Source organism: Lynx canadensis, chromosome E2 (assembly GCF_007474595.2).
Source record: "Lynx canadensis isolate LIC74 chromosome E2, mLynCan4.pri.v2, whole genome shotgun sequence".
NCBI classification, from domain to species: domain Eukaryota; kingdom Metazoa; phylum Chordata; class Mammalia; order Carnivora; family Felidae; genus Lynx; species Lynx canadensis.
Window position 1 is genome coordinate 2,866,794 of NC_044317.1, and position 68,439 is coordinate 2,935,232.

General features: G+C 58.7%; 2 protein-coding genes across 4 annotated transcripts; one reads left to right on the forward strand and one right to left on the reverse strand.

Annotated features, from left to right (window-relative positions):
• Window positions 1-5,920: 5,920 nt before the first annotated feature.
• On the forward strand, window positions 5,921-31,277 carry MTHFSD (methenyltetrahydrofolate synthetase domain containing). Of its 3 annotated transcripts, none has more exons than XM_030297648.1 (8): window positions 5,921-5,996; window positions 9,849-9,952; window positions 11,380-11,493; window positions 14,378-14,491; window positions 16,632-16,722; window positions 19,045-19,157; window positions 19,423-19,548; window positions 29,460-31,277. In XM_030297648.1, exons 1-8 carry the CDS (start codon window positions 5,981-5,983, stop codon window positions 29,967-29,969), a joined length of 1,188 nt encoding a protein of 395 aa, XP_030153508.1. In that variant the 5' UTR covers window positions 5,921-5,980; the 3' UTR covers window positions 29,970-31,277. The 3 variants fall into 3 exon arrangements, with proteins under 3 accessions (XP_030153508.1, XP_030153507.1, XP_030153509.1); XM_030297647.2 differs by lacking the exon at window positions 11,380-11,493 and adding an exon at window positions 11,526-11,639 and having other exon boundaries at window positions 5,947-5,996; XM_030297649.1 differs by lacking the exons at window positions 5,921-5,996; window positions 9,849-9,952; window positions 11,380-11,493 and having other exon boundaries at window positions 14,411-14,491; window positions 14,656-16,722.
• Window positions 31,278-42,908: 11,631 nt separating this feature from the next.
• On the reverse strand, window positions 42,909-45,817 carry FOXF1 (forkhead box F1). Its single transcript, XM_030297646.1, has 2 exons — window positions 44,812-45,817; window positions 42,909-43,358 (listed from the first exon to the last, which is right to left on the reverse strand). Exons 1-2 carry the CDS (start codon window positions 45,800-45,802, stop codon window positions 43,198-43,200), a joined length of 1,152 nt encoding a protein of 383 aa, XP_030153506.1. The 5' UTR covers window positions 45,803-45,817; the 3' UTR covers window positions 42,909-43,197.
• Between the last annotated feature and the right edge of the window lie 22,622 nt (window positions 45,818-68,439).

The window sequence follows — 68,439 nt, forward strand, 5'->3', positions numbered from 1 at the left end:
ATATAAAAATAGTCTAAATGGAAACAGATAGATACATAATTTTATAACTATATATACATGGTGAATAGTGTATGCATGAAGGAAGGCACGACTTCTGAACACACGTGACTCAATGTCCGCGAAATTTTACCTTTTTATATCACCAGCGGGAAACCCTGCCATTAACCCTGTGGGGTAAATGACTCATTATCGGAGCCTGTGAAAAGCGGACTATTCTCTGGGAGGTGCAGACAGGGCTTGATTGTGTGGACAAGGGCAGGGAGAGAAAGAGGGAGGCAGTGACTGGTCCTCACCTGTGGGGTGAGCCCCAGTGAATAAGCCAGACTGGGGTCACCGTGCAGGGCAGCGTCGAGCAGAGCCTCAAAGTGACGGCGGGGTCTCACAGTGGCAGTAACCGAGGGAGGCCCCAGGGGTCCTCTAAAGGACTGAATGGAGTCCGGGATGCAGACTTGTGCCCCCAAAGGAGTCTGAGCGTGGCTGGCCCTGGGTGCTTTTCACCCTTTAGGAATCCCATGAAAGCAAAGAACATTCCCCTGCTGGACCCCGGCCTTTGCACATGAGTGTCCACACCGGGGACTCCCAACGCCAGCCCAACCTGGACCCTCCACAGGGCCTTTGCACGTGCTGTCCCTTTTGCCTGTGTCCCCTGTCCTCAGTTCCTTGCTGCCTTGCCTCCTTCTCTGAGACCTCCTCCCATCTGCTTTCTCCCGTCCTTCACCCCACCCCCATCCTGATTCGCTTCCCCCTACCCGACAGGATCCTCTGACAGGATTCCATCCCTGCCAGGATACAAGCAGCGGGAGAGCAGCGGGGCAGGGGGAGACCTGGTCTGCCTCGTGCACCCACTGCACCCCACACCTCACTGCTGTGCCTGGCACAGAATCCACGCTCTGGGATTGTAAGCTCAACAGATAGATGTCACCTCGGGCTTCAGAAACACCCTGCTCTCCTGCCGTGACCGCAGGCCTCGTCCCCCAGTTAGGGGCGGAAACCCAGGACTCAGTCCCAACAGTTACTGACACTTATTCTAGGCAGAGGCTGCCTCGCAAACGGGAAGCACTGTCAAATGCTCCACGGCTGTCCTGGAAAAGGGCTCACAGGCCGAAACTTCTGTTTTGGCAAAAACACACGCAGACCTTTTCAGTTCTTAGCCTCTTAAACCATCCTACGTCCACAAGGCAGTAGGTGCAGCTGCCGAATAACCACGTGCCATCAACGTTCACGGTTCAAGGAGAAGGTGGAAGGTGCACGACAGGAGAAGGCGGCAGGATTTCTGGAGCTCCGCGTATGATAGAAATTATACTGCTTTTTTAAAGGCGTGCGGGTCGCGCACCACACGGCTAAACAGCAGCCTCTTGCCATCCGGCTCCCTAGTCACAGAGACCGCGAGCCCCTTCTTGGGCTCAGCCACCCACTGTCTCGAGAAAACAGGCTTTCTCTTCGGTGAGGGTGGCTGTGATCTTCTGCCTCCCTGCTCTGTGTTGAAAGATGGTAGTAAGTTTACTTGGAAGACGCCGGCTGGTTCCCGTGTGCAAGGGGGCTGTTCAAACCGTGACCCAAACGGCGCCCGGTTGTCCCTGGGGCGTCACTGCAGCCGCGTGTATATTTCGCGTTAGCATCTGGGTTCGCCCGACGCCGGCAGAGCTCTGAGCGGGCACGACTCCGCCCACCCTCCGCATCTCCAGCTTTAGACCCAGTGCCGGTCCCCTCTGTGCCTTGAAGTGATGCCTCTTGAGTCCGCTGCTCCTTGCCAGGGACCTTTGCGGTGTTGGCCCATCCCCGCTCTGATAGAGGAGTCTCTTCGAGCGCCCCACCCTTCCCACCTGCTAGCCACTGGGCCAATTTGGGGTGCGGGAGGGCATTTGTGGGATGGGAGAGACACCCACAAAAGCAGGAAGGAGGAGAAGGACCAAGGCGAGTTGACAGAGAGGAAGTCTGGCTGAGAGAGGGGATTGAGTGTGCAAGCTGGTGACCCCACAAGGCCTGGAAGGCTGGCGGAGAGGTGTGTCCATGAGGTCACAGCTGGAAGCTATGCAGGGGGGAATGCAGGTGCATGGAGGGCAAGACACAGGGTAAGTGGGGGGGGGGAGGAGTGGGAGAGGAAGGAGGAGGTAGAGGAGAGAGGAGGACAGGAAGGAGGGAAAGAAGGGAAGGAGGAGGAAGGAGGGGGAGGGAGGGGGAGGAAGAGGAGGGAGGAGGCAGGAGGAGGTGGAGAGGAAAAGGGAGGAGGAGGGCAGGAGAGGAAGAGGAGGGAGGGAGGAGGCAGTGGCCGCAGACACCGGGGGAGGACAGAATTTGGAGACAGGAGCCGGGTGCAGTCTGAATCGTGTGGCACACCCTTGACCTGGGCAGTGGGGGCAAGGCATCGCTGTGACACTTCGGGCGTCCTCGCCTTGCCTTGGTAGAACGTGCCTTGAAATGCCAGACGCTGACGGACAGCCTCAGCGGATCCCAGGATGGGAGAGGGCGCATAACTCAGGAGCAGAGCCAGATAACCGAGGGATGCCTGGAGGGGGAAGGGAACCTGCTAGCTCCCCGGGAGCCAGTCTTTGTTGTTATTAGAATGATCTCTGCTTGCTTGTGTTTGTTTTCAGCACTTTAGGAGTTGCATGTGTATGTGCATACGGTGCAGGGGGGAGGTCAGGCAGCAGAAAGCAGAATGTGGCATTTAATATCTGAAGTTCGTACCCGTAAAGCTTAGGCTGGAGGCGTTGGCGTTTCAGAGGCGCACACGGGGAGAGGGCTGGCTGTCAGCACCCCGGCACCTCAGTGAATCACTGGATCTCATCTCTCAACAGCTTCCCTTGTCTGTCAAGCAGGATGGTTATGGGACGATGACAGCGTGCCTGCTGCGGGCTGGGTGTGCTCGGACTCCCCGCGTCCCCGGCCGCTCTGACCTCTCACCCATTCCAATGGAGGAATCCCTTCCCCCACATTTTACAGAAAAGGGAAAAGACGCCCAGAGAGGTGAGTGAATTGCCCTAAGTCACACAGCTCGGAGATCCACGGCCAAGCTCTCCATGCTCTTGCCTTTTTCACTATGTGTTCCTTCCGGCCGGCTTCGAAGGGGTCGAGAGAACACGTAAGGAAAAGCTGTGACAAGCTATAAAACCCTTACACGAACCCACGCACACCCTGGGAGCAGCCCAGGTATCCTCCGGTAGCTGAGGGGTGAATAAACTGTGGTCTGTGCAGATGATGGAATGATGTTCAGCACTAAAAAGAAAAGAGCTGCCCAGCCCTGAAACGATATGAAGGAACCTTAAGTGCGTATTACTGAGTGAAATCAGGCAATCTGGAAAGGCTACCGTCTACAGGATTCCAACTCTATGACATTCTGGAAAAGGCACAGCTATGGAGACAGTAAAATGTCAGGGGCCACCAAGGACGAGAGGGAGGGGGAACGAACAGGCGCCGCAGGGGATTTGGCGGGATGGGGGCAGTGAGACCATTCAGTACGATACCACAATGGACGGGTCCACGTGTATACGTTTGTCCACACCCATGGAATGTCCACCAGCAAGAACACCCCCTAACGTCAACTGTGGACTCTGAGTGTGCCTTCAGTCGGGATGCTATGGCAAAATCACACAGGCTGGGCAGCTTAAACAAGCCTTTGTTTCTCACAGGTCTCGAGGCTGGCAAGTCCAAGATCAAGGGTCACAGCAGATGGGCGTCTGGTGAGAGCCCGCTTCCCGGTCCACGGATGCCCGTCTTCTTTCTGTGTCCTCCCACGGCGGAAGGGGGGAGGGAGCTCTCTGGAGTCCCCCATATAAGGGCCCTGACCCCACCAAGGAGGCTCTGTCTTCATGACCTGTCACCTCCCAAAGGCTCCGCCCACGAAAGCCATCACCTGGGGCATCGGGCTTCAACATATGGGGAGGGGGGGAGGGTGGCACAGACATTCGGTCCATGGTGATAATGATGGACTCATCACAGGTGATGGTGATGAAGGCACTGCTGTGACGTGGGATGTTGATCCTGGAGGGGGGGGGGCTGTGGAGGGAGGTGGGGAGTGTATGGGAACACTCTCTGTACCTTTGGCTCAATTGTGCTGTGAACCCAAAATGGCTCTATTAGGTCTATTTTTAAAAACTGTCAAGGGACCCAGGGGCAAGTGTACCTATATGATTGAGTCTGAAGCATTGGGTCAAAGTTCTAGAATACCTTTCCACAGGAAAGCCAGCCAGTTTCTTCTAAAGGGTGTCTCTTTCACAACTGCCTGTTCGTTCAAGTGCCTGGGCTTTGGGGGCGCTTCTGATTTGGAAACATGGAACAAAGGAGCCAAGGGGAATGGCCTGGGGAGTGCCACCTGCTTTCTGAAATTTCCAGGGAGGGGGGTTTGTTCCCCGTGGCTTGCTACTGCCTGGGGGATGCTCCAGGCCTCCCTTCTGAGGGACTTGGGCTGTGGCTTAGCACCCTGGTCGCTGCTCTGAGCACAGTGAGTCTTGCACACATTTCCGCTGCTGGGGCCGGGTCAATTTGCATAAAATGTTCTCCACAGATCTATGGTGTTTTCCCGAAAGTGGGAAAAGACACCACTCTCCCTGAGAGATTCTATTTTATAACCTTCTGCACTTTATAACCTTTTGGGAGCCGGTAAGAGACACGGCCACCCCCACGCAGCACGAAGGGCTGCTGATGTCTTTGTGTATTAACGCCACGAATACCCCCTAGGAAGGCAGAGGTGTGGCCAGGAGCCGCAAGGTTTGTAGTTAAGCACACTGGGGCCACGTCACGTGCTGCCTCTTCCCGGCTCCGCGACTCTGGGCCAGGCTCCCCAAAATCTCCAGTCTCTGTTTCCCCCCCTGTGGATGCCCCCTGCTGCCCACCGCTGCTGTGAGGACTGCATTCAGGTGTGACTTCGGAAGCCCTCAGCCTGGAGCCTGGCACATTTGGAGCAGCGTTTGCTACTGTCATCAATTAAGTTCTCTCTGATGACGGCAAAGGGCATAGGATCCGTTCTGTAGGAGCTTGAGGAAGTCTCTGGAACACCCAGAACCTCATCTCCCGCATCTGGAGGTGGACGCTGAAACGCTTTGCCTATTTTGCAAGTGTGCTGCCGGTTGCCAGGATCTTAGCAAGTATTTTGGGTATAGGCTTCTGAAAAGTAGCCGCCCCTTCTTTGGAGCTTCTGATGCAGGAGGCGCACGGCTAAGGTTGTGCAATCACTCGGGAGGTGGCTACTGGCGACTTGGTTTGGGACGGCCTCCTTTTGGGAAGGGTCATCTTCCTAAAGCCTGAATTCCCCGCCAACTGACCCTCCTTCGGTCCCGCTGGGGTGGAGCCCAGAGAGGGTTCGGGCTTGGCCGTCTCCGCAGCCAGTTCCTGGCCCTTAGACTGACACACCCTACGTGCCGAGCACAGGCAGGCTGCCACGTTCTTTCGGTCTCTAGAGATCCAGAGGCCACGCACGGTAAAACCAAGGGGTGTTCACCGAAGTGTGGCCCTAGGGAGCACATCGGACTCCCTCAGCGGCCGGGCTGGGCCCGATCCTACCCGCAGTGGGTCCCATTCCAGCGACCTGACATCTTAAAATGCCCTCGGTATGTCCTCAGAGAAGAGGAATCACATCCTGGAAGAGCAATCAAGGCTGCCTTCTCAGAGGAGGCGGCCTCTGGGGGAACAGAAAAGAAGGCGGGTGTGTTGGAATCGGCAGTGGGCTCTGAGAGGCCGGGGGCTTCTTCACCTCGGTAGCCCCAGCGCCCTGCAAACGCCCGTGGGAACGGGCGCTCAACACTGACTTGCTCCGTGAACAAATGACAGCCCGGGCACCCAGCCAGGCTCTCTGCGCACGTCCCTCCACCCCGCCCGCGGAGACGCACGCGCATGCGCACTCCATGCCCTTCGCACCAGGCCTCCGCGGCGACGCCCCGCCCCCTTTGCGGTCAGTACGCAGGCGCGGGCAGAGTGCGCGGGCGGATGACGTCACTCCGCGCCGACTCCGTCTTTGGAGGCGTCGCTCGCCGACCGCGTCGTCATGGAGCGGAGGACCGGTGAGGGACTGCTGGAGACGTGGGCGGGACCCACCAGAGGGGCAGGCGTGGGGGCGAGTGAGGGGCCACCGGACGGGCACGGGGCGGGCGGGTGAGGGGCCGCCGGGTCACCCACTGTCCGAGTGGGGAGTAGGTGAGCGGCCGCCGGGAGACCACCGGAGAGGCGCGCGGGGCCAGAGGGGATGGGCCGGGGACCACCGGAGAGACGGGGGCACCCGGAGGGGTCCCAGCGGGGCGTGGGGGGGTCTACCCGGCGGTGGTCTCCGACCCTGATATCCGACGCTGTCATGGGGAGAAGAGAGAGAGGGCTACTTGCTGTGCACCTGGTGGTGTCGGTGGGCCCCGTGCCGGTCGTAACTACCACCTGTGAGAGCTGCGCTTACGGCTCACCGGAAACCAATTTAACTTGGTTTCCAGGGGCAGGGGCGCGGCTGCAAAGCAATGTATCTTAAACGCCGGTTCGCAGCGTCCTCTTAGGGGCGCCTGGGGGGCTTAGTCGGCTCGATTTCGGCTCAGGTCACGATCTCACAGTTCATGGGTTCAAGCCCCCCTTTCCGCGCTGACAGCACGGAACCCGCTTGGGATTCTCTCTCTCTCCCTCTGCCCCTCCCCTCCGCCCCCCACAAGTAAACTTAAAAAAAAAAAATCACCGCCCTCTTAAATGTTTTCTGAGGTGTCACTGTACCAGACCCTGTCCAGGCACTGGGGACACTTGCTTCATTGCCCCTGTGCTCCTCTAGTGGAGAAGAGCTTTGGTGATGGTTGCAGGGTTTCTTGGCAAGGATAACACCCAATACTAAAGCCCACAGTGAGCCAGGGTCTGGGAATAAATAAACCTCTGCTCTTCCCAGGTGTGCAGTATGTGAAGAGCCCAGTAAACAGGTGCTGGTAGTTCACATGCCTGCCGAGTGCCGGGACTGAGCTCAGAGCCAGAGGTAGAGGATGAGTGAGACCCTAGCTCACCCGACGGGGCCCACAACCTGTTGAGGGGAGTGAATAGGCAGTTATGGGACCGGGTTCGGGCATGTCACACATAAATATGTGTCATCTTTTATTATCCTAATCATCTCCCATGTTTCTGTAACCTTCCACATGTAGGAGGACCTGTGCCCTTCCAGGCTCCCTGCACCTTCCAACCAGCCCATTGCTTTCTAAATGGGAGTCACTCAGATGTTTGTGATGGACTCCCCAGAGCAAGGGTCACAATTTCTTATATTTCCTGTGTCCCACACCGCATCCTGCACGGTGTTGGGGATACTGTAGCACCTGTGGGTTGTTAGTGAAAGTGATAAGTGTAGTAATCTTATAGTTGTGCCAATGTAATTGTGTTTGAAAAAACCAGACAGTTAGGGTGCTCCAAGTTCCTGAAGGAGGGACATCTTTCTGTGACTGGGCCCTCGAAATACTTCCAGGGGGATGTGGTGTGTCCCTGAAGGGAGAGGAGATACCAAGTCCTGAGAGGCAGAGAGGTGGGCAGGTGTGTGGAACCAGGGACCGACAATGCTAGAGCCACGTTTTGAATCCAAAGTGAGGAATAGTGGGAGATGGGGCTGACGTGCGCAGCAAGGCTTTGCAGGCCAGAGCTCCTGGTGGCCCTGTGACAAAGAGATCCCCAGGCACTGGAGCAGAGTGGAAGGGGGCGGGCTTCCTGGAGGTGGTGCTGAAGCTGAGGCCTGAAGAGTGAGGGTCTGCCCAAGGGACACAGAGCTGAGCCAACTTGCCAACAGAGCTCCCGGCGGGAAAGACAAGCCAAGTGCTGGAAACTGGCTGTGTGGCCCCACCCAGGCTGACAGCAGCGTGAGCTCAGCCTGCGTCTTATAGACGCGGGTCCCGAAGTGCTCCCACAGCTGCAGCGCCGATTTCTGGAGCGGCCCAGAGGCACAGCTAGGGTCACGAGGCACCAGCGGCGCCTGCAGTGGCCCCAAGAGGCTCTGGGACTGGGCCGAATGCCGTGCTGGGGAGTTCTAGGCCTAGCCAGACGGTGTAGGCGAGTGGAAGCCTGTGGCTGTGGCCCTTACCCCTTAGAACTACACGTGGGGGGTTAACACGGGGCAAAATGGGCAGCGGGTGGCGAAGTGCACGTCAGTAACCGAAGGTTGGAAACCACCTGTTGCCCTTCAGAAGGAGACTGGGTAAATTTTGACCTGTCCCTAGAGTGGAAAACTGTGCGGCTTCCCATGAGGACAGCGGCGCTCTTGTATACCACATGGGCCCATCTGCCAGATGTCCGGCAAAAACACCAATGTGCGGGGCAGTGTGGGCTGTCTGCGTGATGCGCCGCCTCAGGAAGAGGTGGTGACAGGAAGTGTCTCCTGTGTGGGGCCAGACGTACCTGGGAAGAATTCAGGAGAAAAAACAAGGGGTGCACTGACCGCCCTGGGGCAAGGGACCTGGTAGCCAGCAGGCGGCCAGGGGAGGGGCTTGTCAGTATAGCTCCCTTTGCCTGTGTTAAGAGTGTCCAGTTATGAAAGATAAACTTTTGGAGTGTGACTGATTCACATGAATCAAAGCCACACTGTTCAGAAATGTCTATGGGGGGAAGCCAGCTGCCAGCCCCATCCCACCACCCGTCCAGGCAACTCCCCGTTCTCTCTGATCCTGGGCCGCTCCCTTGGGTCGCTTCTCAAGAGCCTGCACTCATTTAAGGGAGACTCGGGACCTGTGAAGTTGTACCTGCCCCAGGTATGCACCCAGGAAGGTGACGAGAGGTGTCCCAGCCGCACACAGTCCTGTAGCACCTCCTGTCAGCTGTCAGGGACACCATCCAAGTTCTCGGAAAAGAAGAGGTCGGCTTTCACTGCCAGCCACAGCGATGCATGTGTGTCCCTGCGGCGACTTTCAGATGGCACAGGGTAGGAAGCACTCGCCCTCGTTGGTGTTGAGAGCATACCCGCGCATGAGATGCCCTCATGGGGAGTCCCCTGCCTCATGATTCGCAGTGCTGGCCGCACAACAAGTTGTTACGAAAACAGACAACGGAGCACCTGAGCGGCTCCGGTCATGATCTCGCGGTTCGTGGGTTCGAGCCCTGCTTCAGGCTCTGTGCTGACAGCTCAGAGCCTGGAGCCTGCTTCAGATATAGTGTCCCTCTCTCCCTCTGTAACTCCCCCTGCTCACTCTCTGTATCTCTCTCAAAAATAAATACTAAAGAAAAGAAAACAGGTCAAGTGGTAGGTAAAGTGACTTGAAACAGACTTCTGAGCAAGTGCGAGGATATCCTTTTGGACCAACAAAAATGGAAATTAAGTGAATACTTAAAAATATGCCTATAGGAAGGTGCTGGTACCTAACCGGAGACTGCTCCTTATGGTTCTTAACTCTTAGGAAGAGTACGTGGTTAATGCAAATTTCATCAACACTGCTCTGCTCAAATAAAGATTATTTGTTGCCAAAAATGCACCTTCCTAAATTGGGTATAGAAAAAAGAAATTCCTGCGCTAATAAAGGGGGTTGTAATTGGTAATCCAAAAATAATAGGTTTACAAAGCCCTTAGGTTTAAAACAAGCTTTCTGGATTTACAGCCGAGCGCACTAATCACGGCCATGGCAAAGCTGGACAGACTGAGGATTGCAGTGCCTTGACCCAGCGGCACGCACATTTCCAAGCGAGGACAGGGCGTGGGGCTTGGATTGCGTTTTGTTTTCAGCAGGGCCGGATTAAACACCTGGGTTGTCTTGAGTTTACTCTGTTTTCGGACGTTACCAATCTGTTGCGACTTTATCACTAACCCTGATTTTTCGCTGTGCAGATGAGAAGCGCTGGCTTGGCCTGGCGCGAGCGTGCTGGAGCGGCCGCACCTCTGCGGGACTCCCTTCTGCCGCGTTAACCGCCCCCACCCTCTGTTGCCATAGGTGTTTCCAAACAGGACATTCGCGAACAGATCTGGGACTACATGGAATCACGAAACTTAGCGGATTTTCCCCGGCCTGTTCATCACAGGATTCCCAACTTCAAGGTACTGAAGCCTTCCCGGAGCATTCAGAAGGAAAACAGGAGAGTCCCGAGTGAGCGAGATAGTCATGCGGTCACTGTCCTGCCTCGTGGTGCATCCGAGTGGGGTGGGCAGTGAGTAGTGGTGCGAAATCCGTGCCGCTGGCCTGGCCTCTGGTTTGAGACGCCCCTCATCCCAGTCACTTAAGCTTCGCTCTCGCGGCCACTGGCCCTTCTGCGCGGGGTTGGTGGTTGGTGGCATCTTGTCACGAGCTGATGCTGCGGGGCCTGTTCACCCCTTGACAGGGAGTAAGACACTTGTCCTGGCTGCAAGCATGTCATTGTGGTGCCTTTTCACAAGCTGCTCCTTAAGAGCAGCAGCGACTGATGCGCTCTGAGAGGGGAGCCCCAGCCAGTTTCTTTGGAGAGGAAGGCCTCAGCAGCCCCCGGTGATGCCAGGCCTCAGTTTCCCCGTGTGCAGAATAGAAGCTAATCCGAGATGCCTGTGTGTGGTAGCGTTCACAGGAAACAAGTTTACTTGGACGGGCAAACGTACACAGCTCATAATTTGGGCTCCTTTTCCACAAGAAAGACAAAGCGCTTTTTGAAAACACACCGATGCCCCGTCAGCCCAAAGCATGTGTGGCCGTTTCCTGCCGTCATCCTCCATTTTGGCTGGACCTCGTCTCCCCACCCCCGGCCTCTTGGAAACAAGCCCCTGTTGCTTCGAAAACCCGTGCTTTTTGTATGATTTGTGTTGCTGCTTTGTTTTGTTTTAGTGCTTGTTTTCCCAGGGAGAGAAATTGCCGTGAGGTACAGGAGAAAGAGAAAGGTGCACAGATTCAGTAAAAAATGTTTAAAAAGGAAGCAACTTGGAGAGTTGGTGGTAATCCGCTCTTTTTTGGTTTAGGCAGTAGTAAACACAGGCGTGTTCATTTTGCGAAAATTCATCAAACTGTACACGATGTCTACGCCTTTTTGGAATGTATATCTTATTCCAGTTAAAAATAAACTGGGGATGGGGCGCCTGGGTGGTTCAGCGTCTGGCTCTTGATTTCCACTCAGGTCATGATCTCACCGTTCGTGGGATTGAGCCCCACGTTGGCTCTGCGCTGACAGGGCAGAGCCTGCTTGGGTTTCCCGCTCTCCCTCTCTCTCTCTGCCCCTCCCCTGTGGCACATGCTTTCTCTCTCTCTTTTACTCTCTCTGTCTTTGAAAGTAAACATTAAAAAAATAAAAATAAATAAATAAATTGGGGTGAGGCTGGCTTTTTTAGCTCCTTTCTACACTGACTTTTTCTCTGGGCGACTCCTGGATATTGCCTGAGAATTAGTGCCCCCCCCCCCCCCCCGCCTGTCTGGGTGAAAAGCTAGAGCAGTCGCTCGCTCGCGCATGCTGTAGGCCCGGGATCCGGCCGTCCTGTTGGTAATGTGCAATTGCATTTAAAAACAGGGTGCTTCCCGTGCTGCCGAGCACCTCCCACGCTTGCAGGCGTTCAAAATGGCCAGAACCATTAAGGTCAATCCTGACGCTCCCCAGACAAACGCTCGCTTCTTCGTCCTCGACGTAAGTGCACCTCTGTCTGTTTGCCTAACTAGGGTTCTTATCTGGCTTGCCAAAACGTCAGAGACCTAGAAGTTTTTGCCAGAACACGGGAAGTTAAAGTGGACCCCGACAAACCTCTGGAAGGCATCCGGCTGCTGGCGCTGCAGGTAACCCCGTTTTCCTGAGCCAGAGCCCTGGCCGCTGGCGAGATGCGGGCTCCAGGTGCCTGCAAATGGGCGCAAGCCTCTGTTGAGGAAGATGGGGCTTCTGACTCCCTCCAGTGCAGGACACCCTGGGAGTTTTACTTGAGAACGGTCCACGTGTCTTTCATTTGTCTGTCAGAAGTCACGAGTGTTCCTGAATCCACAGGTAAAAGATGTTCAGAACGGTCACCTCGAGCATTCTTAAATCGGATGTGCTTCGTCAGAAGAGAAAGATTATTTACTTCTGCTGCTTTTATATCATAATTCTTTGACATTTTTGATAACCCGTGAGTGAGAGATCTGATGACATCTCCAGAATATACAAATCAGAACAGCGTTTCCTAAAATATGTAGGCCCCTGTTAAAGAAAAAAAAAAAAAAACAACTCCCCCAGGGTTGCTGTCAGTTCACCAGCTTAGTACGTGTAAACAGAACGGTATAAACTTAAACGCTCATAGCTCCCATGCAACCGTAAAACCAAAATAAACGTGTAAGTTAAGTCTAAACCGTAAAAGCGGTAACATGCAGATAACAGCGGTAGTAACATCACCGATTCAAGGTGATGGTGGCTGCTGTTTTGCTGAGACCAGTCGCCGTGGAGAACGTGAACAGGGATCTCCGGAGCTCCTTGCGCAGCCGTGCGCCTTGTGGCAGGCCGGCTTTCCCGCGGCTCCCGAGGCCTCGGGCCTGGGGGCGCCCTGCCGCCTGTGGCGAAGGGAGCACCCGAAGGTGATTTTGCGGGGACCGAGGGGGTGCGGGGCTCCTGCTCTGGCCCTTCCAAGGCTCGCGTGTGGGGAATCCTCACGTTTGCTGATTGTGGTTCAGCCCCAGGGGGAGACCCCCATTTAGGCTTTTCTTCTGGAAGCATTCTGTCTTGCCAGCCTTATTTTCCTGGACAATAGTTCCCTGTAGTGAATGAGGTAATTTCTGCAGCAGCAGAGAAGGGCCTGCAGCGAGTGCCCGCCGTGTGCAAGGGCACAGCTCTCTCTGAACGCTTGGCTGCATCACCTCATTAAATCCTACCAGCTGCCCTGTAGGGGAGATCCCCGCTCCTCGTGACACAGGAAACTGGACCCTGAGAGGTCAGGTGACTTGGCCGAGGCCCACGTCGGCAGTGGTGGGGCTGGGATCGTGACCCGCACCGTGACCACGGGGCCAGCTCTGTCCGTCTGCGAGGTTCTTAACCGTCGGCCCCTCAGCACAAGGTCAGAGCCTTGAGTGGGTTGGAGATGAGTCCCGGCGTCCTGTAGGGGCGCAGCCACGTGGCGGTTGGGGTAGCAGCACCCTCCCCATCTCTCTGTCTTCAGGGGAGAGAAATGGCCACGCCGGAGAAGCCGCTCTATTCCAGGTTGAGAGCTCGGGGACGTGATGGTGAAAAAGACACGTGTGCTCCCCGCGCTCTGGGGCTCCGGGGCCGCCGGCTCCTCGCTGTTGCTGGACACCCAGTAGCTTAAGAATCACCTGGGAAGCAGGTAGACCTGCAGGCTTTGCGACACCTCCCGAGCTCCGGCAGGGACGGTGGCGCACGTGGCCACAGCCGGTGCCTGGGGACACGGAAGCCTGCTCTTGGGGATACACAGTTTCCCAGACCTTCAGTCGGTTTCTGGAGCCTCTTTTTAACAGATACCCCACTGGCGCTTTGAGAGCCGCTGGCCGGGCCGGCCCTGGCCGCCCGTCGGCCCCACCCAGGGAGCTGTGAAAACTAGTCATTGCCGGTGTCACCTTCTGAATGAGAGGCTCTGAGTGGCCCTGGGCCTTGGCTAAGTCTTAGACGGCCCCCCAGGTGATTTTAAAGCGCAGGTAGGGTTGAGAGCCGCTGAGCTGGTAGGTGAGAAGCTTCCAGAAAAGAGGGAGTAACCAGAATAATATGTAGCACACCAGTGTCTCCAGACTACAGAGGAACCCAGACCTCTTTCACACTCGAAAAGAGCACGTGGTCACGGCTTGTGTTGAAATATTTCCTCTGTCGTGGCTTTAAGTATGCCAACCCGCGATTTTATAGGTCTTGTGTTGGTCTCAGGCTGTCATCTCCTGCACAAAGACTGAAATATACTCTTTTTACACCAAAGATTTTATAAGTTTACAGTTGGCTCATGGGCTGCCCCTGCATAATCTGCAGGGATGCTTGTGGCAGTGGTTCTGGAACCATCCTGGGCATCAGAGTCACCTGTGTGCCTGCCCCCTGAGCTTCTGGTCATTTGTCACAGGCGTCCAGGGGCCGCTGCTGGCTGGGGACCACACTTGGAGAACCAAGGCATTTGGGAACTAAATAGAAGAAAAGGGGCTGTGGACTCAGGTCAATCCAAAATATCGATTATAATGAGATTGGAATCTGCTGGACAGAAAGAAGGCTCGGGCCGGGCAGCAGGTGCCCAGTGAAAGCATTGTACCTACAGAGTGTGTAACACTGGGGAGGGGCCACAGGAAGGGCCTGGTTGGAATCCTTGGGCTTCTGTGCCCATTTGCATCGTCATTGCCTGTCGATTTTGAGTGGCAAGTAAACTAGAATTCGTGTTTGATGACCAGCTGTGGGGTGGGCCAGTGGCCCGAGTGACTCTTTGTATTTAATTAGGCATGCAAAGAAGTCGTTCCCCAACAATGCCAGTCACAGCAGCTTGCCTCTGCGCCTGAAACGTTAAAAATGCACACAAGAAGTTCCTGGCTTTAACTATATAATTCGTTGATTGTCTTTCTTTTAAAAGAGCAAAAAAACATTGTTGGTGCCAACACCACGGCTGAGAACGGGGTTATTTAATAAGATCACGCCGCCGCCCGGCGCAACGAAGGACGTCTTGAGAAAATGCGCCACCTCTCAGGTAAGTGCGGGCGCAAAGTGCCCCACAGAACTGAACTTCGTTTTCCGCAAAGCCAGATGAGCGGAATTGGACAAGCATCCAGCCGTCCCGTGATACAGGAGCCACGTCGAAGAACCACAGGTACACGGGCTCCACTTGAGCTGCTCGGTTTCTCTCTGGCACAGGTTTGCAGATTGTAAAGTTCCCGTTAAAAAGGAAGAGGAAATGAGTTGCCTGGCCTCTGACACCTCCCCGTGTTGGCCTGTCACTGTCTGGTGTCTAGCAGTTTCTGAACTGCCACCAGCGCAAGTGGGGACTCAGGGATTTGCAGAACCCTTCAGCTGGAAGTGGCCTCAGCAGTTCTGAATAACGACTTGGGTAATTCAGGGACGGGCTTTTCCGGAGTGTCTCACAGTGTAGTCAAACGGAAGTGTGTAAATACTATCCTAGGCTGCCCTGTAGTGGGATTTGCCTTGTGTTTTGCAGATGAAGAAATAGAATCTGGTGACTTGTTTCAGAGTCCTGGAATAGACCCCCGCTCGTTTTGATTCCTAATCTATCGGGAATGAAAACTAAGGCATCAAGATATTCCTATTTATTTTTTCCATCGCATCATTTTAATACAAGCAGGATAAGATGGTCACCTGGCCAGATAATGCTGGTCAAATGTGAATCGTGCAATAAATGGTGTAGAATTCATTCCTTCAGTGGTTTCGGCTGAAGGCTGTGTATCAGCAGCTCTGCGACACGGGGCATTTCAGTGGAGGCTGCAGAGGTGTCACCTAAACACGATTTTCCTCCTGGTGTATGACCGTGGGCTAATTGTGTCTGTAGCCAGCTGTATAATTAAGAGATATTCCTTTTTAAAAGAGATTTTCCGCTTAAGTCTGATGTTTAAAAATTGAACGCTTATTGTTACTTATCGATAACTTTATTCCTAAAATAGAATCTGATGTGGTTTACAAAAACCCGTGTAATAGAGAACGGTAATAAAACACGTGTAGAAAAAAGTGCAAAGGGAAATTCAAAGTAGAAAAACGAGAGACGGTCGTGCTTCTGGTTGGTGTTCAGAAACGCACCCTGTGGGATGGTCCGCGGCTGGCAGCACGGGCCACGGGTACGCACTCGCGTTTCCCAGAGCCGGCGGGGAGCGTGATGAGCCGCACAGCAGTCGTAGGTTCGGGAGAGTAAGCGCAGTTCCCGTCCTGGGGTTGAGGCCCGGGTCAGGTGGCCGGTCCCTCACACGCGCCCCTGAAAGTGTGACTGGGCCCCGAGCGGAGCCGGGCCAGCACTCGTGACTGAGCTTCAGTAGGGTTTGAATGGCCGAGTTCGGGCTCTGTTACAACATGACGCACCGGAACCCGAGAAGGAGGTTTTCCTTTTCTTCCTGGCTGGGGAAAATGGCAACGTGGAGAGAGCCTCACGGCCGCGCGTGTGCACGGATGCGGGTCGTGGTGTGCTGCAGCAGTGGAGGGCGGGACACAGACGTGGGTCCGTGCGGGGCCGTGATCTGGTTGCCGGACTGATCTGTGCCCCTTCACGTCTGAGACGCAGGACCACATCAGCCCCCTTGTTCTTGAAATACGGGCCCCCTCGGTGTAAACGTGTGTACGTTAGGTGGGTGTGGGTTGAGTCCTATCTCAGGAGTGAATACGCTCTGCGTGCTAGTGGCGGCCCCCAGCATCTCACACTTAATGAGTCTGCCCCATGCGCTTGCTGGCCCCATCTCATGCACGAAGTGCATCACCTCCGCCACCTCCTTCCGTTCCACAGCAGCCTGACGAGGCCGTGGGCAGCGCCTCTGCCTTACGGATGGCGACATTGAGGGTCAGAGAGCTTCCTCCTGCTGAGGTCACGGGGCGCACAGGGGTCTGCACATGGTTCCGTGTGACTCCCCCCCCCCTCTTTTCTAACCACGGCACTCCTCTGATTTGCTCCGTATTGTGAAATTACCGCCTTACTCATTTGTGCTGTCCCTTCCAAAGCGCCATCTGTCCTGGGGCAGAAACTGTGGGAAATTATCGTCAATGCCGCTCCCATGATGCTGTGTGCCTGTCGTAGGGCACGAGTTTGCCTCCTGCGAGCTCCTCGCCCGTGGACTGTGAGGGGGGCCAGCTGCTCGCCGCCCGGGAAGCATTCAGGCCCACGTCTCTGTTCGCAGGGCGTGCGCAACTACAGCACCCCCGTGGGCTTGGATTCCAGGGTCCTTGTGGATTTGGTGGTGGTGGGGTCCGTTGCCGTTTCTGAAAAAGGTAAGGTTAAAATCGCACCGTGACCTGCAGCGTGACATTCTGCTGTCTCTCCGTCTCCTAGACCCTGACGGTAAGTAATTTCAGTTTCTGGACACGTTCCTGTCCTCTGAGTCACCACTGTCTCTCTCATTCATTTTGTCCCTCACACTCAATACCTTTACAGTGTTTTCAGTTTTCTTAGCAGGAAAAATAAAGTGACATCATCTCTGTTCAGGTGGTGAGAGATATTTCCTCTGTTCTTAAGCTACCTGGAACCAGAGCTGGATTTGTGTGTAGTGTGTCAGTAATGGTTGGTTTTGGAGAACCTCCAGTGAATGGGAAAACGTCAGGCTCTAAACTTTGTTTCCGTTAGGAAGCGGCGGCCTCTGGGCGACGCGTGTTGTCCCGAACCTGACCGGGAGGCCTGGTGCTTTGCCATTCGGAGGGGGGGAGTGGGGGCGGGGGGCGGGGGGCTCGCCTCTGTCTCTCACTCTGCCCTAGTATGGGAGCCGTTGTAGTGCTTCGTTCGCGCTTTTGCTTTCTCTGTATTCCAGTTACGCGCTCTGTCTGTGTCATTGGGGATGGGTCCCCAGAGGCACACGTCTCCTGGGTGCCTGCTCTGGGCCCCGTGTCAGGCCAGCTCTGGGTGGTCTCTGCCTTGGGCCGCAGGGCCTGGGAAGAGCAGACACAGCGGCTGAACTGCGGTGTGATGTGCTCAGTGCCCGACACAGAAGTGAGCACTGATACCGGCGAGGGTCAGCAGAGTGACCCTAAGGCCTCGAGCTGGGCATCATCTGGGAAGCGACCTCAGGGCTGGCCCTTACGTGCCAGGTGGCGGAGGTGGGTGCAGCGGGAGAGGAGAGGAGGAGGGGCAGCACAGCCCTGGGTAGGTTAGGGTTGGCTTCCCAGAGGCCGCGAGGCCCGGGGACAGGCTTGGGGCCGTGCTCTTGGCAAGGGGCAGTTAGCAGGGCCTTCTTTTCAAAGATGATCAGGCGCTTCTCAAAGCATCACCCGTGCCCTTCCCAGGCGTCCACCGTCCGTAGTTCCTTGTGTCTGTGAGAGAGATGCCTGTGAGTCCACACGTGTCCTGCGTTCTCTCTGGGGTGGTTTGTGCTGACTCTGTTTCCCCAGAAGGGGGCAGCAGCACATGCGGCACTGTGTGTCCTGCCGGATGATGTCCGTCCCTGCAGACTGATGGGCACTTAAGGTGTCACCGGGGTTTGGTTTTGGCTTTTCCCTTACAGATAACACTAAAGGGAGCCAGAGTCCTGGGGTTGAGTCTGTGGTGCCTTCCAGGGCTTTCCGTGGCATAATCCTAACAAGTGAATTGCCGAGGCAAAGGGTGGACTTTAAACCCCGGTGGCTGTAGCCACATAACCCACCTCGCATCCCCAGCCCTGTACAGCTCGCCTCCCTCCCTGCTCCCGTGCCAGTAACTAGAATAACCACACTCTGGTGCTTACCCGTCCCGTAGTGAGCAGTCGTGTGCCACCTGCCGCTTGATTTGCATTCCATGGTGAGCAAAGGTGGTCATTTCTTGTGTTTGCTGCTCACCTGCCTGTCTCTTCGTGCAGACTGTCCACATCCTTTGTGACTCAGACAATTCTGCGTGGAACTGTCTTTGTCTCGTGTATTTGCACGCGTGGCTGGACGTTGGTGACTGTAAGAGTTGCGTGACAGACCAGCATTTTAGACCCATGAGCACTGATGCCCTTTGTGATGATGCTGATGCCGAGGTTGTGCAGAAGTCACGGGCTTCCTAACGGCACGGTGTCGATCCTCTTGGGAGCCAGGGTCCCGTCTTGCCGCGTTCCTTCCTGCCGCGTAGCTTCTCATCCAGCCTCGGGCTCAGCCTTCCGCTCGCCCCACCTCGGACTTTGCAGTTTGGGACCAGGGCCGCCGGCCCCGCCCTCCTGTGGCGCTTTTCACAAGGCAAAGTGATGCCGTCTTAAATCGCCTGTCCCTCATTTTCGTTTTTATTTCTCTTCCAAGAGAAATAGCTTAAAAAGATTCTGTGTTTAGTAGAAATTTGTTCTTAATCTTTTTAGAAACCGCTCTTTCGTTACTTTTAAACCTGAGTTCTGCTCATACAAACACAAGGTTCCATTTCCTCTTGTAACACGTTTAAAGGGCTCGAGGTTCACGTCACTGCGTGCTGACTGCTGTGCATGCGCAGTGTCTTCTGTCCCCTGAACCCCACTACTGGGGGGCCGCCCGCCCGTGGGCTCACTGTGGCAGTTTCTGAGGAGGGGCAGGGGATACTGGGTCCCGGTTTCTGCTTCCACTGTGACCTAATGAAACATGTACTCCGGAGATACTACTGATGCTCTGCGTGTTTCTCAGGTTGGAGAATTGGGAAGGGAGAAGGTTACGCTGATCTGGAATATGCCATGATGGTGTCGATGGGAGCGGTCGGCCCGGAGACACCAGTGGTCACCATCGTCCACGACTGCCAGGTGCTGCCCGTGAACGGGCCCAGCAGAGCCACTGCCACACCCTAGAGAGCGGGAGGGGAGGGAGGGAGAGAGACAGAGACGGAGTGGTCTCTGCCTTCGCTCCGCGGCTGTCGCGAGTGGCGGCCATCAGCGGGGGCCGGATCTGTTTGGCAGCATGACGGGTGCGGCCTTCTCCCTTCGGGCCTGGCACGTGCGTCTACTGTGTGTGCGGTGAGCACGGGAGCCGTGTGCCCGCCAGCCCCCTCACCCCCTTCTGTTTGACCAGGTCATCGACATACCTGAAGCGCTGCTCGAGGACCACGACCTCACCGTGGACTACATTCTCACTCCGACGAGAGTCATTGCCACGGGGTGTGAGCGCCCAAAGCCAACGGGAATCTTATGGTCCAAGGTGGGTGCCGTGGCCGGCAGTGGCCTGTAGCTCAGAGGCATCCCCTCCTGTGTGGCGTCCTTTGGCATGGCAGCTGTCCCCAGGCCTGGCGTGTCTGTGCGTTACAATCACCCGCGAGCTTTTGAACAGTTGAGCTCCTGAATCTGTCTCCCGGCATGGGCCCAAGAATATACTTTGCAAACCCGTGGGATTCTGGTAAGCAGGCAGGTGCAAGGTCTCCCGCCGCAGGGCACCAGCTGTCCATGGCAGAAAGAGCTGCCCACTCGGAGGGCCGATGCCCCGACAGCCTTGCTGGCGGGTCTCATCTCAGGGCTGCGTGCCACCGTCCTGGCCACAGCCTCCTGCTGCCTCGTCGGCTTTCTCGCTGGGAGTGCCAGGTTGTCTCGTGTGACCTGGCCGTCCACGCGGTACCCGTGGCCTTCGTAAGCTGATGCCTTGGTGACTTTTATCCGCAGCATTTGCACGGCACACGGCACGATAGTCTGCGGTAGGAAGTCGGTCCCAGAGGCCAGCCTGCAGGTTAGGGCCCCGCCTGCCGGCCAGAGCTACTGAGGAGACGGGCACAGCTTGGGCTTGGTATGGACTGAAGCCTTTGTTCCACACCTTCCATCCCTGGAACCCGAATTGCCCAGAGTTGGAAAGCAGCCTCCCCTTGGGCATGGAGACCCCGTAACCTCCACCTCCAAGCTTGACACCAAAATGAAATGCTACGGCCCAGTGGGCCTTCCCACAGACGCCACGGCCAGGCAGTTCTGGGCTCCTTCTAGGTTAGCCCGACGAAAGCAGAGAGGAGAGGCAGGCGTGACCTGAAAGTGGGCCGGTGGGGGTCCGAGTGCGTGCTGAGCACCGTGGGGAAGCCAGTGGCACCCTTAGTGAGTATTAAGATGTCCCTCGGTGTCTCTCCTGAGAACTTGGGTTTAACTTGGAATTCGGGGCCACAGCTGCTCTGAGTGGAGGCTGATACACAGGTCACAGGAGCAAGATGGCCTTTGCTCACGGCTGAGAATGTGAGTCGGGGCAGGTTACACAAGAGGCTGACTACAGCAAGGCTACAGGTCCCCTGGAGCACAGCACTTCACAGACGGAAGGCCGACTGCAGCCCACATTAGGAAGATTCTGGGCGGCCTCTCCAGGAAGAAAAACAAAGATGTGTTGCTTTGGGGAATAGTCATGGTCACATTCTGCTGATTTTAACAAGAAAAATATCAACAGGCGATGTTATTGGTCGTGTTAGGTGAAGGTAACTCCTCGTGTGTAAAAGAAAACCAAATGAACCAGGGATCCCAAAGAAGTAGCCATACTTTGTACGTAGGGCGTTGAGGCCTTTACTGGTTTTTGACGCCCCCACTGTTTCAGCCCCTTCCTGGAAGATCTATTGCTAATGAGGCCTGAGCAAGAATCTCAAACTTTTATTTTTTATTTTTACTATTTTTTTTTAAGTAGGCTCCACGCCCAACGTGGGGCTTGAACTCACAACCCCGAGGTCAAGATTTGTGTGCTCTACCGACTAAGCCAGCTTGGTGTCACAAGAATCGCAAACTTTTATCTATCTATGTATCTATCTATCTATCTATCTATCTAATGTTTGTTTATTTTGAGAGAGAGAAAAAAAGCATGTGCAGGCAGGGGAGGAGGAGAGAAAGAGAGGGAGCGAGAGAATCCCAAGCGGGCTTTGTGCCGTCAGCACAGAGCCCAGCATGGGGCTTGAACTCACGAACTGTGAGACCATGACCTGAGCCGAGATCAAGAGTCGGATGCTTCATTAAACAACTGAGTCACCCAGGTGCCCCAAGAATCTCAAACTTTTAAAAGGCCATTTCTCATTTTGGGGTCCTGTGTTAGTTCTCCCACCACAGGGCGTCCCTTTGCACGGGGTCATGTGAAAGCAGCAACTTTCTCCAGTCCCTGGGGCTTCTGTTCTGGCCTCGCTTTGTGTGCAGCCGGAAGGAATTTTCACTGACATTGGGAACCCCTGAATTCCACTGAGGATTTGGGAAAGGGTGGGGAAGTTCAGTCGTAGGATACGGTTTGATTTCAGATGGACTATGAGATACACGTTGGCATATCCTCCTGTGGATATTCTACCCGTAGACTGTTGTCGTGTGGGTATTAGAATCCCCGAGTTTGCTTCTCGTCTGTTTTGTGGAATATCTGGAATCACAGTTTTTTTCTAACCACTGTAGACCTCCCAGATGAAGGTTACGAAATAAGTACAAAGTGTGATACGTTTTCTTTTTTTTTTTTTTTTTTACTCGTTCTTAATACACAAAGATTCGGGCTCTGGGCTGATGGCTCAGAGCCTGGAGCCTGTTTCCGATTCTGTGTCTCCCTCTCTCTCTGCCCCTCCCCCGTTCATGCTCTGTCTCTCTCTGTCCCAAAAATAAATAAACGTTGAAAAAAAAAAATTTAAAAAAAATTAAAAAAAAAAAAATACACAAAGATTGTGCAGCATTCGATTCCCCTGGCCTTTGCCCCACCTTCTGAGAGAGGCACGTGGTGCTCCCGCTTGGGGGCCAGCGGGTATGGACTCTGCTGTCCAGCTGTAGTTCCTTTGGGCAGTGGGGAGGGGGGGCCCTTGACCCACCTTGTCCTCTTTTCTGCCTGTGCTTTGTGACTTTAAGTTTTTTTAATGTTTTATTTATTTTTGACAGAGAGAGAAACAGCATGAGCAGGGGAGGGGCAGAGAGAGGGCGACACAGAATCGGAAGCAGGCTCCAGGCTCCGAGCTGTCAGCACAGAGCCCGACGTGGGGCCCAGACTCACGAACCGCGAGATCGTGACCTGAGCTGAAGTCGGACGCTTAACCGACGGAGCCCCCCAGGCGCCCCAAGTGCTTTGTGATTTTAAAGGCGGGTGACCAGGGGGCGCAGTAGTTTGGAGAGCCCAGCAGCCACTGTAGGGCCTCTCAGTCGCTGTATCTGTGACCTTGGTGCACCCTCTGCAGGTCCCCCCCCCCCCCATTAGTTTATCTGTAGCGTGGAGAGCGTCGGTGCTGACCCCACAGGCAGAGCACGGAAGCACTGGCTAAACTTGCCCTTTGTTGCCGGCGTGGCTGTCACAGGCGTGAAATGGAAGTCGGTAATTGTGAGAAACGTGCCTGGACACTGTTGGGGCTGGCAGAGTCCTCGCGGTTCCCCTTTGAGACGTTCACTGAGCCAAGACTGGGCCTGGCCCGAGTCATTCCGTGGCTGTGCGTTATCACCGTGTGCCCTTCACTGCCTCTCGGTGAAGGAGAAAGAGACGTTCCTCCTGGAAAGTGCGTCTGCTCTGTTCATGTGGGTTCCTCTGTTCCCTCAGAGTGGCCTCTCACCTGCCGACCTGTCAAACTCAGGGGACTTTTCCCTGTCTAAGCTACAAGGTGCCATGACTGCCCCACTCCAGCCACAAGCTGCCTCCCCTGAGCCCCCGGCCCAGCAGGTCCAACCCGGTGAAAGGAGGTGTTCCTCCCAGGATCTCTGCCCAGCTGGCCGGTGGACGGTATGAGACCCGGCCATTGAGGTGGGTCCCGAACCCCCGGGTAGATGTGGATGGCCATGTGCAAGGTGACCTGCAGGCCTTAGCTCTGGCTGGAGCCCCCGCACAGCCCCATCCGCTCCCAGGGCTGCAAGGTGGCGGGTCACGACAGAGCAGTGCAGTGTCCTGCCCAAGAGCCTGGCTGCCCGCTAGACCCAGACGAGCATCTGGCAAGCAGGACGGGGCCCTCTGCGCGTGGGGCTCCAGGTTGTTTCTGACACCTCCGCTCCCCTCGCATGGCCCCACCGGACTGGACCTCAGGACGGCGAGACCCGTGCCTTTATTGACGTCTGCTGAGCTAGAATGGGGTAGATGGAGGGTATGATACTTATTTAAGGGTACCCTGGAGACATGGTCAGGCAACGGGGTGTGGCTGCAGCTCCAGAGAGACCCGGGGCACCCACGAGACTGCTCCTTGCCACCGAAGCCACAGATCAAAGGACTGCTTCCCAGCCCCTTTGCTCCCTGCAGTAATTGTGGGAAAGGTGTCATCGCTGATTACGGAGGGGAGCAGTGGGACTCTGTTGACCAACGTCTGGATGTTTGTCTTTCTCGGATCAACTCATTTTGTCCTTCAGTGAGGAAATGGGGCTCTGCCAGGGTCATCCTTGTATACAGGCTCAAAGAAACAAAAAGTTCTGTAGCATCCACGGCTGTTAGGGAGTGCTGTTCCCAGATGGTCACCACGCCGGTTGACTGACTTCTTGAGAATGACACATGCCTTGAGGAAAAGGGTTTGGGGACAGGGACCTCTTCTGTGAGCAGCAGCCGTCCTGGGACGCAGACGCCCGCTTTCCGATCCCGCATCACAGTGTTGTGTGGAAGTAACAGCCAGATGTGGACTGAGCCACACCTACCACGGGGCCGGGGACTTAGGCCGATCCTTCCATTTAAAAAGATTTGCTGTATTTGTCCCAGTAATTGAACTTCTAGGAACCTGTCCTAGAGAAATACTTAGAAATTCAGGTAGAGATGCGTGCATCCCGTATAATGCAGGGCCCTGAGGTGCGTCAGGGTCCCAGATGCCAACCCTGTCATTAAAGTACACGCAGTCTTTTGAGAGTATTTGAAGGTGAGAGGAAACGCTCGTGTGATATGTGCCGGGTGGACGGGCAGTGTGCGCGTCTCTGCACGTTTGCGGTGTCGTGTGTCCTCAGCCCGTGGCGCTGGAACCCGCGCAGGAAGGGGCGGGAGTAGGCCCGCGTGTGAACCGTAGCCGTCTCCGAGAGGGGGATTCCGATATCTGTTCACCGTTTTCTGAATTTCCCACAGCGGGTGCGTGCCCCCCATCCACACTACCGAGGAGAGACGGTTTCCGCGGGCAGCCTTCTCCCCGGGCGCTCGCCTCCAGTTCTGCAACGAGCCTCCCTTTGCCGCGCGCCCAGGGGGTAAGAACAGGCGCCTGAGACGATGCCCCAGTTCTCAGGAGTCCTGTGCTTGTGCGTGGGGGCGACGCTGGCCTGCCCCAGCTGCTGGTGCAGAGCACCTGCCTGTGCGTGAGGTGGGGCCACACGGGCCGCTCTTCCCCGCGCGGCGGACGCCCCGGTGTGGAGCTGAGCCCGGAGCCGCCTGGCAGGAACGCGTGCCACACCCGGCTCCGAACTGGCCCGGTGGGAGGGGACTCCTTGCGCTCCTGGGCTCGTCTGTCGGGCTGTCCCCACCCTCCGAACAGCATAGGATGGGCGGGCACCGAAGTGTGCGGACAGAAGCTGGCATGTGTGGCACGGGTTGGAGGTGATCATGTGTTCCAGCGAGTAAACACCATTTTACCCCGTGTTGCGTAGTGATTCCGTGGCCACCCCCAAACGGCCCCTCTCTTCCTGACTGTGGGCGTGGCGTGCGATGGGGCGATGGTGTGCGGTCACTGCCCTCCTGGTCCTTCAGCACCCACAGTAAGAGCATAATTATAAAGGAGTGGCCCTGTGGGGCCTTTTCTATTAAGTGACACCTTTGATCATCTCTGTGCAAAAAGACGTACAAATTGAGCCCTGTTACAATCAGGAGACACTATAATTAGCCAACAGATGCTGCGAGGCAGGAATGACTTTTGGAAGACAGCACGTTCATTAGCTGTGCTGTGTTCTTGCATGCTTGGTTACTCGAGTCACTTCACCTTGCTCATTTGAAAGTACCGTATTTGAAAGAATTTTCGATCCAAGCACCTGGGTGGTCACTTGAGCCTCCGACTTCGGCTCAGGTCATGATCTTACTGTTGGTGAGTTCGAGCCCCGTGTCAGGCTCTTGTGCTGACAGCTCGGAGCCTGGAGCCTGCTTCGGATTCTGTGTCTCCCTCTCTCTCTCTGCCTCTCCCCCGCTCATGCTCTGTCTCCCTCCGTCCCTCCCTCCCCCCGTCAAAAATAAATAAACATTAAAAAAATTTTTTTAAATAAAAGTATTTTCGATCCGTGAATGACAAGTGTTGGTCTCATGTGTGGCAGTAGTAATTTGTGTGGACATTGTATGTCACATGAGAAATACGTATGGCGTTCCTTTGCCAGCAATAGCTCAAACGTGTGCTAGCATTTCAGAGTGAGGATCCTCCCTCCCAGTCTCTGTATCTTCTGCTCAAGTAAAGGGAGAGTCAGGAAAAGCAACAGGCGTGAAATTCTGAAGCCAGGGGTTGGCGGAGGCAAGGTTAGAACCGGAGTCTTCCTTCTGAGTTGGCCGCAGGTGCCTTGAGAGTTAGGCTGCTGGTCTGCATTGGATTTAGCATGTATTTCCAGGGGACAGGATTTTTCATCTTTAAAGAGAACGTATGTTTATACACGATCTTCGTAAAACGTCAGTGGAGAATGGTTTTGGCACATAAAAGAAAGTTAAATTCGCTATACTATCTTTTAATGGAATGATTAGTTATTGAAAGGCAGAAACGTGTTTGTATGTTTGGTTAATAGGCAAAAATCTTTCGTGTCACATGGCACACTCGCAGATGTAGCAAATGTTCCTAATGGCCAGCCAGGAAAAACAGCGTCGCACCGCGTGGACTGTCCTGAGCGTGAAGCCAGCCCGTCTAGCCGCGCACAGAGGCCTCTGTGTCAGCTGTGGGACAGCCGTCAGCCCCAGCCACTCTGCAAAGAGCACAGAAATGGCAGACAGCTGGGAAAGTGGCAAAAGTGGCCACCTCTTAGTCGGGGAGATTTTTCCATTGAGAACGTGTGGGCGTGCAAGCATGAGCCGACGCTGAGCTTTGTCCTTCCTTACCCGAAACCATCCTGTCTTGAGACCAGCAGTTTTAGGCAACGGTGACGCAGTTGGCATTTCCCCTTGTAAAGGGGTGTGTGTGTGTGTGTGTGTGTGTGTGTGTGTGTGTGTGTGGTGTGTGTGTCTGAGTGTGTTTGCGGTGCTGTAGACTTAGCTCAGAATGCGTACCCAGTGAAAACATTTTTGTTGTTCAGCCATTCGCAGTGTGTACCTGTGCCTGCTTGGGATACAGCGCCCCCCTGTGGGGTGCGGAGCGGGTGTGCTTTTGCCCCACGTGACGCGTTCTTATTTTATTTTTTTATTTTTTATTTTTTTAAATATTTATTCATTTTTGAGACAGAGAGAGACAGAGCATGAACAGGGGAGGGGCAGAGAGAGAGGGAGACACAGAATCTGAAACGGGCTCCAGGCTCTGAGCTGTCAGCACAGAGCCCGACGCGGGGCTCGAACTCGCGGACCGTGAGATCATGACCTGAGCCGAAGTCGGCCGCTTAACCGACCGAGCCACCCAGGCGCCCCCGTGACGCGTTTTTAAATGGATCTCTGCTGCCTGAGTGTGGAACCTCGCCCCCTGGGTCAGGTTCCCTGAGAACGCTAGCTTCTGCCGGAGGGAGCCCCGTGGTTCGCTGGGCAGAAGCACGTGGGGGTTTCAGCATGTGGGGCGATCACCCGGCCAAGACCGCTCGGAGCGGGTGCTGGCGCAAGTGCTGTTACCAGGAGATCTGGCCTCGCGGGTGTTGGGTGGAACGACATTCAGCGTTGCCACAGAAGTACGTAGTCACACGTTTCCTCCGACTGTAATTGCAACTTTGAGTTGGGTCATCCTTTCTAAATACTAGATCTGGTAACTTCAAGACATCCTGAAGAACCTATATGACCAGTTTGGGGGCACCTGGCTGGCTCCGTTGGAAGAGCATGTGACTTGGGGCGCCTGGGTGGCTCAGTCGGTTAAGCGTCCAACTCGATTTCGGCTCAGGTCACGATCTCACGGTTGTGAGATTGAGTTCCGCGTCAGGCTCTGCACAGGCAGACAGTGCAGAGCCTTCTTGGGATGCTCTCTCTCCCTCTCTGCCCCTCCCCTGATCACTCTCGGCACACGCTCTCTCCCTCTCTCAAAATAAATAAACTTTAAAAAAAAAAAAGCACGTGACTTTTGATCCCAGAGCTGTGAGTTCAAACCCCACGTCGAGTGTAGAGATTCCTTAGCAAATAAAAAGAATCTGATTATGACCAGTTTCAATCTGTTTTTAAGTACTCTGAAAGGACACGGGAATGTGAACTCTTTAAGAAGGTAGAATGGAGGCGTCACGGGAATGTGAACTCTTTAAGAAGGTAGAATGGAGGCGTGGGAGGGTCGGTTGCTGGACCAGGCCATCTTCCGGACGCCTTGGGACCAGAGCCTCCAGGGTACTGGCCTGGGAGCTCTGTCACCTTTGAGTGAATCAGTTCGGGAGAATTGCAGAGAGTCCAGTGGAAGAAGGATCCCTTTTGATTAGAAAAGAGAAGCTTCATCTCACGCATGTGTCCGTGCAGACGTGGTTTTTGCTTGTCTCTTGGCGTCTCGACACTGGGAAACATTAGGGGGAGGTTGTCTCTGAACAGGGTCTTTCTGTGACGGCTGAGAGTCTCTGTGCTGCTCTGAGGACGTGAGTGGGCAAGAACCGGGCACAGAGGCTTCCGACGTGGCCGTGCCCGGGAGCGAGGGTGGTGTCCGTTTGGAGAGGGATCTGAGCCAGCGGAGAGGTGGGCCAAGGTGGGCGTGTTGTCCACTTAGTGCTGGCAGAGAGAACCAGGTGCCAGATTAATGAGGACCAGCAGCCTTGAAGTTTGCGAGGAGGGGCTCGACCGTTCTTGGGTGTTTGAGTTTCTTTGACCCTTTCTCTAAATCGCTGATCCTTAACCTGGGGCCTGTGTGCCCCTTGCGGTTTGGAGACCCCGGAGTAGACTGGCAAATTGCGCACAGAATTGCGGGGGACTCCTCCTTGGGAAGGAACCCCGGCTTCTCTCCCAAGGTGTCTGACCCCTGCCGGGGATGAGAACCATTACTCTAGTGACATACGGTTCTGAATGGAAAGAGAACATCGTTACTAGGTGGGCTATTTACTTGTAGAGGGAAGTTACATCTATCCGGCTCGTACGCTGATACGTATCCTGACGTGCCCACGTTTGTGGGAAGTCCCGTGATGGGACCATTGCCCACCATGCCCTGTAATTGGTCATGTACAAGCTCTGTGCCCTAACGCAGGACAGAACGCATCTGTAAAGACTGGGGATTGCTAAGAAGGGCTCACCAGTGCCTTTCTCTTCCTTTTCTGCCATGTGATTCCTTAAACGACAGAAGACGGGTTTTGTCCCGGGTTCAGTCGTCCAGGCTCAGCCTAACCTGAAGGGCTTGCCATGCGGCAAGCGGGCTCGAGTCAGTCGCCTCTGTGCGCGGACCCCACTTGTCCATCCCGGTACTCGAGGGGGGCCCTGCCTCCTGTCTCGGGGTGCTTTTACCGCCTCCTTTGTTGCAGCTTCCCAAAGAGCCAAAGTAGAAATCCTGTTCATTGAGACTTAACGTTTCGTGTAGGGCTGCTTTGTAGCTTGATGAACCCGTTGCTAGAAAGTTTTCAGAAGTGGCGTTCTGTTTCAGCTTTGCCTTGACTCTGCATTTTTGGCAACACGTTGAAAGGTTCGGTCCCTGAGGAACGCTCCTCCAGTGGAGGAGTGGGGGGAAGGGGGAGGCCCCAGGGAGCCCCGTGAAAGAGCTCATCCCACTCACAGGGTGGGGACTTGGGAGGAGGGGCTGGCATGGAGGCAGAAAGCCCCGATTATCATGGAGGTCACCAGGGGGATTGCCACCTGTGACCCGTCACCCTCTTTCCACTGACCTTCCCCGCTATCCCTTCTGCATAGGAGGCCTTCGCTTTTCTGTTTCCCGAGTAGAGAAAACCGTTCCACTCCTGCCAGCTGCCGTGGCACGTCGGGCACAGTCTGAAGTGGCTTCGGGGTCCCAGATTTCACTTAAGCTGGGGCAGGACGGGGACCGAGGGGTCCTGCTTCCCAGAGGGCCAGGGTGGGCCCCTAGGGCAGCATGGCCGAGACTGCTTACCTGAGCGTGTGCGGCAGAGGCCCCCGTGCGACTTTGATTTCTCCTCTGTTCGTGACCGTGTTGGGACCCCCGGAGAACAGCTGGGACTGCTTTGCTCTTTCAGATCAGCTGGGAGGTGATGGGGAAAATCCCAGTACTCCAAAGCCTTCGTCACCGAGAGAAGCAGGCTGGGAAAGACGTCACCCTCCGGGACGAGCCCCGGCGCCTCCTGGGAGCCAGCAGCCAGCAGCCAGCTCACCTGAGCGCCGTCCGGGGGCCCCGGGACCCACCCCTGCCAGAACCCTGCCCTGCGCAGGGGGAGGACGGGCCCACTGGCACCGTTTGCGTCGGGAACCTTCCCCGGGACGCCCGAGTGAGCGAGCTGAAGAGAGCCCTCCGAGAACTCGGAGCGGTCCCCCAGAGGCTCACTTGGCAGGGGCCCCGGGGCAGGGCCCTCCTGCATTACCAGGCCCCGGCCTCCGCCCAGCAGGCCGTCTCCCGCTTGCAGGGCTTGCGCTTGGGGGCGGCCACCGTGACGGTGGCACTGGCCAGGCGGCAGAGGGCCAGCGACCTGCCGGGCGGCCGCGTGCAGGAGCCACAGGCTGACTGTCGCCCGGCCGTCGCCGACCTGTGATGGGGCGCTGCTCCGGTCCCCGTGGAACTTGAGGGGCGTGGCAGCGGGACTCGGCAGAGCGTTGCTGTGTGAGCGGCTTTGGGCCCAGGCCTCTCCAGGATGGCCCGGCCTTGTGTCACTGCCCAGGACCTCCTGACGAGTAGAGAGTCAGCCAGTAGCTCACGGCCGACATGTCCCAGCCCTGCTGTGTCTGCGTCCCGTAACCTGCCGGGTGTTGCCACCACACTGGCTTCTCTGGTTATTCAGAGGCCGCAGGGGACCGAGTCGGAGTAAACGGTGGCAGCCAGGGGTTTGTGGTTGGGGGGAGGGGGAGTAAGGGGCGAGGCCCTGGCAGGGGTCAGGTCCTGGCAGGTACACGCCCTGCTGTCCTGGGATCCTGGGTCTGGAACCACCGCAGGGGGAGAGCTGTGTTCAAGTCGCAGAAGCCAACAAGTGCGGTCTCCTGGGTGCGGCTGTTTGTCACAACTTGGCGCTGGCGTCCGTGACGGAGAGCCCGTGTGACTGGGGGGCGGTACGCACCTCACTGCTCTGCCCTCCTTGCCTCTCCGGCCTCACCCCTCCGTCCGGGAGAACACCCTCCACTCCACATGGTCTTGTAGGAGGTACCCGCCATGGAGAATGAGCTGTCCCAGCCTGTGTCACAGACAGTGACAGACGCTCATGCCGGTTTGCCTAATGCCCCACGTTTCTTGTTTTTTTCCCTCCACTTTTCCTAAAAAGCAAACTGGATTTTGGCTGAACTATGCTTTCTAAACAGAAGCACTTTTGCAATGGATCCTGGGCAAAAAGTCAAAGAAAGCATTTACATGGAGATTTTTTTTTTTTTTTTTAATGTATACACGTGAGAAATTTTAGTTTTTTCACCAGCAGGTCGTGCTGGGCACGTTGCAAGCACATTGTTACACCTCAGGAGGGCCTGGCTTGCGTGTGCTTTCAAGAAAACCTTGAGGCACTCGGTCTCCCTCGCCAAAGCACTTTCTCATTGGCTTTACAAGGAAAATACCGTGGAGACGTCGGAAAAGCCTGCCCTGAGATTGCTCAGTAAATGTAGGCTTCTTTCCCAAGGCGTCAGGAATCAAACGAAGGGCGGAAAGATCTTCTGGGCTCTCTCTTCCCACCTGTACCGCCCACCCCACCCTTGTGGCTGCCTTTTGCTTCGTCACCCAGCGCCCGGCTCAGATGTTAGAGGCTGAACCTGACCCCCTCACCCAGAGCAGCAGTCTGGTCGTCTGACTCCTCACGGTTTTTTGTTTTGCTTTTCTGCCTTGTTTCTCCTGTCTTTTTTCCATAAATTTTCCCTGTATTTGACATATTCTCGTTTAGTCCTCGTGGACTTTGTTGTCGTCGATCTGTCACCATTAGACCAGTGCTCCAGGAGACCAGGAACTGAGCGTGTGGCTGTCCTATTCGCCCCGTGCTGTGTCCCAGCCGTGAGGACAGCTGGTGGATACGCCGGCTGGGAAACATGGGATACGGGCATGGGTGCGTCAGAGCCAACGGGGGGTGGGGGTGGGGGGGCGGTGGGCTGGGGGAGGAACGTGCCTGATCACAGCAATTGGACACCAGCCTGCCTTGGGCTATGGCATCATCCCTCCCAGTTAGGCCAGCTTGCTTGGCTTCTCTGTCCGTTGCATCCAGAATAATCCAGATATGTTGAAATGCAGATAATCCAAGTGAGTTCACCATTTTTATATTTGTGGGAAATAGATCAGTACAAGCAAAACCCAAGACCCAAGTGCCTGAGATAGAAGCACCCTGAACGTACCAGCCTACACGCCTTTTCTCCTCCTCCTGCTGTGGGCAGGCCTGGGAGTGCCAGTCTCTCAGGGCCACCAGGAAGGGCACTCAGAGTATGAGGCGGGTGCTCAGTGTCCCAGCCTCTTGTTCCCGAGGCTCGGGTATCAGTGATGGTGGCGACGGCCCTAGAGCTGTCCCAGGAGCCATCCCAGGCGACAGTCCTGGATGCTGAGACCAGTGGAAGCAGGCAGGGTGGCAGCGACACTGAGCTTGCCGGAGAGCACCTTTGTGAGGGGCGTTGGGCACAGCAGCTAGAAAGGCCGGGGAGAAGCAGCTCTTTCTGCCCCGGAGGCGGCCGGCTGTCGTGTGGTCTGGCCCTGGCTTACGGGCTTCCCCCTGGAACAGAGGAAGGCACGCGCGACCTATGTTCCTCGGCCTGAGAAGCCATGGCCAGGCCCCACCCCGGCCTCCAGATGACCAGATCATTGAGCTGGAAACAGTCCCTCCCGTTTGAGATCCACTTCAGGTGAATAAAGAGATGAGCACAGGGCCTCTTTGGAAGGCTGTCTCCACGTGGAGGGACCTGATAGGTGAGGTGTGAAGGACAGATACACTCTGAGAAGCAAGCGGGTCCCAGGCAGCACCTGCTCCATTCTGGGAGATCTGAGAAAACGGTTTCCACGCTCCTTTGAAAAAGTCGAGTCAGTTTTTGCCCTTTTCTGCTCTGCTCTCAAGTGAGACAGGTGAAGATGTCTCTTAAAAGCACAGACACCTGGTTTAGTGTTGAATTTTGTGCTGGAAGACGTGACCTGGAGGAGAAAGTCCTCCAGCAAGAAGGCAGGAGGACAGGAGAAGGGGCTGTGGCTGGGCACCTGAAGAGCCCCCGCTCAGGTAAGCCGCCCGTGCGCCCTCCAGCAGAGGGGGCCGCCACAGATGACATGTGCCCGAGGCCCCGGTGGTCTGCGGACGGTCGGCATCTCAAAACCGCATCCAGCCCTTGCACAACCGCCAGTACGGGAATCAGAAGGTGGTTCGAAAGCCGTCTTATCCGTTAAAAGAATAAACTGGGGGCGCCTGGGTGTCACGGTCAGTTAAGCATCTGATTCTTGACCTCAGCTCAGGTCTTGATCTCAGGGTGTTGAGTTCAGGCTCCAAGCTGGGCTCCTCCCTGGGCATGAACCCTCTTTTAAATAGACAGATAGATAGATGACAGATACAACCCGCAAGCTGGTAAGGGAAAAAAAACAAGAAACGGTTCTTAGCAATGAAAACATCATAAGCTTAGTCCAACTAAGGTCAGAATAGATGCACACACGAGCCGGAAGGTTAAGGCACGGGACTCTCCTGACACCAGTGCAGAGGGAACAGGGGAGGGAAGTACGAAACAGTGGGAGAAATAAACTGAAATGTTCTTTAGCTGAAGAAAGATGTGACTTCGCCTGGAGAAAGTCTTCAAAGGCGAAACCAACGGAAGCATGTAAATCCGTGGCCTTCCCCCACAGTGACCGTGACTTCCTGAACGCCTTTCGATGCAGCAGCAGCAAAACTGAAGTGCTTGGCACACACCTGATGAGCTGTCCAGTGCCCGGATGGACGAAATTCTAAAAGGTTCCTGAAAGAAAGAGGAGAGGTCTGAGTAAAAGGACACGCTGTGTGCTATAGCTGCGGGGTTCAGTAGTATAAAGAGAGTTCTCCCCCTGGTGAGATATCCTGTCCCTCCTGTCCCTGATGGCGCCCGGCAGGGGAGGGGAGGAGAGGGGAGCAGCACCGAGTCCGTGTAGCAGTGCAGCGGAACAGAAAGTTCTGAAGCAGGTGGGAATCCGCAGCGAGAGAGTAACTGCAGAGGGAGGGAGGACTCTCGTAGGATATACGGTTTCTAGGCGCACCTCCGCCCCTCCCTGCCGAGGGAGCCCCAGGCCAGTCGGAGATGTAAATGTGGGAGGAAACGCGAGAGAATCCGAGGGTAATTCAAGAGAGTGTGCTCTCCCACCCGTAGTGTCAGGATGGGGGAGGGGCGTCCTAAGAGACAGACCCTGAGTGGAGGGAGGAACCTACTCCTCTGCTCCCCGTTGGGGTATCGGGTCCTGGTTCGTACAGAGTCCAGACACGCCGTCCGCCGGGAGCTCTCTGAGTACTCCTTCAAGTGCAAGATCAATCCATGCGTATTGAGTAGGAGTAGCTTTTGTAAGGCTGCCAGACGGCCTCTTAAATGCTCGAAAGCCCGTGAGTCCAGCTGCCCCCAAGCGGAGCTGATAAAACAGAAGATTCTTTGCCTTTCGGTGATGTTTGGGGGCAGACGCCCAACTTCGTCTTACTTCTAAAAAGGGGAAGGGAAGTCGCTAGGGCAGTGCGGCTTGTGCCCCGGTTGCTGGGCAGCGGCCCGCCCTGCCAGCCCTCAGGAGGAGGGGCCTGCCCACCCTCCCGGGGCCTTACGTGGCCCCTCGGTGCTTGTCATCCCGTGACCCGCACATGCCTCACCCCAGACACCACATAAGGGGAAGGAGACCTGTGACGACACAGGACCGCAGATAAGAGGGCTGAGGACAGATGCGCCCGAGGAGCCAGCACAGGCGACGGGACGCTGGAGAGGGGAAGGCACGTTAGGGGAGAGCAGAGAGAACCACTAACCAGGTCCAGGGCTGGTCCACCCGGGGCCCGCCGCTCCGTCTGCGCTCGCACCACGGCAGACCTCCCCCTGCACACCAGCGGCCAGGGCCGGATGATCTTACCGGGCACGAGACATTGGAGCGCAAGTGAGGATTCCTTCCCTTCCCTCTGCCACCTCTAATCTTCCCGGGGAGCAGTGTTCTCGACTGCCTTACCCCGCGGCCCCAGGAAGCACCTGGCTTGCACCTGACTCGGTTTCCAAAATGTTTATTCTGGTTCTCACACCCCCAGCCCCCAGCAGAAATAGGGATTGCTAAGCTCCCTTCCCCTTTATCTGGGTCTAATCCAACCAGTGTCCCAAATAGTCCTAAAACTTAAGGATTCTAGTCATTTTCAAAAACAATTTTTGAAGGCGGCGGGGTCCCAAGGGAACCCTCAAAATAAATCCTACACACAACCCCAGACAAAAGCAAGAGGAGGAGGTTACTGGGTACGTGAAGATACAGTCACTTCCCAAGGTCATTCTTTAATGGCTGCTGCCTACCTGACCCCCTTCCCCCTTTTCTCTCCCAGCTGACGGAGGGGACAGCATCCTCACCTAGACTGGCTTATATTGTCTGCTGTTGTTGCCCTCCTAGTAATGGCTCGAATTGATGGAGCTGTTTTATCTTTTTTTTTTTTTTTTTAGGATTTTTTAAAAGTAATCTCTATCCCCAGCATGGGCTTGAACTCACAACCACAATTTCGAGAGTCACCGGGAGCCCCATATTGAGCTGTTTTAAATGCTGTGAAAGTTGTAAAATGTGGCCCCGAGTTTTTCCGACACTCCTCCTGTTGAGAGAAGTGTCCGTTGCGTCCGTCCCTTGAGTCCAGGCTTTGGGACAGCGTGGTTAATAGGCTGTGGCAGGAGTGACCGCCAGCTTGCAGGAGGAGGCCGACACCGGCTGTCGGGGCCCAGCCACCACGCGGTGAGGAAGCCCCCGGCTGCCCAGGGCGAGGCCCACACGGAGAGGAACTGACCTCACCCCCTCACCAGCCTTGCGGGAGCACCACCTTGGAAGGGGGTCCCTTGGCCCCAGATGCGCCGGCTCAGCTGTCGTCTCCCGGGGCAGAGACGGGCGCTCCGCTGAGCCCTGCCCAAATCGCAGGCGGGAGCGAGACGGGGGATTTTTGCCGCTTCAGGTTTGGAGGGTGATCTGCTGTTCGGAGTAATCAGTTGTATAATGTTCGTGTTGTGCTGTTCGTATATAGATTCTACGTATTCACACGTGTCATCGAAGGTAAAATCTGTAAACACAAGTTACATGCGTGGATAAGCGAATGCCAAATTTCACTAAGTCCTCACTACCGCTTCTCGGGGGGCCCCTGTTCACAGACCGCAATCCACCTGCCCTCAGCCCCCCGCTGGTCGGTCGTGAGGTGGAGTCTTAGGCACTGATCACAGACTACGCCAGCGCCCTCTGTGCGTCTTCCGTGCCTGTGGCCCGTCTTCACCTGGTCACCCGAGGCGTTTTCCGGAAGGGGAACGGGGGAGGTGTGATCTCCCCGCGGCATGCCGGAGGCCTGCTCAGTCCGGAAGCGTGCGGGCCCGGGTGCCGTGGCTCTGTGTCCAGACTTCCTGCTGCCCTCGGAGCCCGTCTGCGCGTCTCTAAGCAGCTCCCCCCACCCGTGGCGAGCCCCTGGTGTGATGGGCGCCGAGCCAGCGCGGCCTCTGCTGCATGGAGTCGCCCGTGCCTCGCGGCATTGGTAGGCGAGGGGGCAGCGGCGGCCCGTTGCTGGTGTGCGGCAAAGCCCCTCCGGACCCCCCCCCCCCCCCCCCCCCCGCCCCCGGGGGCCCCGGCCACCTGGCCGGTCCCTGTCGTCGTCTGGGTTCTCACCAGAGACCGCCTGGACAGCCTTGCAGACGGGCGCACACTCCCGTGCCTCTGGCGGGCCAGGATTCCTTCCTGTGGATGGAGCCCTTTGTTTTCGGTGTCCCTAAATCACAAAGGCTAAAATGGGAGCTGACCTGTGACCATGTAACGTGGACGCTTTGCACTGTGGATGGTTTGGAAGCAATAAACTCAGGCCCCAAGTGCCGGGTTCTGAGCAAACCACACACGCCTCCCCTCCTCAGAGGGCGGGTTAACTTGTTCAGCCCTCGGAAGGACCCCACGAGGCGTGTACCCTTAGGCTCCCCGTTCCCGGGTGGGGGAGACAGGGCGAGGCCGGACCCGTCCCCTGGGGTCACGCTGCTGGATCCCCTTTTGGCCACCAGCAGGGCCCCGGGGGGGACCCCAGAGAGATGACGTGGTGGTTGAGGCGTGTGGTGGTGAAGCCGGGCACACGGGATTGGCGGCGAGTGCAGCTCTGACGTGGCGCAGCTGTGCCTTCTCAGGTGACGCGCCTTCCCTCTCCGTCACCGGAAGCTCTGCACGGCCTTTAGTTCACCTAAGCTGCCCACCAGGGCTTCGAGAGACGTGCTCCTACCAGCACCCCCGCCACACGGGTGGGGAGGCCGAGGCACGGGGAGCAGAAGCGCCTGCCGGCACTCACGGGAAGAGGGAGCGTCGGGACTTGAACTCGGACCCTCCGACTCCCGCCCTCTCGGCTACAGCCTTCGCCATCTGCTTCTCAGGAGCCCTGGGGTCTGTGCGTACAGGGCCCTCTCTCGGGGCCGGCACAGCTGTTTCGGGGTCGGGTTTGAGGCGGCGTTGGCTCCCTCTTTTTACCTTTCCAAGGTTGGTTGGTTTTAAACAACTCCTGTGATTGGGAAGAGACCTCCTTGGTTTAGTTTGGGCCTTTCCTCCCCAAAGCCAGGTCCCCCTTAACACAGATCAAAGGGCCTGACTCCTCGAAATCGGGTTCATGGGGGCACGTCTGCTGTCCACGATCTGGTGGCATCGGTTTCCGTGGGTTTGCCGGCTGCTGTCCCAACACAGACTCCGCGCGGTGAACGGCAGGTGGCGCTGCCGCCCCGTGGAGAAACGGTCGGGGTCGCTTCCTGGGGCCGGCGGCCGCCTCTCCTCTCCGAGGAGGGTCCCCTGACCCTCCCCCTGGGGAAGGCACCCTGGCCAAGACCCCTGGAAAGCTAACCGGAACCCCCTCGCCAGGCCTCCGGCCGTTCGGACAGAGATGGCCCAGCCCTCCCTGCTGCACGCCAGCCGTGACCACGTGGGGTTGCAGCAGGGCCCAGAGACGTGTGCTGCTGCGTGGCTTGCTTTGGGGGGATTTCCCAATACAGACGCGTCTTTACCCTTTTTCAGAGGGTATCTGGGGACCTGGCTCGCTTCTCTGTGGCCATAAGCCCCAGACACGGGAGGACACGTGGTCCCTGCACCCGCCATGGCGTGATAGTTTTAATAAGATGCTGGGAGAGGCTTGTCACTGTCTCTCCCCAGACCACTGTCCCGAGGCCACCGGGTGTGGCCTACACCTTCGCTGCACAACCACGCAGAAAGCCTACACTCTGAGAGTTGGAGCGGGCCCCTCGCCGACTGTGCTCACAGTGGGGGCTTCCTGCCTCCGCTCGGGACCCAGGGGTGCCCCGGCCTTGGTGGCATCTCCCCAGGATGTCGACGCAACCCCAAGGGTCCTGGTGCTGCAGACCCGTGATGACCGGGGTGTAGGTGCCACTGAATCTAGCCCCAGGCGAGGGCAGACACACGCAGGTGCCCAGTGTCTGTGGTGGTCTTCTGTCACACCTGTAGACGTCCCCATCCCTGGAGCACACGCGTCAACGTTGGGAAAGGCCTGTGGTTTGCCTCAGTCCTGAAATCCAGCCGTGTCCCTTCATGAGTGGGCAAGGCTTCTCTGCCGGAGACGGCCAGCAAAGACCTCCCTCCTTGAAACAGCCCAGAAGGTTCCAGAAGCAGAGCGGAGAAGCGCAGGGGGCCAGGGAAGTGAAGGGGGCTGCCGTGGGGGGTGTGGGGTGGAAACCCATGAGATCCAAGTCTGTTACACCAGAAGGGAGCTGGATGTCAGAGATGTGAGCTGGTGCTGCTGGGCCAGTCTCCCCCCACCCCATCCGCATGACCCACACCCCCGGCGCCAGGCACGGGGTGTCCCGAGACCCCAGCAGAGGCTGCTTATGGACCGCGCTTCAACTCGCCCCTTTTCACCAGGCTGGTGGCTGGAGGAAAGTGGGTGCCCGGGAGCCATGGAGCACGGTGCTTTAGGGACATGGGCTTTGCGTCTGGGTCCAGATTCCAGCTGTTGTCAGCAGGGTCTGGAGCAAGCCCCCGGACCGGTTTCTGCTGTGCAAGGCAGGAGTCGTCCTAGGACCTCCCTAAGGGAACCCCAAGAAGGACCAGGCGCATGTGGGAAGGGGGTTGCTAGCCCGGGCTCCCCTTCCCTCCGTGGGCCCTCGGCCCTCACCGCTGCTGGCGCTCAGAGCCGCTGCCTTCGCGGGGCAGGAGGGGGCAGCAGAGGCCACTCTGAGCCGACCTCACCGAGGCTTTTCTCAGGAGCCCAGAGACACTAGAGGAGACTCTCAGACTCGGCACTCGCCAGGACCCCCTGGAAATCTGTGAAAATCCTGGGTCCTGCCTCCAGAGAGTCGAATCGAGTGGGTGTCAGCCCGCCCCCCGCCGACCCGCCGATCTGTGGTTTCAGCAGACACCCCAAGTGTTTCTGATGAGGGCGGTTCCACACTCAGAGTCACCATCAGAAATGCAGTCGCAGGGCTCAGGGGTCTTCTGGCCTGGAGGTTAGGAGGTCCTCCGTGGGAAGGGCGGACAGTCCGTCCTGGGGCGCGTGCTAGAAGATGGGGAGCTCAGCGGTTCCCGAACGAAGTGCTCGATGGGAACCCCTGAGCAGAGGGCCCTTGCATCTTGAGTGGCACCCACCCCCACCTGCCCCCCTGGATCTCTAGGAAGCAGGGCGAGCCACGCGTGGGTCTCGTGGTCACTCCCGTCTGGGCACCACAGAGCGAGGTCATTCCGTTTGCTCCCGAAGACCATCATCTCATCAACCACTGCCCTTCATGGGTCATGAGGACAGATAAGGAAACTGAGGCTCAGAGGCGATGCACCTTGTCCGGGTTAGATGGTGGCAGAACAGGGACTCTAGCTCTCTCTGTCCGCTCCCTCTGGGATGCCTGATGGCTGCTGGGAGCCTGGAAGCCTGGGGAGCCAGGCCCTTGTGGACCACCCCCTCCTTGTCCCCAGCTGTCCAGCCCCAAAGGGAAGAGAAAACTGGGACGGATGGGCTTTGGTGGGCCAGGCACCTTCCCCCATCAGAAGCACATACCCGAGTGCCTTCAGGCCGGGGGGCCAGATGTGGATCAGAGGCGAGCTCCAGGGATGGGGTGACGCCTGCCCGGCTGGGCCTGCAGTTTCCCGCTGCCTGGGACCGGGCCGCCAGGAGGCTGTTGGGCGCGCCCAGGACGCCAGCCCCCCCACCCCCAGCAGAACCCTGGAGTCCCTGCGATGCGTGACCCACAAACAGAAACATTATGGCGTAATCCCTGCCCCCTCCCCACGTCCAGGTGTTTTGATATTGGGGGGAATTCATGCACTTAGGGTCCAGGACCGCCCCCCCTGACGTATGCTCAGGGGCGTCTGGATTAATTCTACCCAGGAGGCTGTTTACATGCACAGCGGGGGGTGGTTTGACACCAGGCTCGGAAACGCCTTTGCAGTTTAAGATTGTAACCTGCGTACGCACGCTTTTGTGGGGGTGCACGTGGGAGCTCCGTGGCCCCTGTGCACATCGGGGCTGAAATGGGCCCTGCGGGGGCGGGGGGGCACATGCCAAGCAAGCCCGTTCTGTGAGTCACCTGTAGCAGCAGGGCGGTGTGCAGTCTCGAACATGGGTCTGGAGACAGTTTTGCTGCAGTGTTCAGGCCCTTTCTGGGCCAGGCTCTCCTCGCTGGGAAGGCTTTTCTCTCACCCCCAGGCCCCTGGTCAGACTGGGAGACAGAGGCCAGGCCCCATCCTGGGGCTCCCTGGCCGGTTTTCCTGCACAGTCCCCTCTGCGTGCCTCCCCCGCAGCCAGCCCGGGGCGTGGGAGCGCTGGGAGGGCCTGTAGAGACACAGGTGTCCTCGGGGAGGTGAGCAGGAAGCGGGGCTCACCTCCGCCCCGGCCTCTGGCCCAGAGGCGCCAAAGCCAAGCACAGCCGGCGCGCACGAGGTCTCTGGCGCACCAAGGGACCACATGAGTGGGCGCGGAGGCTGGAGCCACGGCCGGAGACTGGGGAGCTCGCTGGCTGGGCTGGCATTGGGTTTCTCCTAATCAGCCCCGCTTCCCGGAGCCTTGGTCCTAATCGGGGCGCAGTCTCCGCGGAGCAGCGCGGGAGGGAGGACGAGACCCGCTCTCGCCTGCGGAAGTTGCCTGGATGTGAACGCAGCCCAACATTCCTGCGCTGGAGGCCCGGGGGATTTTCTCCGGCCCGGCCTCGTTTTTCTCGGGCACCGGTGGCTGCCCCAGTGGCCTCCAGCCCAGGAGGACCGTGCCTTCTCTGCTCGCCGGGCACCCGCTCCCGCAGCACAGGGCCAGGCGCGTGCTGGACACAGAGGGCTGTGCCGCCGGGGAGACCCCCGGCCCCCGACGCTTCGGGGGTGAAGTCGCCGGCCTTTTCCTGTACCCTTTATCTCATTTTATAGACAGCGGTTCGTTTGGGACATTAATTGCCTGGGCGAGTTTGATAATTTTGATGTAACCGAGCACTGGAGAAATTACCCTCACGTCCAAAATGTCAAATTTGAGAAGAACCAGGTTCAGAGGCTCGCGACCCCACGACGCGCAGAAACTGCGGTGGGTCCTGGCATGGCCGCCCGACAATGGGACTTTATTGTGTTTGTTTTCTTAGGTGGGCAGGGACGGCAGTGGAAAGAGGGTGGTCGGCTGGAGACACAGGTTTTTAAACAGTGTTCCCCACCCCCCAGTGACTCGAGGGGGAATGTTCGCGAATGGAAATGTTTGTCACCTTGCTCTCCCAGCAATGGCCCTTTTCTGGCTTAAATTTTACTCACTTCTCAGTTGGGGAAAACCAAGTGTAGAACACCAAACAAGACAAAAACAACAACAAAAGCCCTACGAAAAGCCTTAAAGTTGCCTCACAATTTACAACAGCCTGACTGTGGGAACATTAAAGTCTGACACTCGAAGTAAAACTCCCATTGGTGCCAAAAGAAGGTGAAAAAACAAAAGCCAACATATCATAGATCTACTTTTATATATATGGTTTTCCCTGGGGGAAGAAAAAAGAGTACAGTTTTTCTTTCAACATTTGATTATTTCTTTAAAACGAGAAATGACATTTAGAGCGGCAGAGGCTCTTCTTAAAAACAGAAGCCAAGAAAAATAGTTCCTCGTGTCCAGATTTCATTTCAATGTGAAGTGAAGGATGGAAAGAGGAGGAATAGAAAAGAGACAGAGAGAGAGAAAAGGGGGGGGGAAGTATTCAGAATCCCCCATATTTTAAATACAAAACAAGTCTAGAGGTTCCAGGCTGGTTTCTGTGTAGATTTCGGGGTTTGGAAGATATTCTACAATCCCAATCCCGATAAAATACTCATGCGATTTTATTTCTGGTTGATACAATGTTAAAGGCCATGTACAAATGTTACACGTTTTTATTTTTGTTCTTTTTTTAGGAAAAAAATACACAAAAGGCAAAACATCCTCAAATTGTCATTTTCTACAGTGCAGAAGGAAATTTAAAATACGGTCACAAATGCTGCACCCCAGCAGCCATAATACTAAAAAAAAAAAAAAAAAAAAAAAAAAAAAAAAGGGAGGGGTAGTCCTTCATTTTATATATATATTTATATAAACATATGGAAATTTGTTTTTACACAGATCGGACTTTGTTTCAAATTTACAATGGATCTCTAAAAAAAAAAATTCTATGCGGCAAATATTGCCAACAAAGTTACACCATTAATACTGATAAACGGAGGAGCCTATGCGGTGTTTCGATTGTCAGGGAAAAGAGAAGAATAAATAACAGAATGAGCCTTTTGCTATAGTTTAAAAAGTGCCTTAACCTTCCTGTGTCACCGCGATCCTGAATCCGTGCGCTCACCGGCCTTCCCTGCCCCCGCGCCGTGCCGGGCTCCCCTCGCGCTCCCACGGGGCACGCAGTACAGTAGAGATCGTAGAGATCAGGAGACAGTCGGGTCTCGTGAGAAAAACCCCCGCCGAAAAAGTCGAAATGCAACTCGAGACAAAACCAAGACGACTGTAGAGAAGGCAGAGGAGGGCGGAGGGGACGGGCCGAGCCCTGCGTCGTCGGGGCTCCTTCTGGTTTCCTTTTGTACGAAGAACAGTGGCTTCAGAAATGCAAGTCCGCACCAAGGTCCACCTGCGGTCGCCAGAGGGCTTCTGAGATGGGGAGGGAGACGTGATTTCTTGCCCCCCCCCCCACCCCTGGAAACACGGCTCTGAGAGGAGACTTGTGTGTTCCAAGACATTCTTTCCAAAAAAAAAAAAAAAAAAAAGTAAAAGTAAAAAGATAAATACTCAACCAAAATATAAAAGTATTTGATAATGATGGTCTCACATGTTTGCCTTTCTTCCGAAAGCCTTCCCCCACCTTTGCCGCTGGAGGGAAGGCGGGGAGAGACCTCAGCTACTTTCTTGTTTGGGTGTCGAGGGTTTCCCCCAGCACAGCACCTTCTCAGCCGGCTTCAACTGGTTCAAAAACAGATTTTTATTTACCAACAGCTGCAGTCAGACCAGGCCCCTCAGCCACCACTTGTTAATTTTTTGAGGGAGTGGGTGCCGCCGAGCTGGCTCTTCCTTTGCCTTGGGGACTCCTTTCCAAATAATCCGGGTGGGTAGGGGTCAGACCCTCGTCTTCGGCCTACGGTTATACCTCAAGAATAGAGCAGTTTCTGCGACGGGTTCCGGGTCCCCGGGCCAGGCCGCCCGTGCCCAGAGGGCCCCGCGGGCTGTGGTCTCACATCACGCAGGGCTTGATGTCTTGGTAGGTGACCTGCTGGTGGTAGTAGGAGCCGCTGCCCGCCGAGTGCATGGACGAGGGCGCCATGGTGTTGAAGGAGAAGACGAACTCCTTGCGGTCACACATGCCAGGCGACTGGGAGTGATACCTCGGGATGCCTGCAGAGGAGGGACAGGAGAGCAGGGAGCACAGCGTTAGGACGGGGGGGGGGGGGGGGGCCCGGGCGCCAGGAGGAGAAGGCCGCCTCCAGGCCCGGGCGCGGGGGCCCACCGCCTCCCTACGCCCCACCGAGGTGCCAGAGTCCCAGAGCTCTGGCCTCAGGCGGGTCCAGGCGGCCCCGGGGGTTCGGGCCGGGCTCTGTGCTCCAGCAGGAGATCCCGGGACCCCAGTGACAAGCACCGTTTCCTGGGTGCCGCGGCCTGGGCCTCCTCCGCCTCCGTCGCCAAGTCCGGGGCTGGGGCTTCCTGAGGCCACAGGGGAAGGGGTGAGGGGGCCGCCGCGGGCCAGGAGACCGCAAGGACAGCCTGACCTCCACCTCCAGGGCCGGCACAAGGCCTGTGCCCGGTGCCGGGGCACCCGCCTCCCAACCCCAAAGGCTGCGAGGCCCTGGTACACGACGACGGGAGGCTTCTCCAGGGGAAGAGCCCCTTGGAGAAGGGCCCCCTGCCCCCCGCCCCGGGGTGAAGAGAGGCAGCCAGAGCCGGGAGTCTGAAGCAGGGCGATCCCCGCGGAGGGGTGGCCCTCCAGCCTCCGGGCTGGCTCCTGCCTCCCTTGGGCGGCTGACAGCTGAGCCCTGACAGGCCCCGCGTAGCTCCTCCGAGCCCTTTCCAGAACCAGACCCAGACCCAGGGAGGCTGGCGGGTGCCAGAGGAGGGTGCCGGGCGGGAAGCTGTTCCCGCTTGGAGGCGTCCTCCTTGGAGGGGTGAGGAGGAGGGTATCTGGGGAACAGAAAGCCCGGAGCTCTGAAACAAAGAGTCTGTGGGGCCTGCACCTCTAACTTGGTCTGGGCCTGGCCACAGCCCCTGTGTGCCTCTGTCACCACAAAATGTGCCCCAACCCGACATTCCCAAGGCCAGGCCTGGTTCCCCAGGAGCCCAGCGTGCTGGGCCTCTGAACACCCGGCCCAGGCAGCTTGGGGCCTAACTCTCCCTCTCGGCCCAGGCAGCTTTCCGGTGGGGACTACGGAGCCGGGCGACCAGGGCCGGGCTCCCGCTCCACATCCTGGGAACTTGCTGAGGTGTGTGAGGGGGCTGAGGACCCAAAGGGATGTAAAACATCGGGGTCTGAGTCTTTTTTGGCGAGGAAGGGGCCTACTTGGCCAGGCCGGGGGCTACCAGCAGCGGGGAGTTGGAACCGAAAATGAGAAGCAACAATTATCGCGGCCCAAACTGCCCTCCCCCCTGCGCCCACCCCTCAAAGTGGGGGAGGTCCGGCCAAGACGTAGCTTGGCGAGCCGCTGCCTCCCCCAAGCACCGGGGCCGGCACCCCGCGGAAGTGGCCGAGAGTTCTCGCCCGGGGCGGTCGGCGGTTTGGGCGCCTGCTCTCGGGAGCAGCGCGCCGACGGATGTCGGAGGCCCCCGGGACCGGGACAGCCCTGGTCCCCCCACTCACCTTGCAGCTCGGCTGGGGCGTTGTGACTGTTCTGGTGTAGATACGGCTGGTCCAGGGAGTGCGTGGAGAGGCTGCCGGACAGGGGGTTGGCCGTGGGGTTGCAGGGGGACAGGGGCTGCTGCTTGATGTAGGAGGCGCCGCTGTTGAGCGCGGCAGAGGCTGAGGGCGGCCAGGCGGCCGTGGAGCCCGAGTAGACCGCGTGCGGCTCCATGACCCCGCCGGCGGCCGCAGGCAGCAGCGGGGAGGCCGGCACGGAGCTGTCGTGGTGCGGGTACTCACCGGCCGCGGCACCGCCACAGCTGCCCATGTACGAGTGGCCGCCGTTGGCGGGCAGGTGTGGCACCGAGTGGCTGGGCAAGGCCATGCCGTCCACGTTGCCCGGCAAGTGGCCGTTCATCATGCCCAGGCCGCCCTCCAGCGCCAGGCTGTTGGGCGGGCACGAGAGGCCGCCCGCGGAGCTCTGGAAGCCGTAGGTGTCCGGGAGGTGGTTGAAGCCCAGCCCGTTCATCATGCTGTACATGGGTTTGAGCGCCTGGCATTTCCTTCGGAAGCCGCGCGGCCGCCGCCGAAAGGAGCCCTCCTCGAACATGAACTCGCTGGCCGGGTCGATGGTCCAGTAGTGGCCCTTGCCGGGCCGCCCCAGGCCCTTGGGCAGCTTGATGAAGCACTCGTTGAGCGAGAGGTTGTGGCGCACCGAGTTCTTCCAGCCCTGGTAGGAGCCGCGGAAGAAGGGGAAGCGACTCTGCAGGAACTGGTAGATCTCGCTGAGCGTCAGGCGCTTGGTGGGCGAGCTCTGGATGGCCATGACGATGAGCGCGATGTACGAGTAGGGCGGCTTCTCGGGGCGCCGGATGCCGGCGTTGGTCTTCTTGGCCTTGGACGGGCCGGACGACGCGGGGTCCATGGCCGCGCCGCCGCCGCCGCCGCCGCCGCCCCCGCCGCCGCCGCCGCCGCCGTGCGGTGGCTGCTGCTTCTCGGGCGCCGAAGACATCGGGTGGCTGCTGCTGCCGCCGCCGCCGCTGCCGCCGCTGCTCTGCGCCGCAGACGAGCCGGGAGGAGGAGGAGGAGGAGGAGGAGGAAGAGGAGGGGGGGGAGGAGGGCGAGGGGGAGGGGGCTGCGCGCGCGGGGCTGGCTGCGCCTCTGCCGTCATCCGCGGCCACTGCTCCGGAGCGGGCCTCGGCGCGCCCTCCCCCGGCCGCCCGCCCGTCCTCCCCGAGGAGCGGCTGGATCCGCCGGCGGTTGGCGCGGGGCCCCCCTCTCTCCAGCTCCCTCCTCCCCCCCTCTCTCTCCTCCCTCTTTCCCTCTCGCCCTCCCACTAGGGAAGGAGCCGAGCGGAGGCTGAGGGCAGCCTCTTTGCCGCAGCCCCGGCAGAGGCCGCGAGGAAGCCCCCTCCCAGCCCGTGTTTTGGGGGGAGGCACCACCTCCGGGGGCCTGAGGCCGTGCGCCCCCGCGGGGAGCAGCTCCCGGCCCCCGCCACCCGTGGCGCTCGGCTCCACGGCTCCAGCCAGGCCGCCCTCACTGCATCTTCTCTCCGCGGCGTCCCGCGGGCCGGACCGAGACCCTCCAGGAGTTCCCTCCCCTCCCCTCCCTGCCCCCCTCCGAGCCCCGCGTTGGTGGGCGCTTAAAGGGCCCCCACCCTCGCCGCCCGGGGGCCGCCGGCAGAACCGCCCCGCCTCCACCAACCTGGCGAGCAAGTGTTAACGCGCCCTCGGCCCCGCGGCTCGGCCCCGCTGCGCGCAGCAACCCCCCCCCGCCCCCCCCCCCCCCCGCCTTCCCGGCCCCGAGGCGCGGGCACCCGGGGCCTTTCCCGACGCGTACAGCCCGGCGGCAGATCGCAGACTGCGGCGGCGGCAGCGGGCACCAGGCCGTGGCCACCGCGGGCGCAGCCGGCTCGGCCACGGGTCCCCGCGGCCAGCGGGCGTCCGTTCCCGTGAGGGCCCGCCTACCCGCTCTCCCCGCCCCGGGAAGGACTGCGCTGCGCCCGGGACTTTTTGGACTCGCCCAGAAGCGCGCGAGCAGGCGGGCAGCCGCGGGAGCCGAGCGCGGGCGGAAAACGAAAGCGCAGGGCGGTTCGAGGCGCCGCGGGCCGGGCCGGAGCGAGTGAGAGCTGCCGGGCCTGCGGGGACCAAAACCGCACAGGCTTTCCGGAAAAAGCGGCCCCGCTCACTTCTCATCCACGCACTCAGGCACACGCGTGCGTACACTGGTGCACGTGCAAACCCTGGAAATGAGGATTCCGGACGTGCAAACTCACACCCATTCGTGAGTGCCCACTCACGCACACCTTGCTCAGGCATGTGCGCGCCCAAGTAACGCGCTCGCTCGCGCGCGCGCGCGCGCACACCAGGCCCACGGGGCTTGAAATTCGCACCTACTCTCGCTCGCGCGTACGCTAGCCAAGTTCCAGTCTGAACCCACACGCTTCCTAGGGGACCCCCTCCCACACACGCACACACTGAAAATCCGCCTGGTTGGCCCCGCAGCGTCGGTGTTCCCCGCTTTCCAAGAACAGGTTCCGATTTCTCGTAGATGGTAAAGGCCCTGGCAGGAAGTTTATACGGCTCAACGTAAACACGTTCTGGGGGATTCTTTAATAATAATAGAGAATTCCGCGTGCGCGGGGGGAGTTGGCCTAATGCCCCTGTGGGTCGGCCTGCCGCCGCCGCGGGGCCTCTGACACTGCGCGCCAGGCCAGGTTCCGGAAGGCAGCCTGCGCGCGGGCGGGGAGCACAGGCCCTGGCGGCCCTCTCGCGCCAGGCTGTCCGCCGCACGGGGCTCGCACGCACGCTGTCCCTCGCAGTCCCGGGGTGGGGGCTGGGGCTGGTGGGGGGCGGCCGGGGGCGGAGGGGGGGGTGGGGAACAGTGGCGCCGAGCCTGGGACCGCGCAGGAGCTGGGCGCAGCACACGGCAAGCGGGGACCCAGGTGAGTGCTGTTCGCGCGCTGACTGCGGGGCGCCGAGCCCAGCCTCTCCAGCCGGGGCCCTGGGCCGAGAGGAGGGAGGTGAGGGGTGTTTTTTCGCGGGTCGTCGCCAGGAGCCTGGATGCCTCGCCTCGGCGGGAGCTGGGGCCAAAGACAGATGCCGGGCTCGGAGTGCGCCCGCCCCGCGGCGCTTTTCAAAGCCCGCCGTCCTCTCGGGTTCCTCTGGCTTCCTTGTCCCCCGCTGTCCCCCCCCCCCCTCGCTCAGACGCCTTCAGCCTCGGCCGTAGACGCCTCCTCGTCGCCTTCGGGGCGCCTGGCACCTCCGTGCGAGGAGCTGGGGGCTCGCAGGCGCAGCGTGCCCCGCGGTCGCCGCCTTCCCAGGCCGAGTGGCGCTCGCGGGAGAGGAGAGAGTCCCCTTCTCCGTGCTGCGTCTCCGCCCGGCTCCCCGGCCTAGGGGAAGGGTGTGGGGGACGTGACCACGTTGTGTGTGGTTGTATCTCCGCGCAGGTGGGCGCGCACAGGCAGACCCACCCCCGCTGAACTCAGCCCCGCCGACAGCCACAGGCCACGGGCACCATCCCGCACCGCCTCCGGTACATCTGGGCATCCGACACCCCTCGCACAGCTCGGGCGCCCCAACCCTCGCACCGACGCACAGGCCTGCCCACCGCAGAGTACACGCTTTCCGTTAAGTGCACGCACCCCTACGCTGCGCATTTGCCCACGCACAGCCAGCCGCGTGTCCACCCGCAGTGGCTCGCGCAGCCCCTCCATTAGCGTGCACACGCGTTCTTAATTGTCTCTGGCCCTCTCTCCATCAAATTTCTTTTCTTCTTTTCTTTCCTTTTCTTTCCTTTTCATTTCTTTTCTTTTCTTCCTCTTTTTCTTTTTTTTTCTTTTTCTTTTTCTTTTTCTTTTTTTTTTTTTTTTTTTTTTTTTTTTGGACCAAACAGCAGCCGCAGGCTAGGAGGCCCTAGCGGCCCGGGGAGGGAAGTTCCCAAGAAGGGGTCGCTACCGCCAGCTGCTGGGAGAACATCTGGCTTTCAGCAGAGAGGCCAGTGGGGGAGGCTGTCACACTCCCCAGCCAGCTAGGGGTGCAGCCAGCGCGAACCCAGCGGCTCCCAGAAAGCGATAGTAACGCCTCTGTTTTGCTGATGGGGCGCCTTCAAAGAGGGGGGTCTATAGAACTTGAAATCGGGGGACACTTTTTCCACTAGCCCCTTCCCTCCCGGGGGCTCTCCAGTTGGGAGGGGGCTGCGGATGCCATCTTTGGCCAACCCCACCGATCATTTCCTCCCTCCTGCAAATCAGGATCTTTCACTGGCTCCTCCGGGGGGCTCTGGGGGTGTTTTGGGGTAGGGGAGCTATGCCTTCCTGGGGAGGAAGTGTGGAGTTGGGGCCCCACCTGGCCTCCACTTACCCCTCAGACTCTGACAGCACACTGGACTCTGCAGGGAAAGCGCAGCGGTTACCTTGCCCAGGGAGAGGGGGCCGGTGGCGGGGTCCTCAGGAATGTTGCAGATGAAGGCTCTCCCTAATCTCCACCCAGGAGGGAGGCAAAGGTGGGGGTGTGAGAAAGAGGGCAGATGAAATGAGCCCCCAGCTCTGTAATTTGGAGGAGACCCCCCAGTTGTAGGGAAAACCACATCCATAGCAAGGAAGGCTTTTCTGTATGCCCCGGAGACTAGCCTCTCAACTCTTAGGTTGGCGGGAGAAGCCTCGCTTGACCTGGCGCTTTGGGGTGGGGAAACTGAGGCCCACTAAGGCCCTGGCTTGGATCAGCCAGGAGAACACCTCTCCATCTTTTCTCTCTGCCCCCCAAGACAGACCATCACTGCATTTGACCCTCCGCAGCCGCCCCAGTGCAGGCCGAGAGTGGAGAGAATGAATTTAGAAATGCTTCTGTGGCCCCACGGCCCCTGCTTCTCGGGCGCACAGGCACAGGGACCAGTTGGGAAACTGGTGATGACAAGAGAGTAGCAGCTGTCACCGACACAGTGATAACATCAGGACTTCTCAACCGCTGGCTCTCTCCAGGTGCTGATCCCAACCTTATAAACACCCCCTTGGATGTTCTTCACCTTTCTAAGGGCTGTGAATCCCTTTGACAAACTATTGAAAACTGTATCCTATCCACCCTCCCCCGCTCCAAAAGGCACATACCAGTGACATTCATAGAATGACGTTCAAGGTCCCACCAAACACCTGGAGCCTATCCATGAACCCACGACCTCCCACCCATGAACCCAGGACCCAGCCTAAATGCCTCAAAGATACCTGTTTAACCTTCCCAGAAGCCGCTACCAGCTCCACGTTATCCCTCCCTTTAGAGAGGTTCCCCCCATCCCGCCAGGTTATTCTGAGTCCTGGGTCATCCTGCAGAGCCCAGCTGCAAATCCAGGTCTGACCACAGAACCAGGAATTAAGCCCCAGGCCACAGGGCAAGGGTCTGCAGCGGGAAAGGCAGAGAGACCCTCTCTCTGCCTGTACACCGGGGATGATCGTGGGCCACATTCCAATCCAGCATTCACCATGTAGGGATGTTGCCTAAACTATTTATGCCTTAGTTTCTTTTGGGGAGAGGTGGTTGTTGGTTGATCAGTTGGTTTTTAACGGCTTTATTGAGCTGTAACTGACACATAACATTGTGTAAAGTTAAAGTGTACGATGTGTTGATTTGATACATTTATGTGTTGCAAAATGATCACGCAGGAGCATTAGCGGCGGCCTCTATTCTGTCACATAGTTACCATTTCTTTTGTGTGGTGAGAGCATTTAAGATCTACTTTCTTAGCAACGTTCAAGTATGTGGCATATCGTTTTCAAATGTGAAACAGTATTATTAGATGAAATCATCATGAGGTGTAGGTTTTTCATCTAAAAAGGGGTACAAATAATGGCCGCTATTTCTCAGGGCTGTGGTGTGCATTGGGCAGTCATAGACGTAGGCTGTCATAGAGACAGAAACAGAACCCCCAGGGCCCATGGGACAGGGGGAGGAAATACAGACAGGGGTGAGTGCAGCATTTTGCTCTTAGTTAGCTTAAAGATCCAGAAAGACACCCCCTCCATCCCAAATCAAATCTGCACCCCAGCTTTGGCCCCAGGAATCCTAAATTGGGGGGGGGGAGTGTAAAAACAGACACGCCTGTGCTGTGTCCCACTCCCCAAGCCCAAGGTATTTTTACTGGCTAATTGCTAAGTGAAGCCGCCCGGGGGGTGAGAGTGCGCCGTAACCCGAGCAGGGAACCAGATCCAGCTCGGATTGTGCCGGGCCTGCTGAGCGGGAGGGGGCAGGGGCGAAGGCGGCAGCCGACCACCCACCGAGAGGGCAGCCGCCCTGTCCCCCACTACCCCTGCTCTGCATTAGTGTGGGGCCCCCCGAGCCTCCCTCATCCCTGCTCCCTCGAACCCCTTCCGGATGATGTCCAAAGGCGACACAAGGTAGGGCAGGCTGGACCCCAGGCCCGAGGTGGGCGCTGGGCAGTCAGGAAAGCTGCCTGGCCTGGGAGAGTCAGTAGGGAGGCCCGAGGGGGCAGTGGTGGGGTATGTGGGTGAAAATGTGGCCCTGGGGTTGGGGACTGTGGGGAGAAATGTGAGGGTCAGGAGAGAGGCACCCCCCCTTCCCTGCCTTGTAGGATGATTTGTGCCCAAAATACGTGGGCTGTTTCTCTGCAGATGCTGGATGTGCACACGTAGCGTGCCAATATGCAGGATATTGTCCAGGAGGCAAAAAAAACACAGGAAGTAGGGGCATCTGGCTGCCTCAGCCGGTGGAGTACGTGGCTCTGGATCTCGGGGTCGCGAGTTGGAGCCCCACATTGGGCACAGAGTTTACTGAAAAAGGGGAAAAAAAACCCTCGTGACATAGAGAGGGAGTAGGGTAAGAGGAGGCCCACGGAGACGTGTCCTGTGGGCACTATGGTGCCAGGCAGGTGTATGGCATAAGGTCTGTGTGCACAGAACAGGGTGAGGGCTGCACGTGTAACTTGTTTCCCGTCTCAACGTCACAGGATGTGAGCGTGGTGCAGTAGCTCCCCGTGTAAGGAGGGCCGTAAGATTCAGTCAACAGTGCTCCTTACGCGCATAGAGTATTCGACTACTCCGTGAGCCGTTCCGCACACAGACGATTACAAGATGTGTGTGACACAGCACATTACACACACACACACACACACACACACACACACACACCAGTCCGGGGCGTGCACACAATCCAATGGGTTCCGGACACGGAATTTTGTAGGCCCTCTGGACCCTGTGATACAGAATTTCACAGACTGCTGCGGGGGGGGGGGTGTGTGTGTGTATGGTCTCATGGGTCGTGGACACGAACACGTAAAACGTGTCCAGACCATCGTGGGAGAGGGGTTGGTGTGGCACGTGCACGGGAGACCCAGGCAGCGTGAACGGAAGGACGTGGCGGGGTCTGAGCGAGAGCTCACGCGCAGAACGAAGCTGCAGTGACCACACCACCAGCACCGTCGAGGCCTGTGTGCCCGGGCCAGTCGCTAGCTCGCAAAGCAAAGCCGTAACTCTGGAAGGGGAGTCTCTTTTCGGCTCAGGTCCCAGGGGAGCGAAGTGACCCTCCTGCGTTACTCTTCTGACCACAGAGTGACCTTTCTGTGCCGTCGTCCTGGCAAGGGTGGGCGGATGGAGGTGTGGGGACAAGGTGCCTCTGTGTTGGTCACGGAGAGGCTGTGGGCTCAGGGCCGTGTGGAAGGAGCCCTGGAAGGGGGGCCCTGAATCACGGGAGCCCCAGTTCCCCGGGCGTGCTGGGGCCACCAGGAAAGCTGATCTGATCGCAGTGCTCACCTCGTGCTGGGGTGCTCTCCCCTACCTGTTCCCATCTCTGCGTGTCCAAACTCCCAACCCCGCCAGCGCCCTGTGTTGCTCTCAGGTGAGCAGGGAGCCTGATTCTGGGCCCCGCCTCCGAGACGCGTCGTTCTCTTCTCGGTGACCCCAAGGTGAGGAGGAGAGAGTGGCAGTGCCCTCTGGCCCCCACTCAGCTGGGGCCTGGGAGCCCCACCCACGGGGACCACCAGGAGCAGCCGTGGGGAGGGTCGGCACACCCAACCCTGGCGGGTAGTTTTCCCCCTGAGTTGGGACGCACAGAGCGCTCCCCGACGCTCACGTTTTGGTCAAGAGAAGAAGAAGAAGAAAACAGTCTGAGGCTTGGGGCCACGGCCTTGAGCTTGCCCCAGTGTGGGCACTTGAGCCCAGCGCGCGTTTTCCATGACGTCCCTCGGTGAGGTATTTGACAACACTGACGCCCAGGAATTGGCGGCCCTGTTCCCTGCGAGATTGTCGGGGGTTTTCTGGCATCAGCAGTGCAGGCTGCGCCCCGAAGCAGAGCCCGCTCCCCGGTCGCGGAGCGTCCTGGGGCTTCTGTTCCGGATGCCTGGCCTGCCGGCAGCTCTAGTCTCCCCACAGAGGCCTCCCTGGCTGCTGGGCAGCCGTGCTCAGGAAGACGGGGCGAAGACGCTCCTTCCCACGCGTGCGTGCGTGCGTGCGTGTGTGCGCCCGCGGGAGGGGGACGGGGTGCCTCCCAGGCTTAGTTTTCCAACAGAGGACCCACACGGAAGGGGGCAGACCGAAGCCAGACTGTGCAGCAGAGAGGAAGGGGCTTTGGCTCCCGGCAGAGCTCGGTCCTCCTGAGACGGGAGGGGCAGTGTGGTGGGAGGACGCAAATGAATTCTGTGTGAGTTTCCAAAACCAGACCGACAGACAGACAGACAACCCAGAGGAGAATATAAATTAAATTTCAAGGGCCAGGTATTTTGTATTTTCTCAGGATTTAGGGAGTGCTAAGACACCACGCAGCACAGCCAGTGGGGAAGGGGGCGTCAGAAGAATGAGGTCGAGGCACTGGGGGCCGGGCCAGGTGGGGAGACGAAGGGAGACAGTGCTCAGATGTGCTCCTTAATCCAAAGCAGCCCCGTCTGCTCCCAGAAAGCCGCCAGAGAGCCCTCAGAACGTGCCTGCCTGTCGGCCTCCACCACAGCTGCTGGTGCTCTGTGCGTCCCCACTCGGGGCGTCGGCAATGGTGAAGACAAGCGTTATTTTTAGGGAGACGACAAAATGGGCCCAGCAGCGGCACCGCCTGGAAGGGAGGGACGGGGGAAGGGGCTTCACCAGCCTGAGGGCTCGGCCGCAGCCCAGGCTTGCTGAGAAAACGGAGGTGACGCCCTCCTTCCGTGCATGCATCCCCCGCGGTCTGGCCGGGTCCTTTTGTCCCAGCCGGGTTGTAACTCTGCTGGCACGGGGACCCTGGAGAGGTCTGCGCGTGGGCGCGCGTGAAAGGCACAGGGCTCTCCTGGGCCTGCTGCCTGCACGAAGGGTCCCCGGGGCAGTCAGAGCCGCGTGGGGTGCGGGGTGCCGGGCAGCCTGGCCTCGGCACGTAGAGCAGGGAGGTGCAGTTGCCCGGGACACATGGACACCCTCCCCTCCTCAGAGAAGGGCCCGAGGACATGTGGTCATCAGAACCCAGAGACACCTGGAGTCAGAGACACAGAGCAAGACTTCAAGAGACATTCCGATTGCGGGAGAATCGGTCCACACATGGAGAGAGACAGGAACAGACTGAGAGCAAAGCCAAGGTTGAGAGAGAGAAACAGAACTCAGGTGGACGGACGGATGGATTCTGCTTAGGGAGGGGGGCATCTAGAACACAGTGGCCCTGGGCCTTGGGGGGGGGAGGTCAGGCAGGGAGCCGCAGAAGGCAGTGAGGAGTGTTGTGTAAGAGGGAGAGAGATGGGGAGGGAGGGAGGGCGAGAGGCTGGGGCACCCTTCTCTCCGGGGCTCCCTGCACTCGGTCAGTGGCCACAGGGCATGGAAGTTTCTCTGCGTCGTCCGGTTTTCCTGGGAGCGGGTCACAGACCTCATTCCCTTTAGCCCTGGAATGGGGCTTTCCCAGGACAGTGGGGAGGGTCGTTTGGGGGGCCCTTTTGGGGTCCCTGGGCCGTTTGGAGACGGCCTCAGGTGAACAGAACAGACAACCTCCGCAAATGATTTAATCTCTGGGTGCCTCAGTGTCTGTCTTCGTGTTGAGAGGGGATGAGGTCACTGCCCATCCACAGAGCTGGCTGAGGACCAGACGAGAAAGCCTGGAAGGGCCCTGGCGGGGTCTGGGGGTGAGGTGAGGGGCCCCCTGAATGCGAACCAAGGCAGAGAGAGCTGTTGGGAGTACGAGTCCTGCCTGATTGAGACTTGGGTCTGCTGCTGTGTGACGAGGGTGCTGGTGGCCTTTGTCTCTGTGCTTAGGGCTTCCTCACCTGCAGAGCAGGACCAGGGACAGCAGTTGAGAAGACTAGATCCATGGTCGTTATTAGTGGGAGCACCCCTGCTCCCTCCTCCCTGGTGTTTGGGAAGTAGGGGGTCGAGATTCCTTGTCCCCTTATCGTGGAGGTCCCCAAAGGCTGTGGGGCCCCAGCCTAGGGACGTGGCTGGACAGAACCAGAGACTTGGTGGAGTGGACACAAAGTGGGGAGTGAGCCCATGTGGCTGGACGGGTTCCTCCTCCGGCCGGCTCCGTTTTGCCATCACTGAAACGGTCCCCACCGGGCAGTGTGCACGGGATCCTGGCACCCACTTGGGGAGAAGAGCATCGGGTTGGAGGGGAGCTGCCCCTGGCCCTTTGACGGCTGGGGGCCGATTTTCTGACCCACAGCGGTGATGAGGTCTCAGGGGGGTGTCCCTCCCCACACCGTCATCACCCTCTGCAGTCAGCAGGCCCCTCGGGGGCTCCCTGCCCTCAGGGTGCGGCCGTCTGGTGGCCGGAGATCTGGGTCGCAGCCCCGCCTCCCTGCTGAGCCAGCCAGCGGTGTGACCTCCGGGGGGTTTCTTAACTTCTCCGGCCCCCTTCTACATTTGCATGATGGTGAGAATAAGGTATCTCCCCCCAGGGGAGACTCAGTGGGAAGAGCAGAGAAGCCGCTGAGCACCTACTGTTTACCAGCGCTGTGCTGAGGAGATGCGGCCGTGGAGCCCCATCTCACAGACGGGAAAGCAAGGCACAGCACAGGCAAACAGTGAGGGCTCCGTAAATGTGGCATCGATTAAAGGACCCCTCCCTCCCTCCCCTGAGGGCACGTATGGGGTCCCAACTTTGGGCTCCATGGGCCAATCTGGAAGAAGAGGGGAGACTGTCACCACCCCCACTTTCCACCACCCCAAACAGCAAAAGAACAGCCTCCCGCCTTGGGATCCCTGCCCTGTAACCGCCCCCACCCCCAGGCAAGGAGGGGGCAAACCCCCTTGCCTCCTGCAGCGGCCCCCCCACCCCCCACCTCCGCTTCCCGGCACTGAGGGCGCCCGGTCTGAGCGCCCTGCCAGGGCGGCCGTCTTGCTGGCGGTAGGGGCCCGTTTAGCCCCTAGACCGCTTCCTCCAGGGTGTGCAGGCACGAAATCCGGGCAGAGGACTTGGGGCGAGGCTGACAAGGGAGCGGCCCCGGCTCAGCTCTTCGGACGCCAAGGGGTCCCTCCCCCCAGGAGCGGACCTCCTGGGGATTCCTCTGAGTGGGGTCCCGACCGGCCCAGGCACCAGATCTTTCCCAGGGGAGATTCCAGAGCGCTGCCCTCCCTCCTCCAGCGTCGGCTTCTCCTGCCTCCCGCGCCCGCCTGTAGACCTCCTTCACCCGAAATACACTGGGTTCCTCTTGACTGTTACTGCTTTTGGCCTCTCAGCGCCCTGAGCTTGTTCCCAAGGGGCAGCTGTTACCCTACAGGGTTTAAAAATCCAACGGAGGAAAAGAAAAAAAACCACAAAGTAGCCACTCAAAGCTTCGAGTCCTTTTATTCTGAAACAGATTTTCTCAATGCCTGAAATACTCCAAATCTTTGAACAGCGCTGGCGCTCAGGGTGTTCCGTGGGGGTCTGGGCTTCCATTATGCACCTCCTTTCTCTACCCAGGCACCGATCAATCTTTCCCTGGGTGTGTGTGTGTGTGTGTGTGTGTGTGTTTTACTAATTCGCAATTACCTGCAAAGATTCTGTTCCTGACATGGGAAGAGGTCTTAAGCTCTGCTGTTTTTAAAAGCGTAAATCTGAAAATATTTTAAACATTTTGTTATATTCCCAAGGTCAAAGTCGATGCTTTTATCTCACTTCTCCCACCGCCCTTGTTGCTGTGAAAGTTTGCGAACCAGTTAGGTCCACGTGGGGGGGGGGGCAGGCACAGCTTCCATGGGGATTATCCCCACCCCCCGTGCCCTGGATCCGGTTAATTCACCATAAAAGCTAACTCAATTAGGAATCAAAATCGCTCTTTTTAAAAGAGACCAGGGATAAGTGTCCTGACACCCCCCCCCCCATCGCCCACCGTGCCCACGTTTTTCTCCGGGTTTTTGCAAAGGAGCATTTTCTGAAGCCCTTCACCGACACTTACCTGCCCCTAACCTCATTCCTCCTCCCTCTCGCTCTGTCTCTCTCCTTTGAAGCAGCCCAGACTCACTCCGCTTTGGCGAGTCTGACTCCAGCATTCTTCACGTCGCCTCCCAGAAAAGAACTCTCGGGGGCTGGCGTTCGGCCGAGGCGCTGCACCCGCGGCACAGCGAGCAGGGAGCTCGTGTCTCTCGCGCGGCCCTGGGCCCCCGCGGGGCTCTGGGTGCGTCCCCACTCCGCGTCCTGGCTGGCGGCCGGAGAGGCGGCTCCGCGTCCACCGGGGCCCTGGCGGCGGGAGGGTCCTGGGCAGACCGGGCTGCTTCCTGCCGCTCTCCTTCTGCAACAAAGCAATTACTTTAACCTTGGTTTGGGCTGATGATGGGTTCTGCTTGCGTGATCGCGGTGTTTATTTTACTTCGACCATCCCGGGGGAGGGGGTGCGCGCCTGGGCGCTGGGCTGGGGACGCTGGGGTTGCAAATTGGAAACGCTGCGGTCGGGGAGGGGTCTGGGGAGCAGTGAGCCTGGCTTTCTCACTCGCTTGGCCCGGTGGGGGCGGATTCAGCCTTCTCCCCCGCGCGCGCTCGCGCACATCTGAGGAGAGAGACTGGGGGCCTGGGGCGCAGGGGCACGCCGAGGATTCATCCGCACTCGTGGAGGGGCGCCTTCTGGAAACCAGTTACGCGTGCACATCTCAGAGCCTGGCGCCCCGCTTTGGCCGCGGTGGGACTGGCCAGTCCCGGGTCCTGCGGCCGCTGGGGTGTAAGAAGGGAGAGGGGCGGAGGGGAAGGGTCTCAGCGCTGGACTCTGGACGCAACCTAGGTCGCCGCTAGAGGGGGACGCCTAGACTGGAACCAAGGTCCATGCAGCTGGGGTGTCCCGGGTGGGGGGGGTTTTCCTCCTGCAAAACCGGGAAGTGCACTTAAACTGCAGGCTTGCCCGGGTCGTGTTTATAGGGTGGTGGAAAATAGCGGGTACCGCGAAGACTGTTCACAAGTAAGGGGAAAAGGACGTCAGAAGGTCTGCTACGTGGACCATTCTGGCCGCCTTGTTTGCAGCTGGAATTACCCGGCAAACTGGCTCCGGGCTCCACCTGCCTCTGCCCGACTAGACCGGCCTGGAGCTGATCATGGGGAGCCAGGCTGATTGCCATCTGGGAGCAGAGTGGAAATGGTGGGGGGGGGGTGGGAGAAGAGGGCAAAGTGCAGACCTAGGACCCCCCCCCCCCACCGCCCCAGACTCTGGGAAGCTGTGCTTTGGGAGGAGATCCCCGCAGAGGCCCAAGGAACACGTACATGTGCGGGGTTGAGGGGGTGCCTGGAACCCGGACCGGGACTGTGTGGACGCAGCCCGGGAGGCTGGGGCACCAAGAGAGCTGCCATTTCTGTGGACGGCAGAGACCCCACCCCTTACTGTCGCTCTTTCTCCACCAAAGCCTACCCCTGCAGGAGGCCTCCAAGCCCAGGACGGAGGTCCCAGGCAGCGTGTTCCCCGGCCCCCCAGCTCCGTCCTGCACCCCGCCTGGCATCTAGCTGAGCCAACACCACGCGGGTTCCAGCTCAGTTCAACTCACTGCCTGGGCCGCGAGCGACCAGCTCCGGCTGCACTTAGGGCGGCTCGCGGGCGGGGGCGGCAGGTAAAGAGGAACCAATTTGCCCTGAGGCTGAATCGACAGCTCAGCACCTCTGCGGGGCTCCCGCCGGCCGGCAGGGTGACGGGCTGAACTGTGGGGGGCCTGAGGCTCCAAAGCCATCCAAAGGCGTCCTGGGCCAGCCCCACACAGCGTGGACTGCGTGGACCCAGGTGCCTGGGGCGTGCCGCTGGGGGGGCAGCGGCCGTGCCGGTGGGCAAGCGTGGGTCGGTGGGCGCTGGGGCTGCCTCTCCTGGCGAAGTAGGTGGCCGTGTATATTTTTGTTCAAGTGGTGTTTATGTTAATGAAAACAGGATGGGATTACAAACAGCCCGCCGATCGCGCTGCGGGCCGCGGGCTCTTGCGGTGCCCCAGTCCCAGGCCCAATCAAAGGGCAAGCACGGGCCCCTTCCGCTGCCCGCAGAACCCCCCCTCCTCCCCCCCTCCCCATCGGGAACTCTCCGTTTGCAATCATTCACTCCCCCAGTCCGCAGTAGCACAATCAGGTTTTTGGGTGAGGAGAACCCTAATTTAAATTCTGCGGTGCCTTTTTAAGAAAAGCACCCACCTGACCCCTGTGGGACACGGGGTGGGGGGATAAATTCAGCCCCCTTCTCCCAGCAGCGTCCGGCTTTCCCTCGCCTCCTCTTTATTTGAAAAGTAACATAACTCGCCCCAACTTTTTCCGTCTGCTTCCTGGCCTGGGACGTCCTTCTGGGGAGAAGCTGTCGTGCTGTGCCGTGAGCCGCCGGTCCCCCCATCCCAGGACACTTTGCCTCTCAGGGCCAGCTGCTCCCACGCAGGTTGGGAAGGTTGGGAAAGGCCTCGGGTGCCTCCTGTTAGCTCAGTGAGAACTGGGAGAAGACGGAGCAGGAGAGAGCGGCCAGCCAGCTGGTCAGCTGCAGTCCCCGGGGCACCTAACCTGGAGGGGAGGCCAGCGGGGCTGAGGGGGCACTGTGCCCCCATGCTTCCTTGTGGGAACTCCACCGGCAAAGTGAAACAGTGGACGGTTTCGGGCCTTGTCTCATCCTTCCCGAGAGGGCGCGGACAGGGGAGATTTTGGTTTTCCCCACACTTCTCGGCTTCTCAGCACCCGGTGCTTGTGAGGACGCTGCTCGCCACCCTTCCCGTCACTGCAGTTCCGGATTCAGTTTCGGGTGGAGGCCCAGGGAACACACCAGCCTGCGCTTCCTTTCTGGTGAGCTGGGCCCACCAGCACCGGGTTCCCCGTCTGTCCGTCTCCCCATCACCGCAAAGCGGATGCTTTACTCAGTAACGCTTTGGAGCCCGGGCTCCCCCACCCCCCGCCCCGCCCCGACTTGACGACTTGACGTGGTGATCCGCCTGGCCCCCAAGCAGTAAGGCGTCCAGGGAACCCAAGAAACGCCAGTCTGTAAGGGAAGAGGAAAACTAGGGGTAACTACCTGAGAAGTGATGTCTGCCCGTGAGCTAGTTGTCCCTCCGCCAGGAGAGTTCCTCTTGGGGTGATTGATCCTACTTCCCCGTTTTAGGTCGTGTGCCATGTGTGGAGGACGTGTGTTGAAGGACACTGTGCCCCCCTCTCTCATCTGCCACCTCGGGGCTCCATGCCGACCCCCAGAAAGTGGGGCTGGGAGGTTGTATCTGTGTGTAGGTCTGGAAGGACAAAGGAAACGGAGTCGTTCAAGCTGGGGGGAGGGGGGTGTTCTTAACTGGGGATCAAAGGATCGGGTGGCAGGTGCCAGCTAGGTGTGTGGGTGCATTCGGGGGTAGCAACCCGTGGCCGTCACTCCCTCCCCGGTAAGAACCAGCAGACCCAACAAACCTAGCCTCAGTTGCAGTTAGTGGTACCCCCGTTCTGAACAAACCTAGCCCATTCTTGCAAAGACTTGCCGTTCGTCAAACCCCTGCGCTCGGATGACGTTCCCTGGACGGGTTTTGTAGCCTTGACACTGTGCAGCAGAGGGAAAACTCCGAGAGGAGAGACCGGCGTGAGGGGGCACAGCACCCTCAGCTTCTGCAGCCCCAGTCCACCCCTGTCGTCCAGGCTGAGGGCGGGGTCACAAGCTCCCGCCAGGCCACGCTTTTCTCCAAGAAGGTGCTGGGCTCACAGGCTCTGCAGAGTCCCTCCTCCCCGTGGCCCTGCTCCTCCCCAGCACCAGCGAGCTCTCACGCTCTCTCTGCAGGTGCCAGCGTCCCCATTCCCAGCTCCCCTCATGCCGAGCCAGCCCGACAGATGCGGGAGGGTTGTGTTGGGGACACTTCAAACCCGTGTTTAGTCTGTGGAGCTTGGTGGTGAGGAGCATCTCAAGCCCAGCGCCCAGCCAGCTGGCCTTGCGTTCTGCCCGCGGGGGTGGGGGCAGCTTTTGTCTCGAGGGGCTTTGGAGAGCAGGGGATCAGGTGAAAAGAGGGGGGTGCTAGTCTCATGTGGACTGTTCTCAGGGGTTCACGGTCGCCCTGGTTCATTCAAGCAAGCAGACGGCCCCAGAGGCAGCCCCCAGGCACCCACCGCTGTCCGGCCCACGGCCCCGGGGCGGGGGCTCAGGAGCCGCTTGCTTTCTCCGCCCGCATCACTTTCTCCAGGGCTGTCCTCCGGGCTAGCAGATGCCAGATGCATGCGGAGCCCTGAACTTGCCTGCGAGCTGGCGGGCCTAGCCGTTTATTCCATCCTGCAATTAAACCTGAGGTCAAATATCTCCTTAACGACACTATCAGGCCAGAGGCTCATTATGGCGTATATTTAGCCATAAACTACGGGTTGTAGCAAGGAGGAGATGAAAATTATTGTGCTCTGGGAATGAATCCTTTTAGCAGAAACCAGAGCTGTTATTTAGCAGGGAGAACTAAGTACAGGCTCAGGCTTCCCGGCGACCCCAGGCAGGACGAGCCGGGTTTCCAGGCCCTTTCCGGCTTCGCCTGCACCCCCGCTCATGGCCTGGCACCCGTGTGGCCTCCGTGCTACTTCCGAAGGCCCAGAAGGGCACCGCTGGGGAGGAATATTGCTTCTCGGCAAAGAGGGGCACTCAGTAGCCACCGTGTACCGTCTAGGCTTCCAGTTCTGAGCCCCCAGCCCGTTGGTCTGCCCCCTGAAAGCCAATGGCAGCCTCGTGGGGCGGGGGGGTAGCGTGCAGCCGGGCCGGGGAGTGTTCTGGAGCATGGCGGCTGCGGCACGTTCGGCTTCCAGAGTGGCTCTGCTTCTGCTGTGCAGCCTTGGGTGGGTTACCTAACCTCTGTGCACCGCAGTAGCCTCATCTGTAACACAGAGGAGAAGTCGGACCGCCTTCCAGGAGACTCCGGAACATTAAATCCGGTATTAATATGAAGGCTGCAGCCCAGCTCCTGATCTGGGGAAGAGTTCAGTACGCGGCAGCCAGAGGCAACCTCACGATGATAGAGGCCTCTGAGCTGCTGGTCTGGACGGTGAAGGAAAGCCCTTTGAGGAGGGGACTGGAGACAGACCCAGACGGTGGGGCTCAGGCCGTCCCCAGCGGGGCCACCAGCTTGCTCGGCCCCAGGGCCCTCCTCCTAGAGCGCTGCCTGCCTGGGGTGGGGGTGGCTGCGGGTAGCGGAGGAGCGGCGGCAGGGTCCCCAACGTGGAGCAGTGTAAGAGGAGGAGCCCGCGCCTGTCTCGCTCCCTGCCTGTCCTCCCCAGCATCCGGATGTCCCCAGGAGCTCCCAGACCCACCGGGACGCTCAGCTCGGCAGTGCTGGGGGGAGGGAGATTGTTTGGTCCAGAACCACCCCAAATTCAGCCTTCTGGACAGTGACCTCATGGCCCACAAGCTACAAATATTTGGACAAATGAGAAAAGCCCCCCGGTCTAGATGCCTGCCCGTGGCCCCCGAGGTGGGGGTAAACTAATGACAGGGCTAACGGGCCCCTCCAGGCAGGGCCGGTGTGTGTTAGAGGAAAGAGGCTGCAGATACCCCCGCCCACCTCCCCCCAGGCCCACCTTCCTGGGCTGTAAGAACACCAGCCTCCATCCTTCCCCGAACATCCCAGCCAGCGGTTCTGGGAGCTCCTGCCAGACACGTACGGGCTGTGTTGGGGCTGGAGTAGATCCCCCTGCCACACACAGACACACACACACACACACACACACACACACACACACACACACACAACCAGACCCCTGTCCCTGCCTTCTTAGGGCAACCTCCCCACTGATCTGGGGTGCTAACCCCCCTCCTTCTGCACTGTCCAGAGACCGCAGGGAGTCCTGGGGTCCCTCTGGTCTTAGGCCCTGGCAAGGGGAGGGGTGCCACAGCCTCTCTTGGCCTCTGGGCATCACGGCTGTCTCTGGAGGTGTTTGCAGGTGTGGCGAGAAGCTTTGGACGGTTCGGTGACGCCGAGCTGGTGCTGGCAGGCCGTGTCCTGCCCCCCCCCCCCCCTCCACCGCCGTCTCCTGCCCCCGGCCCTGCGCCGTCTCCCCCAAGAAATGGGGGTTCTGCCTGGGCACGCCAGAGACCAGGCGCCTGTGACACCGGATGCCGTGACCCTGCTTGACGTGACTGGCCTGTCTCTCTCTGGGGCATCACCCACCCCACCCTCTTCACGACACGCACGCCAGGTGCTTTACGGGCATTCGATCCCGCGGTGGCTCTGGGATCCAGGCCTTCCTGGTGGCTCCGGGCTGGGCTGGGGGCGCAGAGAGACGTTCGACAGATGTGGTCACATGGAGTCCCTGGTACATGGTGTTGCGAGATGTGACTTTCGTCGGCTGATCAAAAGAAACACGCGCGTGGTTTATTCTAAAAACAGCGTGCGTCGGGGGTGCGAGTGTCTCTGGCTGCACAGCGTTTCACCCGGGAACAACTCCGGGTGGAAGGAGAAATGGTGCCACCAGGCCAGGCATCCACGTGCCGCTGGCTGAGGCCACGCATTGGCCTCAGGTGGGCCTGAGGCACTGGCTTGGACAAACCGCGGGTTGACGCCCAGAGGGGGACCCCCTACCCCCACCCCCCCGCCAGTGCTGGCCTCCTCGCTACTGTTCGGGTTGTTCCATTGCTGGGAGGGTCTCCCGTCCCGCGTGACGAATGCGCTCAGCCTGACACAGTCTTGGAAGCACACCGCCCGTTACTCACGGCGAGAGAATCCGCTGCCCAAAACAGTTATTTCATCAGAAGCGTGTTTACTGTCCAGCCGGCCGGCTGCTCCGGCGAGGAGTCCCAAACACAAAGCTCCAACTGTGTCCTCCGGGGCCTCAAAATCATGGCTCCTGCACAGACCAAGTTCTCTCTGTTAAGAAATGTGTGTGTGCGTGTGTGTGTGGTTTTCCTTCCATGCTTTCTTCTCCTTTGAAAATGACATTGAATGACTTTCTTGTGCGAGGCTCGCTCGCGCGCTGGTGGAAACGGCAGAAGACCCAGGAGGCTCAGGCAACTAACACAACGTTTCCCTTCCGGGATCACGTGTGGGTCTGTGGTGTCAGCTTTGCACCAGTGCCTACAGCCGGCCTGCAGCGAGCCGGGTGTCGGGGAGCCCCGCCCCTAGCTTGGGAGGCAGGACGGCGGTGTTGGGGGCCCTTCCCGTGTGTCCGGCCCCATGCGCGTGTTCTGTTACCCGTGAATCCCCAGAAGTGTGATCCCCGTTCTTCTCACGAGGTCGCGGAGGCCCAGGGAAGTCGTGACTTCACAGGCACACACGTCTGAGGGGTAAAGTGGGGGGGGCTGACTCGGCATCCGACCCCAGAGTCTCGGTCCTTAGAGGCCCTGCTTGGACGCTCATCACCATCACGGACCCGAACACAGACGCGGGGCGGGGAATTCTGCAGGTGACAGAGCAGGAGTTTGGGATCCCGTGTGGGTAGGAGTTAAAATGAATTGCCCAATTCCCATATCAGGTTCATAGTTTTCTAAAAAACAGTCGGCTTCAGATCACCCTGGAGTCGCTCCTGATGTTCTAAAAAAAAAAAAAGGTGTGTGTGCGTGTGTGTGTGTGTTGGGGGGGGGGGGAGATGTTTTTATCTGCGTGTCCGTGTCTGTGAGACATCTGGAACTCTGTTCGCGATAAGGGCGCTTTTCCAAACAGGATTTGTGACGAGGTGACCCAGGCTCGAAGACGAGGTGGGGACGCTGAAGGCTTAATCCGAGCGACACTTGTGCCGCCCGCAAACTCAGTTCCGCGTTGGCCTCTGCCAGAGACTCAGTGAGCCACGGCTCCGGGCAAGGGGCAGGGACGGGATGAGACCGGGCATGAGCTGAGACGTTGTCGGGGCCGGGCAGTGGGCAGGCGGAGGTTGTCGTGTGTTCCTTACCGTGTGCACTTCCCATGGTAGAAACATTTTAGGAAAGTAAAATAGCATTTCTGCAGCTCGTAGGGACCAACTCGGCAGGGTGGGAGCTGGGACCGGGAGCCGGGCTGCGTTCACTGGCTGTAAGGATGCGTTAAACACACGCACACACACACTCACACAAGACTAGAAAGGAATTCTCGGCAATCAGAACGTTCTGGCCACGGCAAGTGACGTGAGGACGCCCTTGTTACACGGAGTGGGACTTCACGCAGGAGGTAAGGGGCGTCCACAACCATCAGGCGGATTGGAGGAGTGTGCTCTAGCCGAGCCTTCCAGAACGGACTCTCGGACGGCGCAGAACAGCGCTCTCTGCCGTGTTTACCTCAAACAGGAGGCGGGAGGTAGCCCCAGACCTGCTGAATTCGGGGTCACGGCTGTGTCTGCACGCCAGGATCAGGAAGTCACCAGCCGCTTGCCTCCGGGCTCCCCACGGCGGGGACTGGACGCCAGCCGGCTGCTGCTGAAACCCTGAGTCTCTGTGACTGCGCACCTGCCCGGGGGGCCGGGAGCTGGGACCGGCTCCAGGCTCCAGGCTCCAGGCTGCCTCCCTTCTGCCTCCGGGTCTTGGCCAGCTCACCTCACTGGCTGGATCTCATTCCTCCCTGCGCTTTGGCCACCGGGAGTCTGGGAAATGTAGTTCTCTTACTTTCCAGACCCGGAGCCACATGAGAAGAGGGGAGCGGGTGCCGGGAGCCCATCGTACGTGACACCCCGCAACGCAGGGCGCACGCGGAGGGCTGTGTCCATGGCGGGAGCGAGCGCGCGCTTCGCCGCCTCCCTGAGGTTCGTCCGTGCCCATCCCCAGCACTGCTTGAAGGGACACCCTTGTGCCGCTCCCTGCCTACCCACAGTCACTCCACAGACATTGGCCGGGCACCACGCGGTGCCCACACCGTGGCAAGGCGCGTCCATCCTGGCCGGGAGAGGCAGACGATCAGCAGCAAAGAAGGGCGAATCGGCAGGAAAGCTCGCTTCCAGTGACGTGCGCTGACGGAGGTAAAAGCAGCTACGAGACGCAGTGTTGGAAGGAGGCCAGAGTGTGCGTGACGAGGCCTTCGGATGACCCCAGCCCAGCCCCCATGTGTGGGACCACACGAGAGACCCCCAGCCAGAGCCGTCCGGTCCAGCCCCTCGTCAGTTCCTGACCCGCAGAAGCCGCGGGAAAGAGCACAGCCCCTTCTTTAGGCGTGATTTATTTATTACGTAGCAGCGGCTAACCAGAAAGTCTGACGTCCGCTCACGACTACACTCTTCCTTGAAACAGAACACGTGCAGAGAAGCCCGCCCGTGAGCTCGATGAGTCTTCCCAAAGGCCAGCAGGTGAGGGTCCGTCCTCCCCAGCCCCCCGGAAGCCCCGCGCGCCCCCTTCCAGCCGCGCCCCTGCCGTGACTGTCTCCCCCAGAATTCCCGTGTGGAATCCTAACCCCCAGTGTGATCAGAGGTGGGCCCGTAGGGGTGCCGAGGGCGTGTGTGTGGAGCCTCACGGTGGGATCGGCCCTTGGGAGAGGCCCTGGAGAGCCGCCTCGGTCGGCTGGCGGCCTGAGTGAACCAGGAAGCGGGTCCTCACCAGAGGCTGACTCTGCCGGCCTTGGGTTTCCGGCCTCCAGGGCCCGAGAAATCCGTGGCTGTGTTTGAGCTCCCGGGCTGGGGTGTGTTTTGCTTGTAGTCACCTGAACCAACTACGCCACACCGGGGGTGACCGTCCACCTCACTCGGTGAGCGCTGTGTAAATGGAGTCGTACGGAGTGCGACCGGGCGACTTCCGCTCCGTGCCGTGCGGAGGTGACTCACGCAGGCGGCTGCAGGGAGCCTCGGGGCGTCCGTCCCCACCGCCGGGTAACGTTCCATCGCGGGCTCCGTCTTGCGACCCAAACCCTTCGGTCCTGCTCCTGAGGGACTCGACCTTCCTTGTGCTTTGGAGACGCCCATCGGTGGTGCTACTGCCTTTAGGAATGTTCCAGTACAGTCTTTGGGTGAACATACGTGTGCATTTCTGTTGGACGTTGTCTCCATGCCTCTTAACACGTAAGGCAGCGCCCTAGACTTTAGTGGCTTGAAACAGCAACCATTTCCTTCTTTCTGGGGACTCTGTGGACGGCCCGGCTCAGCTTGGCAGTTCTCTTCGGGACGCCCACCTGCACCAGTGGGCCACGTACGGGAGCTGGCTTGCTCTCCTGGCCGGCCGCTGGCGTGGCCGCTGCTGGGAGCCCAGGTGGGACTCGGCAGGACAGCACCTCGCTCTCCCCCTGGTGGCCTCGTCCTGTGGCTTCGGCTGTTGATGACACAGGAGGAAGGAAGTACAGGCTTCCCGCCTTCCCAAGTCACCCTTCTATCGTCCAGGGCAGGTGGAGGGTCAGCCCAGGTTCAAGGGGAGGGCTCGTCTCTGGATGGGAGGGCACGTCACGGGGGGACCGTCTTTGCAGCCTAGCAGCGAGGACTCTGGTGGCCGTGGAGAGTGCACTGTGGCTCAGGATCCGCCAGGACTCAAGAGTCATGTCAGGGCCCTCCTCACCCTTGCCTCAGTCTCTGCACTCAAGGTCTGCCCTCCCGGGGCCCCTGGGTGTGAGCACTGGGCGGGCGTGTCAGCACCTCCCCTGGCCTGCATCCTGACGGACAAACACACATCCTGCAGGTCAACACCGACGTGGCCACGAACCGACTCTCACGTGTGTGCATAGCCGTCGGGGTGTTCATCCGCAGGGGGCCTGGGGAGCCTGCACCTGGGGGCGACCTTGGCACTCCTCTCTGCTCAGGTGGGAACGGATTCTGAGCACCGGGTACAGGTGGCTGCCCACCGTGAGAGCACGCTCAGACTCTGGAGCTGTGACGTGAGGGTCCGAATGCCCGCCTCCCCCGCTGACCGTGACCTGAGGCCCTCGGAAACATGAAGGCAGGAGGGTGGGCTCTCCCCTTCCCCTTGCACCGTCCGCAGAAACAGGTGGCAGATAGAGGGGCGTGGCAGGGTGCCCGGTGCCGCCTGAGTGCGGGAGCCCCCGCGCCCCTGCTTACCGGCCGGGAGCTAGACCGGCGGAGGCAGCACAGGGCGAGGCTGACCGTGCGTTCTGGGGCAGAACAGGTTCATGCCCGTCATCCCGTGTCTCGTATCCAGCATGGACAAGGATGGGCCAGCAGAGTAGTTTTTGGAAAGGTGGAGAGGAAGACACACACACAGGGAAGGCCCCGGAGAGGCAGGGCAAGCCGAGGGGCGCCAAGGCCGGCCACGCCAGCCCCGGGAGAGGCCTGGAGCCGTTCTCCCCCAGATCGCTCAGAAGGAGCCCACCCTGCCCACACCCCGATTCCAGGCTTGCGGCCAGCAGAGCTGATGTTTCACGCCTGCCATGTGGTGGTGCTCTGGTCTGGCAGCCCCGGGGCGCCGATGCGGATTTATGTATCTGATTGTCCACAGGACGCGTTTGTTACATAA

Bases quoted from the DNA above. Each gene is read 5' to 3' on its own strand.
- FOXF1 (XM_030297646.1), bottom strand. From the start codon at position 45,802: ATGTCTTCGGCGCCCGAGAAGCAGCAGCCACCGCACGGCGGCGGCGGC. The intron at 43,359-44,811 runs GTGAGTGGGGGG...CCTCCTCTGCAG, and splicing joins CGCCCCAGCCGAGCTGCAAG to GCATCCCGAGGTATCACTCC.
- MTHFSD (XM_030297648.1), top strand. The intron at 16,723-19,044 runs GTAAGGTTAAAA...CGTGTTTCTCAG, and splicing joins CGTTGCCGTTTCTGAAAAAG to GTTGGAGAATTGGGAAGGGA. The intron at 19,549-29,459 runs GTGGGTGCCGTG...TTGCTCTTTCAG, and splicing joins CGGGAATCTTATGGTCCAAG to ATCAGCTGGGAGGTGATGGG.